General features: G+C 50.0%; 2 protein-coding genes across 2 annotated transcripts in view; one reads left to right on the top strand and one right to left on the bottom strand.

Annotated features, from left to right (window-relative positions):
* The window catches only part of dnah7 (dynein, axonemal, heavy chain 7), a gene marked incomplete at its 5' end in the record, with an annotated part of 144,708 nt that extends 118,838 nt beyond the window's left edge, over positions 1–25,870 (bottom strand). The window contains 13 exons of the mRNA XM_079563737.1: positions 4,522–4,708; positions 4,798–5,165; positions 15,237–15,377; positions 15,456–15,635; positions 15,706–15,852; positions 17,218–17,442; positions 18,947–19,025; positions 19,103–19,230; positions 19,501–19,776; positions 20,054–20,233; positions 25,298–25,481; positions 25,567–25,692; positions 25,830–25,870. Coding sequence (XP_079419863.1) covers positions 4,522–4,708; positions 4,798–5,165; positions 15,237–15,377; positions 15,456–15,635; positions 15,706–15,852; positions 17,218–17,442; positions 18,947–19,025; positions 19,103–19,230; positions 19,501–19,776; positions 20,054–20,233; positions 25,298–25,481; positions 25,567–25,692; positions 25,830–25,870 — 2,262 coding nt within the window. The remainder of the gene's footprint in view (positions 1–4,521; positions 4,709–4,797; positions 5,166–15,236; positions 15,378–15,455; positions 15,636–15,705; positions 15,853–17,217; positions 17,443–18,946; positions 19,026–19,102; positions 19,231–19,500; positions 19,777–20,053; positions 20,234–25,297; positions 25,482–25,566; positions 25,693–25,829) is intronic.
* A 7,630-nt stretch (positions 25,871–33,500) lies between these two features.
* Positions 33,501–63,615, top strand: esyt3 (extended synaptotagmin-like protein 3). Its single transcript, XM_079562781.1, has 23 exons — positions 33,501–33,922; positions 35,583–35,624; positions 36,505–36,639; positions 38,156–38,232; positions 38,913–38,982; positions 40,782–40,871; positions 41,030–41,085; positions 42,562–42,682; positions 43,131–43,307; positions 43,408–43,490; positions 43,569–43,617; positions 45,101–45,190; positions 45,767–45,829; positions 45,938–45,997; positions 48,570–48,641; positions 48,704–48,790; positions 49,420–49,569; positions 57,425–57,780; positions 60,701–60,799; positions 60,881–61,012; positions 61,568–61,673; positions 62,694–62,743; positions 63,506–63,615. The coding sequence occupies exons 1-23, from the start codon at positions 33,593–33,595 to the stop codon at positions 63,540–63,542; spliced, it is 2,532 nt and encodes an 843-aa protein (XP_079418907.1). The 5' UTR covers positions 33,501–33,592; the 3' UTR covers positions 63,543–63,615.
* Positions 63,616–71,393: the final 7,778 nt, after the last annotated feature.

Raw genomic sequence — 71,393 nt, 5'->3', positions numbered from 1 at the left:
GTTTTTCACTTGAAATGACACAAAATGATCTGAATTAAGAGAATAACTACTACTAAAGGTTTTATCTCGTCGAAGACCAGACCAAATCTACTCAAACCTTAGATTTAATCTGTTCATTCATGTAGATTTATGTAATTTCTTCCTTAAAACGAGAGAGCACTTCCTTCAAATGCCAGTGTTGTGCATAATATATGACCTCATTGGGTGTATTGACAGTATTTCCACCTTTTTTCTCCCATTTAACTCTAATAATGTTAAACGTACTCTCTGATTTGTGTGATCATGTTTCTCAAAATCATCTTGAGGGTCAGAGGTTCTGTGCTGGAGGGCCAGATTTGGCCCCCGGGCCTGACGTTGCCTACCCCTGCTGTAGATCAATTCTGCAAAAGCCTTTCATAAATTATAAAAACAATGACCGCTCCATGGCTTAAAATGCTCCTGGAAAATTCTCTTTAAAATATTTAGATGCGACATTTAGAGCTGTGGATTTAATTAGCATTTTAATCGAAGCATCATTCAAATCTTTGGTCATTCTCAAAGGGGTTTCTGCCCATTTCCAAACCTGATCTGAGTTATGCAAGAAATAATCCTTTTCACTTTCCTTTTCGAGTGATTCAGGGTTTAAACAGGCAGAAGCCCAAATACTACATCTCAATGCCACAAACATCGCTGCATGTTTCACATTTCATCACACAGAGGAAAGAGAATAAGATAAAACGGGAAACAAAAAGCCAAATCTGCAGCAGAACATGTTTGAGATCATTCTTTTCAAAATACTGATGCAGCAAAAAATGTTGAGCGATGTCATAGTTTTCCAATAAATTTAGATTTAACGCCAGTTTGAATCCAATGGACATAATGTATGAAATCACTTTAAGTGCCCCAGAAACCCTGTGATTACATTAGTAAAAGCACCTCAACCTCTGAGCCTGGTGCGATCCTCACCAGAGCCTCTTGCTTCATGGTGTTAGATGTTCATATATCTAAAGCCCCTGAGCCTGGTGTGATCCTCACCAGAGCCTCTTGCTTCATGGTGTTAGATGTTCTTATATCTAAAGCCCCTGAGCCTGGTGTGATCCTCACCAGAGCCTCTTGCTTCATGGTGTTAGATGTTCTTATATCTAAAGCCCCTGAGCCTGGTGCGAGCCTCACCAGAGCCTCTTGCTTCATGGTGTTAGATGTTCTTATATCTAAAGCCCCTGAGCCTGGTGTGAGCCTCACCAGAGCCTCTTGCTTCATGGTGTTAGATGTTCTTATATCTAAAGCCCCTGAGCCTGGTGCGATCCTCACCAGAGCCTCTTGCTTCATGATGTTAGATGTTCTTATATCTAAAGCCCCTGAGCCTGGTGTGATCCTCACCAGAGCCTCTTGCTTCATGGTGTTAGATGTTCTTATATCTAAAGCCCCTGAGCCTGGTGTGAGCCTCACCAGAGCCTCTTGCTTCATGGTGTTAGATGTTCTTATATCTAAAGCCCCTGAGCCTGGTGTGAGCCTCACCAGAGCCTCTTGCTTCATGGTGTTAGATGTTCTTATATCTAAAGCCCCTGAGCCTGGTGCGATCCTCACCAGAGCCTCTTGCTTCATGGTGTTAGATGTTCTTATATCTAAAGCCCCTGAGCCTGGTGCGAGCCTCACCAGAGCCTCTTGCTTCATGGTGTTAGATGTTCTTATATCTAAAGCCCCTGAGCCTGGTGTGATCCTCACCAGAGCCTCATGCTTCATGGTGTTAGATGTTCTTATATCTAAAGCCCCTGAGCCTGGTGCGAGCCTCACCAGAGCCTCTTGCTTCATGGTGTTAGATGTTCTTATATCTAAAGCCCCTGAGCCTGGTGTGATCCTCACCAGAGCCTCTTGCTTCATGGTGTTAGATGTTCTTATATCTAAAGCCCCTGAGCCTGGTGTGATCCTCACCAGAGCCTCTTGCTTCATGGTGTTAGATGTTCTTATATCTAAAGCCCCTGAGCCTGGTGCGATCCTCACCAGAGCCTCTTGCTTCATGGTGTTAGATGTTCTTATATCTAAAGCCCCTGAGCCTGGTGTGATCCTCACCAGAGCCACTTGCTTCATGGTGTTAGATGTTCTTATATCTAAAGCCCCTGAGCCTGGTGTGATCCTCACCAGAGCCTCATGCTTCATGGTGTTAGATGTTCTTATATCTAAAGCCCCTGAGCCTGGTGCGATCCTCACCAGAGCCTCTTGCTTCATGGTGTTAGATGTTCTTATATCTAAAGCCCCTGAGCCTGGTGTGATCCTCACCAGAGCCTCTTGCTTCATGGTGTTAGATGTTCTTATATCTAAAGCCCCTGAGCCTGGTGTGATCCTCACCAGAGCCTCTTGCTTCATGGTGTTAGATGTTCTTATATCTAAAGCCCCTGAGCCTGGTGCGAGCCTCACCAGAGCCACTTGCTTCATGGTGTTAGATGTTCTTATATCTAAAGCCTCTGAGCCTGGTGTGATCCTCACCAGAGCCTCTTGCTTCATGGTGTTAGATGTTCTTATATCTAAAGCCCCTGAGCCTGGTGCGAGCCTCACCAGAGCCTCTTGCTTCATGGTGTTAGATGTTCTTATATCTAAAGCCTCTGAGCCTGGTGCGATCCTCACCAGAGCCTCTTGCTTCATGGTGTTAGATGTTATTATATCTAAAGCCCCTGAGCCTGGTGTGAGCCTCACCAGAGCCACTTGCTTCATGGTGTTAGATGTTCTTATATCTAAAGCCCCTGAGCCTGGTGCGATCCTCACCAGAGCCTCTTGCTTCATGGTGTTAGATGTTCTTATATCTAAAGCCCCTGAGCCTGGTGTGATCCTCACCAGAGCCTCTTGCTTCATGGTGTTAGATGTTCTTATATCTAAAGCCCCTGAGCCTGGTGTGATCCTCACCAGAGCCTCTTGCTTCATGGTGTTAGATGTTCTTATATCTAAAGCCCCTGAGCCTGGTGCGATCCTCACCAGAGCCTCTTGCTTCATGGTGTTAGATGTTCTTATATCTAAAGCCTCTGAGCCTGGTGTGATCCTCACCAGAGCCTCTTGCTTCATGGTGTTAGATGTTCTTATATCTAAAGCCCCTGAGCCTGGTGTGATCCTCACCAGAGCCTCTTGCTTCATGGGGTTAGATGTTCTTATAAAGCCCCTGAGCCTGGTGTGATCCTCACCAGAGCCACTTGCTTCATGGTGTTAGATGTTCTTATATCTAAAGCCCCTGAGCCTGGTGCGATCCTCACCAGAGCCTCTTGCTTCATGGTGTTAGATGTTCTTATATCTAAAGCCCCTGAGCCTGGTGTGATCCTCACCAGAGCCTCTTGCTTCATGGTGTTAGATGTTCTTATATCTAAAGCCCCTGAGCCTGGTGCGAGCCTCACCAGAGCCTCTTGCTTCATGGTGTTAGATGTTCTTATATCTAAAGCCCCTGAGCCTGGTGCGAGCCTCACCAGAGCCACTTGCTTCATGGTGTTAGATGTTCTTATATCTAAAGCCTCTGAGCCTGGTGTGATCCTCACCAGAGCCACTTGCTTCATGGTGTTAGATGTTCTTATATCTAAAGCCCCTGAGCCTGGTGTGAGCCTCACCAGAGCCTCTTGCTTCATGGTGTTAGATGTTCTTATATCTAAAGCCCCTGAGCCTGGTGTGAGCCTCACCAGAGCCTCTTGCTTCATGGTGTTAGATGTTCTTATATCTAAAGCCTCTGAGCCTGGTGCGATCCTCACCAGAGCCTCTTGCTTCATGATGTTAGATGTTCTTATATCTAAAGCCCCTGAGCCTGGTGTGATCCTCACCAGAGCCTCTTGCTTCATGGTGTTAGATGTTCTTATATCTAAAGCCCCTGAGCCTGGTGTGATCCTCACCAGAGCCTCTTGCTTCATGGTGTTAGATGTTCTTATATCTAAAGCCCCTGAGCCTGGTGCGAGCCTCACCAGAGCCTCTTGCTTCATGGTGTTAGATGTTCTTATATCTAAAGCCCCTGAGCCTGGTGTGAGCCTCACCAGAGCCTCTTGCTTCATGGTGTTAGATGTTCTTATATCTAAAGCCCCTGAGCCTGGTGCGATCCTCACCAGAGCCTCTTGCTTCATGGTGTTAGATGTTCTTCTAAAGCCCCTGAGCCTGGTGTGAGCCTCACCAGAGCCTCTTGCTTCATGGTGTTAGATGTTCTTATATCTAAAGCCCCTGAGCCTGGTGTGATCCTCACCAGAGCCTCTTGCTTCATGGTGTTAGATGTTCTTATATCTAAAGCCCCTGAGCCTGGTGTGATCCTCACCAGAGCCTCTTGCTTCATGGTGTTAGATGTTCTTCTAAAGCCCCTGAGCCTGGTGTGATCCTCACCAGAGCCTCTTGCTTCATGGTGTTAGATGTTCTTATATCTAAAGCCCCTGAGCCTGGTGCGATCCTCACCAGAGCCTCTTGCTTCATGGTGTTAGATGTTCTTATATCTAAAGCCCCTGAGCCTGGTGCGAGCCTTACCAGAGCCTCTTGCTTCATGGTGTTAGATGTTCTTATATCTAAAGCCCCTGAGCCTGGTGCGAGCCTCACCAGAGCCACTTGCTTCATGGTCTCTCTCCACGTCTTGTCCACGGCGGTGAACCTTCGACCCTCCTCGGGCATCTGCTTCATGATGTCTGGGGAGCTGAAGATGGGCTCCAGGTAAAGCCACGTGCACTGGACCTTCAGCCACTCGTCCAGCACCTCCTGGAGCAGCAGCAGCTTCCCCTCCCACTCTCTGGGGGGGACAAAGGGGGAGGCAGTGAACACCCCGGCACATAACGGACTCTGTGTAAATGAGGCGTGACTCTGTGATCTCCTCCTCACCTGATCTCCTCCTCAAAGGGCTTGATGAACGGGGAGCCTCTCATGGTCTGCGTCTTCACGATGTGGTCGTCCAGCAGCATCTGGATCTCGTCCACGGAGGACAGGATGGAGGTGCCGGTCTCCCTGTAGGCCAGCAGGTTGAACTCGATGTCCCCCCACTCCGCCGCCATCTTCTCCATGGCCTTCTCCAGACTGTGCTCCTTGCTGGCCGCCTCGCTGATGCCCTCGAAGCTGCCCAGGAACGGCTCCAGTTTGAGGGACAGGAAGTGCGAGACGTTGGCCATGGGAGCAGACGGGTCCAGGAAGACGCCCGCCGCTTCCGACATGGCGGACCAGTGACGCTCACGCAGCCCGGGGTTACACAGCACCTGGAGGACAACGAGATCTACTGTAAACACAGCACCTGGAGGACAACGAGATCTACTGTAAACACAGCACCTGGAGGACGAGATCTACTGTAAACACAGCACCTGGAGGACAAGATCTACTGTAAACACAGCACCTGGAGGACGAGATCTACTGTAAACACAGCACCTGGAGGACAACGAGATCTACTGTAAACACAGCACCTGGAGGACGAGATCTACTGTAAACACAGCACCTGGAGGACGAGATCTACTGTAAACACAGCACCTGGAGGACAACGAGATCTACTGTAAACACAGCACCTGGAGGACAACGAGATCTACTGTAAACACAGCACCTGGAGGACGAGATCTACTGTAAACACAGCACCTGGAGGACGAGATCTACTGTAAACACAGCACCTGGAGGACGAGATCTACTGTAAACACAGCACCTGGAGGACGAGATCTACTGTAAACACAGCACCTGGAGGACGAGATCTACTGTAAACACAGCACCTGGAGGACGAGATCTACTGTAAACACAGCACCCGGAGGACGAGATCTACTGTAAACACAGCACCTGGAGGACGAGATCTACTGTAAACACAGCACCTGGAGGACGAGATCTACTGTAAACACAGCACCTGGAGGACGAGATCTACTGTAAACACAGCACCTGGAGGACAACGAGATCTACTGTAAACACAGCACCTGGAGGACGAGATCTACTGTAAACACAGCACCTGGAGGACAACGAGATCTACTGTAAACACAGCACCTGGAGGACGAGATCTACTGTAAACACAGCACCTGGAGGACGAGATCTACTGTAAACACAGCACCTGGAGGACGAGATCTACTGTAAACACAGCACCTGGAGGACGAGATCTACTGTAAACACAGCACCTGGAGGACGAGATCTACTGTAAACACAGCACCTGGAGGACGAGATCTACTGTAAACACAGCACCTGGAGGACAACGAGATCTACTGTAAACACAGCACCTGGAGGACGAGATCTACTGTAAACACAGCACCTGGAGGACGAGATCTACTATAAACACAGCACCTGGAGGACGAGATCTACTGTAAACACAGCACCTGGAGGACGAGATCTACTGTAAACACAGCACCTGGAGGACGAGATCTACTGTAAACATAGCACCTGGAGGACGAGATCTACTGTAAACACAGCTTCTGGAGGAAAAGATCTACTGTAAACACAGCACCTGGAGGACAAGATCTACTGTAAACACAGCACCTGGAGGACGAGATCTACTGTAAACACAGCACCTGGAGGACGAGATCTACTGTAAACACAGCACCTGGAGGACAAGATCTACTGTAAACACAGCACCTGGAGGACAACGAGATCTACTATAAACACAGCACCTGGAGGACGAGATCTACTGTAAACACAGCACCTGGAGGACGAGATCTACCGTAAACACAGCACCAGGAGGACGAGATCTACTGTAAACACAGCACCTGGAGGACGAGATCTACTGTAAACACAGCACCTGGAGGACAACGAGATCTACTGTAAACACAGCACCTGGAGGACAACGAGATCTACTGTAAACACAGCACCTGGAGGACGAGATCTACTGTAAACACAGCACCTGGAGGACGAGATCTACTGTAAACACAGCACCTGGAGGACAACGAGATCTACTGTAAACACAGCACCTGGAGGACGAGATCTACTGTAAACACAGCAACTGGAGGACGAGATCTACTGTAAACACAGCACCTGGAGGACGAGATCTACCGTAAACACAGCACCTGGAGGACGAGATCTACTGTAAACACAGCACCTGGAGGACGAGATCTACTGTAAACACAGCACCTGGAGGACGAGATCTACTGTAAACACAGCACCTGGAGGACGAGATCTACTGTAAACACAGCACCTGGAGGACGAGATCTACTGTAAACACAGCACCTGGAGGACGAGATCTACTGTAAACACAGCACCTGGAGGACAACGAGATCTACTGTAAACACAGCACCTGGAGGACAACGAGATCTACCGTAAACACAGCACCTGGAGGACGAGATCTACTGTAAACACAGCACCTGGAGGACAACGAGATCTACTGTAAACACAGCACCTGGAGGACGAGATCTACTGTAAACACAGCACCTGGAGGACGAGATCTACTGTAAACACAGCACCTGGAGGACAACGAGATCTACTATAAACACAGCACCTGGAGGACGAGATCTACTGTAAACACAGCACCAGGAGGACGAGATCTACTGTAAACACAGCACCTGGAGGACGAGATCTACTGTAAACACAGCACCTGGAGGACGAGATCTACTGTAAACACAGCACCTGGAGGACGAGATCTACTGTAAACACAGCACCTGGAGGACGAGATCTACTGTAAACACAGCACCTGGAGGACAAGATCTACTGTAAACACAGCACCTGGAGGACGAGATCTACCGTAAACACAGCACCAGGAGGACGAGATCTACTGTAAACACAGCACCTGGAGGACGAGATCTACTGTAAACACAGCAACTGGAGGACGAGATCTACTGTAAACACAGCACCTGGAGGACGAGATCTACTGTAAACACAGCACCTGGAGGACGAGATCTACTGTAAACACAGCACCTGGAGGACAACGAGATCTACTGTAAACACAGCAACTGGAGGACAACGAGATCTACTGTAAACACAGCACCTGGAGGACGAGATCTACTGTAAACACAGCACCTGGAGGACGAGATCTACTGTAAACACAGCACCTGGAGGACGAGATCTACTGTAAACACAGCACCTGGAGGACGAGATCTACTGTAAACACAGCACCTGGAGGACGAGATCTACTGTAAACACAGCACCTGGAGGACGAGATCTACTGTAAACACAGCACCTGGAGGACGAGATCTACTGTAAACACAGCACCTGGAGGACGAGATCTACCGTAAACACAGCACCAGGAGGACGAGATCTACCGTAAACACAGCACCTGGAGGACGAGATCTACCGTAAACACAGCACCTGGAGGACAACGAGATCTACTGTAAACACAGCACCTGGAGGACGAGATCTACCGTAAACACAGCACCTGGAGGACAACGAGATCTACCGTAAACACAGCACCTGGAGGACGAGATCTACTGTAAACACAGCACCTGGAGGACGAGATCTACTGTAAACACAGCACCAGGAGGACGAGATCTACTGTAAACACAGCACCTGGAGGACAACGAGATCTACTGTAAACACAGCACCTGGAGGACAAGCTCTACTGTAAACACAGCACCTGGAGGACAACGAGATCTACTGTAAACACAGCACCTGGAGGACGAGATCTACTGTAAACACAGCACCTGGAGGACAAGATCTACTGTAAACACAGCACCTGGAGGACGAGATCTACTGTAAACACAGCACCTGGAGGACGAGATCTACTGTAAACACAGCACCTGGAGGACGAGATCTACTGTAAACACAGCACCTGGAGGACGAGATCTACTATAAACACAGCACCTGGAGGACGAGATCTACTGTAAACACAGCACCTGGAGGACGAGATCTACTGTAAACACAGCACCTGGAGGACGAGATCTACTGTAAACACAGCACCTGGAGGACAACGAGATCTACTGTAAACACAGCACCTGGAGGACAAGATCTACTGTAAACACAGCACCTGGAGGACGAGATCTACTGTAAACACAGCACCTGGAGGACGAGATCTACTGTAAACACAGCACCTGGAGGACGAGATCTACCGTAAACACAGCACCTGGAGGACGAGATCTACCGTAAACACAGCACCTGGAGGACGAGATCTACTGTAAACACAGCACCTGGAGGACGAGATCTACTGTAAACACAGCACCTGGAGGACGAGATCTACTGTAAACACAGCACCTGGAGGACGAGATCTACTGTAAACACAGCACCTGGAGGACGAGATCTACTGTAAACACAGCACCTGGAGGACAACGAGATCTACTATAAACACAGCACCTGGAGGACGAGATCTACTGTAAACACAGCACCAGGAGGACGAGATCTACTGTAAACACAGCACCTGGAGGACGAGATCTACTGTAAACACAGCACCTGGAGGACGAGATCTACTGTAAACACAGCACCTGGAGGACGAGATCTACTGTAAACACAGCACCTGGAGGACGAGATCTACTGTAAACACAGCACCTGGAGGACAAGATCTACTGTAAACACAGCACCTGGAGGACGAGATCTACCGTAAACACAGCACCAGGAGGACGAGATCTACTGTAAACACAGCACCTGGAGGACGAGATCTACTGTAAACACAGCAACTGGAGGACGAGATCTACTGTAAACACAGCACCTGGAGGACGAGATCTACTGTAAACACAGCAACTGGAGGACGAGATCTACTGTAAACACAGCACCTGGAGGACGAGATCTACCGTAAACACAGCACCTGGAGGACGAGATCTACTGTAAACACAGCACCTGGAGGACAACGAGATCTACTGTAAACACAGCACCTGGAGGACGAGATCTACCGTAAACACAGCACCTGGAGGACAACGAGATCTACTGTAAACACAGCACCTGGAGGACGAGATCTACTGTAAACACAGCACCTGGAGGACGAGATCTACTGTAAACACAGCACCTGGAGGACAAGATCTACTGTAAACACAGCACCTGGAGGACGAGATCTACTGTAAACACAGCACCAGGAGGACGAGATCTACTGTAAACACAGCACCTGGAGGACAACGAGATCTACTGTAAACACAGCACCTGGAGGACGAGATCTACTGTAAACACAGCACCTGGAGGACGAGATCTACCGTAAACACAGCACCTGGAGGACGAGATCTACTGTAAACACAGCACCTGGAGGACGAGATCTACTGTAAACACAGCACCTGGAGGACAACGAGATCTACTGTAAACACAGCACCTGGAGGACGAGATCTACTGTAAACACAGCACCTGGAGGACGAGATCTACTGTAAACACAGCACCTGGAGGACAACGAGATCTACTGTAAACACAGCACCTGGAGGACGAGATCTACTGTAAACACAGCACCTGGAGGACGAGATCTACTGTAAACACAGCACCTGGAGGACGAGATCTACTGTAAACACAGCACCTGGAGGACGAGATCTACTGTAAACACAGCACCTGGAGGACAACGAGATCTACTGTAAACACAGCACCTGGAGGACAAGATCTACTGTAAACACAGCACCTGGAGGACAACGAGATCTACTGTAAACACAGCACCTGGAGGACGAGATCTACTGTAAACACAGCACCTGGAGGACGAGATCTACTGTAAACACAGCACCTGGAGGGCAAGATCTACTGTAAACACAGCACCTGGAGGACGAGATCTACTGTAAACAAAGCACCTGGAGGACGAGATCTACTGTAAACACAGCACCTGGAGGACGAGATCTACTGTAAACACAGCACCTGGAGGACGAGATCTACTGTAAACATAGCACCTGGAGGACGAGATCTACCGTAAACACAGCACCTGGAGGACGAGATCTACCGTAAACACAGCACCTGGAGGACGAGATCTACTGTAAACACAGCACCTGGAGGACGAGATCTACTGTAAACACAGCACCTGGAGGACAAGATCTACTGTAAACACAGCACCTGGAGGACGAGATCTACTGTAAACACAGCACCTGGAGGACGAGATCTACTGTAAACACAGCACCTGGAGGACGAGATCTACTGTAAACACAGCACCTGGAGGACAACGAGATCTACTGTAAACACAGCACCTGGAGGACGAGATCTACTGTAAACACAGCACCTGGAGGACGAGATCTACTGTAAACACAGCACCTGGAGGGCAAGATCTACTGTAAACACAGCACCTGGAGGACAAGATCTACTGTAAACACAGCACCTGGAGGACGAGATCTACTGTAAACACAGCACCTGGAGGACGAGATCTACTGTAAACACAGAACCTGGAGGGCAAGATCTACTGTAAACACAGCACCTGGAGGACAAGATCTACTGTAAACACAGCACCTGGAGGACGAGATCTACTGTAAACACAGCACCTGGAGGGCAAGATCTACTGTAAACACAGCACCTGGAGGACAAGATCTACTGTAAACACAGCACCAGGAGGACGAGATCTACTGTAAACACAGCACCTGGAGGACGAGATCTACTGTAAACACAGCACCTGGAGGACGAGATCTACTGTAAACACAGCACCTGGAGGACGAGATCTACCGTAAACACAGCACCTGGAGGACGAGATCTACTGTAAACACAGCACCTGGAGGACAACGAGATCTACTGTAAACACAGCACCTGGAGGACGAGATCTACTGTAAACACAGCACCTGGAGGACGAGATCTACTGTAAACACAGCACCAGGAGGACAAGATCTACTGTAAACACAGCACCTGGAGGACGAGATCTACTGTAAACACAGCACCTGGAGGACGAGATCTACTGTAAACACAGCACCTGGAGGACGAGATCTACTGTAAACACAGCACCAGGAGGACGAGATCTACTGTAAACACAGCACCTGGAGGACGAGATCTACTGTAAACACAGCACCTGGAGGACGAGATCTACTGTAAACACAGCACCTGGAGGACGAGATCTACTGTAAACACAGCACCTGGAGGACGAGATCTACCGTAAACACAGCACCTGGAGGACAACGAGATCTACTGTAAACACAGCACCTGGAGGACAACGAGATCTACTGTAAACACAGCACCTGGAGGACGAGATCTACTGTAAACACAGCACCTGGAGGACGAGATCTACTGTAAACACAGCACCTGGAGGACAACGAGATCTACTGTAAACACAGCACCTGGAGGACGAGATCTACTGTAAACACAGCACCTGGAGGACGAGATCTACTGTAAACACAGCACCTGGAGGACGAGATCTACTGTAAACACAGCACCTGGAGGACGAGATCTACTGTAAACACAGCTCCTGGAGGACGAGATCTACTGTAAACATAGCACCTGGAGGACGAGATCTACTGTAAACAAAGCACCTGGAGGACGAGATCTACTGTAAACACAGCACCTGGAGGACGAGATCTACTGTAAACACAGCACCTGGAGGACAAGATCTACTGTAAACACAGCACCTGGAGGACAAGATCTACTGTAAACACAGCACCTGGAGGACGAGATCTACTGTAAACACAGCACCTGGAGGACAACGAGATCTACTGTAAACACAGCACCTGGAGGACGAGATCTACTGTAAACACAGCACCTGGAGGACGAGATCTACTGTAAACACAGCACCTGGAGGACGAGATCTACTGTAAACACAGCACCTGGAGGACGAGATCTACTGTAAACACAGCACCTGGAGGACAACGAGATCTACTGTAAACACAGCACCTGGAGGACGAGATCTACTGTAAACACAGCACCTGGAGGACAACGAGATCTACTGTAAACACAGCACCTGGAGGACAACGAGATCTACTGTAAACACAGCACCTGGAGGACGAGATCTACTGTAAACACAGCACCAGGAGGACGAGATCTACCGTAAACACAGCACCTGGAGGACGAGATCTACTGTAAACACAGCACCTGGAGGACGAGATCTACTGTAAACACAGCACCTGGAGGACAACGAGATCTACTGTAAACACAGCACCTGGAGGACGAGATCTACTGTAAACACAGCACCTGGAGGGCAAGATCTACTGTAAACACAGCACCTGGAGGACGAGATCTACTGTAAACACAGCACCTGGAGGACAACGAGATCTACTGTAAACACAGCACCTGGAGGACGAGATCTACTGTAAACACAGCACCTGGAGGACGAGATCTACTGTAAACACAGCACCTGGAGGACGAGATCTACCGTAAACACAGCACCAGGAGGACGAGATCTACTGTAAACACAGCACCTGGAGGACGAGATCTACTGTAAACACAGCACCTGGAGGACAACGAGATCTACTGTAAACACAGCACCTGGAGGACGAGATCTACTGTAAACACAGCACCTGGAGGACGAGATCTACCGTAAACACAGCACCAGGAGGACGAGATCTACTGTAAACACAGCACCTGGAGGACGAGATCTACTGTAAACACAGCACCTGGAGGACGAGATCTACTGTAAACACAGCACCTGGAGGACAACGAGATCTACTGTAAACACAGCACCTGGAGGACAACGAGATCTACTGTAAACACAGCACCTGGAGGACAAGATCTACTGTAAACACAGCACCTGGAGGACGAGATCTACTGTAAACACAGCACCTGGAGGACGAGATCTACTGTAAACACAGCACCTGGAGGACGAGATCTACTGTAAACACAGCACCTGGAGGACGAGATCTACTGTAAACACAGCACCTGGAGGACGAGATCTACTGTAAACACAGCACCTGGAGGACAACGAGATCTACTGTAAACACAGCACCTGGAGGACGAGATCTACCGTAAACACAGCACCTGGAGGACGAGATCTACTGTAAACACAGCACCTGGAGGACGAGATCTACCGTAAACACAGCACCAGGAGGACGAGATCTACTGTAAACACAGCACCTGGAGGACGAGATCTACTGTAAACACAGCACCTGGAGGACGAGATCTACTGTAAACACAGCACCTGGAGGACGAGATCTACTGTAAACACAGCACCTGGAGGACAACGAGATCTACTGTAAACACAGCACTTGGAGGACGAGATCTACTGTAAACACAGCACCTGGAGGACAACGAGATCTACTGTAAACACAGCACCTGGAGGACAACGAGATCTACTGTAAACACAGCACCTGGAGGACAACGAGATCTACTGTAAACACAGCACCTGGAGGACAAGATCTACTGTAAACACAGCACCTGGAGGACGAGATCTACCGTAAACACAGCACCTGGAGGACGAGATCTACTGTAAACACAGCACCTGGAGGACGAGATCTACTGTAAACACAGCACCTGGAGGACGAGATCTACCGTAAACACAGCACCTGGAGGACGAGATCTACTGTAAACACAGCACCTGGAGGACGAGATCTACTGTAAACACAGCACCTGGAGGACGAGATCTACTGTAAACACAGCACCTGGAGGACAACGAGATCTACTGTAAACACAGCACCTGGAGGACGAGATCTACTGTAAACACAGCACCTGGAGGACGAGATCTACTGTAAACATAGCACCTGGAGGACGAGATCTACCGTAAACACAGCACCTGGAGGACAACGAGATCTACTGTAAACACAGCACCTGGAGGACGAGATCTACTGTAAACACAGCACCTGGAGGACAACGAGATCTACTGTAAACACAGCACCTGGAGGACGAGATCTACTGTAAACACAGCACCTGGAGGACGAGATCTACTGTAAACACAGCACCTGGAGGACAACGAGATCTACTGTAAACACAGCACCTGGAGGACGAGATCTACTGTAAACACAGCACCTGGAGGACGAGATCTACCGTAAACACAGCACCTGGAGGACAAGATCTACTGTAAACACAGCACCTGGAGGACGAGATCTACTGTAAACACAGCACCTGGAGGACGAGATCTACTGTAAACACAGCACCTGGAGGACGAGATCTACTATAAACACAGCACCTGGAGGACGAGATCTACTGTAAACACAGCACCAGGAGGACGAGATCTACTGTAAACACAGCACCAGGAGGACGAGATCTACTGTAAACACAGCACCTGGAGGACGAGATCTACTGTAAACACAGCACCTGGAGGACGAGATCTACTGTAAACACAGCACCTGGAGGACGAGATCTACTGTAAACACAGCACCTGGAGGACGAGATCTACTGTAAACACAGCACCTGGAGGACGAGATCTACTGTAAACACAGCACCTGGAGGACAACGAGATCTACTGTAAACACAGCACCTGGAGGACGAGATCTACTCACCTGGACCATGGACAGGTGTGTGTTTCCATGGTTACTCACCTGGACCATGGACAGGTGTGTGTTTCCATGGTTACTCACCTGGACCATGGGCAGGTGTGTGTTTCCATGGTTACTCACCTGGACCATGGGCAGGTGTGTGTTTCCATGGTTACTCACCTGGACCACGGGCAGGTGCTCCTTGAACTCCTCCACGGTGGCCTTGACGCTGCTGGCCATGTGCAGCGCGGTGGGCACGTCTCCGAAGCCTTTCTCCAGTTTGTACAGAGTCCTCCAGTAGTTCCCCACGTCGCCCTCTACCTGCGAGACACGGAACAACGCTCCTGTGTCAGATGCCCTCCCACATCATGGAGAACATGGGCTCTGAATATGTGGTACCTTGTCGGGGTTGACGGCGGACATGGGCCCGTGCAGCCACTGCTCGTGATGTTCCAGGAAGTTGGAGGCCGTTTCGTAGAGTCTGAGGAACGGGGTGAGCTTGTCCTGGATCTTCTTCCTCTGAGGATACTGGGAGATGGGCCAGCCGAACGCCTCCTCCTCATGGTTAAACTCATCGATCTGCAACAAGGGAACAAACGCTCGGACCTCTGAACACCACAGTCCAGCTGACGATGTCCTTCAGCCGTACCTTCTCCAGAGCCACCTCCAGACGGCTGTGCAGAGACTGGGCCTTCTTCAGGTAATTACCCAGTTCATCCAAATCCCCAAACGTCACAAACTCTTCCACCTGAGCACCGTAACTGTCCAGCTCCTCCACGAAGCGCTCAACGCACATCTGTGAGAGAGAGAGCACATCTGTGTGAGAGAGAGCACATCTGTGAGAGAGAGAGAGAGAGAGAGAGAGCACATCTGTGAGAGAGAGAGAGAGAGAGAGAGAGAGAGAGAGAGAGAGAGAGCACATCTGTGAGAGAGAGAGCACATCTGTGTGAGAGAGAGCACATCTGTGAGAGAGAGAGAGAGAGAGAGAGAGAGCACATCTGTGAGAGAGAGAGAGAGAGAGAGAGAGAGAGAGAGAGAGAGAGAGAGCACATCTGTGAGAGAGAGAGCACATCTGTGTGAGAGAGAGCACATCTGTGAGAGAGAGAGAGAGAGAGAGAGAGAGCACATCTGTGAGAGAGAGAGAGAGAGAGAGAGAGAGCACATCTGTGAGAGAGAGAGCACATCTGTGAGAGAGAGAGAGAGAGAGAGAGAGAGAGAGAGAGAGAGCACATCTGTGAGAGAGAGAGCACATCTGTGAGAGAGAGAGGCGGGACTTAGTGTTAGAGCGAGACAGCTGAACGGCAACAGAAAGGAGAAAAAATCATTATCTATAGGCCAAAACAAAGCGTAAAATGACCTTCAGGGCGCTCTGGTACTGAGGGCGCTCTGGTACTCACCTTCAGGGCGCTCTGGCACTCACCTTCAGGGCGCTCTGGTACTGAGGGCGCTCTGGTACTGAGGGCGCTCTGGTACTGAGGGCGCTCTGGCACTCACCTTCAGGGCGCTCTGGCACTCACCTTCAGGGCGCTCTGGTACTGAGGGCGCTCTGGTACTCACCTTCAGGGCGCTCTGGTACTGAGGGCGCTCTGGTACTGAGGGCGCTCTGGTACTGAGGGCGCTCTGGCACTCACCTTCAGGGCGCTCTGGTACTGAGGGCGCTCTGGCACTCACCTTCAGGGCGCTCTGGTACTGAGGGCGCTCTGGTACTGAGGGCGCTCTGGCACTCACCTTCAGGGCGCTCTGGTACTGAGGGCGCTCTGGTACTGAGGGCGCTCTGGTACTCACCTTCAGGGCGCTCTGGTACTGAGGGCGCTCTGGTACTGAGGGCGCTCTGGTACTGAGGGCGCTCTGGTACTGAGGGCGCTCTGGCACTCACCTTCAGGGCGCTCTGGTACTGAGGGCGCTCTGGTACTGAGGGCGCTCTGGCACTCACCTTCAGGGCGCTCTGGTACTGAGGGCGCTCTGGTACTGAGGGCGCTCTGGTACTGAGGGCGCTCTGGCACTCACCTTCAGGGCGCTCTGGTACTGAGGGCGCTCTGGTACTGAGGGCGCTCTGGCACTCACCTTCAGGGCGCTCTGGTACTGAGGGCGCTCTGGTACTGAGGGCGCTCTGGCACTCACCTTCAGGGCGCTCTGGTACTGAGGGCGCTCTGGCACTCACCTTCAGGGCGCTCTGGTACTGCTTGCTCTTGTCGTTGCAGATCTGCCGGTGCTGCCTGAACACGGAGGGCATACGCTCCAGCCACTCCATGGTCTCCGCGTTCAGCCTCATGTCCAGAGGAGAGAGGCTCACCAAGTCCACCAGGAAACACAGCTGCGAGTTCGACTCCCTCAGCCTCTCACGGAGCTGCGGCATCTCCGTGGTCTCCACCGTCTTCACGTACGTCTGAGGACAAGAGGACAGACACAGAGCTGCTTCAGGACTCAACTTGGTGAGGGATGACGACTGCAAAACGAGGTCAACCCAGGGCTGAACACAGAGAGGACCGGCCAGTTTACTCACAGCCTCAAATCTCCAATCACAGACCACGTCACAACAGGAACCAAGCTAACCACTAATCAAATATTTTCTGAAATGAACTTATTTTTGTCCCGTTCCAAACATTGATGGACAGAGCTGATGTGTATACACATTTGTGTTGAATTCTCCTCTGCTTAAAACAGTTGCTAATGACTCCTTGTTCCTTAAAGGGGGGGTATTCTGCAAAATGGACTTTTTCCAGCTTTCCATCATGTTATTCTGTCACTCCCTCATTAAAAACATGGCTGAAGTGTTGCCTTGGCACATTCACGTATTTTTGAGTAATCTGTAAAAACTCTGATGGCGGCCATTTTAGGGATAGGTTTGCCTGAGTCCTCCTAGGAACGCCCCCACCTCCTGGAGACGCCTCCGAGCTTTGGTCACCAGCCGAGTAACCAACCACTGCTCCTCAGCAGAACCCCCTCCCCACTGATGCCACAGACAGCGTGTGGAGGGGGCGTGTCTAAAGGCTCAGAGGTTCTTAAAGAGACAGAGGCCTATTTCAAGACATTCACTACAGCCATTTTGAGAGAGACATTTTATACAAGGCAGTTATTCTAATTTACTGCATTTACAGACCAACAGAAGGTTTGTCATCATTGTAGTGTGATATAGACTGGTGCTATGGGACTGAAGAAAGCAGAAAACCCCCTCTTTAAGTTTTTAGATCGTTCACATTAGTCTCCACTCTTAAACCAATGCTTCGTATCACTAACTTCCTCGTTTACACAATGCACTACATATCGTTTGGGGTACATACTGCACGTGTTATATATCCAATCAGAGACAAGATTCTCTGATTAAACAGTAAATAGTTTCAACTTGTAAAGCGACAGACGGGTAAATTCAACTAGACATTTTTATACATAGTTGCCGACGTTTCGAGAATCCCCCACTTCTCTTCTTCCAGAGCCAGGGCTGCTGAGTCCCATCAGAAGGTAGATCAGGACGTGGTGACTCCAGCACAACCAGGCAAAATTAATTCCAACAAAAAATGATCTCAATCTTCCAGGTAGATACAACACAGAAGGCTAAATTCAGCTGAGCCTGATCGTTACCGACAGCTTTTGAAGGAGAGAATTGGATGATTCTGGAAACGTCAACAACTATGTATAAAAATGCTCAGTTGAATTTAGCCTTCTGTGATGCATCTACCTGGAAGACTGAGATACAGCTTTGTTTCCAGAGGAGAACAATGACCAGGACTGGTTGGTCACAGGTTTGTTTTACTGTGGGAACCTGAAGACAGCAAAGGGAGATCTGCAGTGTCGAAGTCCCACTCCCAACTTTTACCAGTATGTATGAGAACTCTATGAACCCTGTGATGTTGAAGAGGAAAGTCAGTTGTTTTCTGCATAGCGCTGCGCACCTTGAGCTCCATGAGGGCCTGCGTGTCCGGGGGAGTGCTCAGGGCCTTCTCTGCGATCTTCTCAAACTCCACAGACAGCCTGAGGACACACAGGACAGACGAGGTCGGCCTCTGGGGAACAGTTCACCCGGCGGGAGGATAAAGGCGTGTTCTTACTGTTTGTTGATGGTCTGGTGGTCCTGGAGCATCCTGGTCACCAGCTGCTGCTGCAGGCGCTGGGCTCTCTGGGTCAGAGCCTGGAGCAGTTTATGAGACTGGACCTCGAACATCCCCAGACGCTCCACCTGATTCAAAACACAGTGTTCTGTACTTTAATAAATGAAAGGCCTGAACGATACCAGTCCGGTGTCGAAACAAAGGTTTAGTTACTACAAGTATAGAAGTATCGAAAGCAGAAACCGAAAAGAAATATCAAATCTTTATACTCAAGTTTTCATGCTGTTGGTCATCAGAATTTAAAAGAAAAAAAAATGAAAAAAAGAGGAAAAAATTGGGGTAAATTTGGGAAACATTGGGGAAACATTTTGAAAAATGAATGCGTGCCTGACTCTGACCTTGTTGCTTGTGCCCTGGATCTGCTGGACCATCTGCTGGTAGTGCTCCACCTCCACCATGATCTCCTGGAAGCTGTGCGGCTCTGACAGGAAGTGGCTGACGTCGTCCTGCGCCTGCGTGCTCACTAACGCGGCGTATCTGTCGAACTTTCTCAGGTACTCCTGGGGTTTGAGGCTCTCCTCACGGATCACTCTGATGATCTGCTCTCGATGGGCCTCCAGGATCTCAGGGAGAACGATGGGCTTCAGAGTGCTGCTGCCAGAAGGGGGCGCCGGCTGACAGACAGAACAGTACAGTAAGATACTTCAAGATGTGCGAATAATCATTGGACTGAACCTGATGTGAGAACTTTTGGTTGTCTTTATGAGGAAGTAATGAAACCATAGTTCATATGAGCTGAAGAGAGGACTTTGAACTTGGGAAAAGTTTTGGTTCCATGTGGACTAGCCTCAGGAATTAGACAGTAACCATCTAAGTTTATTCCTCATAACAGTAGAATGACAGTAAACATTTCCACAGTTCTGAACCCCGCTATGAAGGCCCCTCTCTTACGCAGTTGGTGTAGAGCTTGGTCTCCACGCGGGGCACCACGGCCGCCGCCCGCAGCATCAGTTCCAGGACGTTCAGCAGAGCCTCGGTGAAAGCGTCGAACTCGGGGTCGAACTGGATCTGCCCGTCCGCCAAAACCAGGTGTAGGACCAGACCGGGGTGCTCGAAGGCTCGCACCGACGGCTGCAGCGGAAAACACGCGATTACTATGATTACTCTCACACTACTACTGCGCTTTTTTACATCACAGCACCCGTGTTCCTTACCGGGTGCTGTGTGATCATCTGTGTGTTCCTTACCGGGTGCTGTGTGATCATCTGTGTGTTCCTTACCGGGTGCTGTGTGATCATCTGCGTGTTCCTTACCAGGTGCTGTGTGATCATCTGTGTGTTCCTTACCAGGTGCTGTGTGATCATCTGTGTGTTCCTTACCGGGTGCTGTGTGATCATCTGCGTGTTCCTTACCAGGTGCTGTGTGATCATCTGTGTGTTCCTTACCAGGTGCTGTGTGATCATCTGTGTGTTCCTTACCGGGTGCTGTGTGATCATCTGCGTGTTCCTTACCGGGTGCTGTGTGATCATCTACATGTTCCTAACAGGTGCTGTGTGATCATCTGTATGTTCCTTACCAGGTGCTGTGTGATCATCTGCGTGTTCCTAACAGGTGCTGTGTGATCATCTGCGTGTTCCTAACAGGTGCTGTGTGATCATCTGCGTGTTCCTAACAGGTGCTGTGTGATCATCTGCGTGTTCCTAACAGGTGCTGTGTGATCATCTGCATGTTCCTTACCAGGTGCTGTGTGATCATCTGTGTGTTCCTAACAGGTGCTGTGTGATCATCTGCATGTTCCTTACCAGGTGCTGTGTGATCATCTGTGTGTTCCTTACCAGGTGCTGTGTGATCATCTGTATGTTCCTTACCGGGTGCTGTGTGATCATCTGCATGTTCCTAACAGGTGCTGTGTGATCATCTGTGTGTTCCTTACCAGGTGCTGTGTGATCATCTGTGTGTTCCTTACCGGGTGCTGTGTGATCATCTGCGTGTTCCTTACCGGGTGCTGTGTGATCATCTGCATGTTCCTAACAGGTGCTGTGTGATCATCTGTGTGTTCCTTACCAGGTGCTGTGTGATCATCTGTGTGTTCCTTACCAGGTGCTGTGTGATCATCTGCATGTTCCTTACCAGGTGCTGTGTGATCATCTGCATGTTCCTAACAGGTGCTGTGTGATCATCTGCATGTTCCTAACAGGTGCTGTGTGATCATCTGCATGTTCCTTACTAGGTGCTGTGTGATCATCTGCGTGTTCCTTACCAGGTGCTGTGTGATCATCTGCATGTTCCTTACTAGGTGCTGTGTGATCATCTGCGTGTTCCTTACCGGGTGCTGTGTGATCATCTGTGTGTTCCTAACAGGTGCTGTGTGATCATCTGCATGTTCCTTACCAGGTGCTGTGTGATCATCTGCATGTTCCTAACAGGTGCTGTGTGATCATCTGTGTGTTCCTTACCAGGTGCTGTGTGATCATCTGCGTGTTCCTAACAGGTGCTGTGTGATCATCTGCGTGTTCCTTACCAGGTGCTGTGTGATCATCTGTATGTTCCTTACCAGGTGCTGTGTGATCATCTGTGTGTTCCTTACCAGGTGCTGTGTGATCATCTGTGTGTTCCTTACCAGGTGCTGTGTGATCATCTGTATGTTCCTAACAGGTGCTGTGTGATCATCTGCATGTTCCTTACCAGGTGCTGTGTGATCATCTGTATGTTCCTAACAGGTGCTGTGTGATCATCTGCGTGTTCCTTACCAGGTGCTGTGTGATCATCTGCGTGTTCCTTACCAGGTGCTGTGTGATCATCTGCATGTTCCTAACAGGTGCTGTGTGATCATCTGTGTGTTCCTTACCAGGTGCTGTGTGATCATCTGTGTGTTCCTTACCAGGTGCTGTGTGATCATCTGCGTGTTCCTTACCGGGTGCTGTGTGATCATCTGCGTGTTCCTACCAGGTGCTGTGTGATCATCTGCATGTTCCTTACCGGGTGCTGTGTGATCATCTGCGTGTTCCTTACCGGGTGCTGTGTGATCATCTGCGTGTTCCTTACCGGGTGCTGTGTGATCATCTGTATGTTCCTTACCGGGTGCTGTGTGATCATCTGCGTGTTCCTTACCAGGTGCTGTGTGATCATCTGTATGTTCCTTACCAGGTGCTGTGTGATCATCTGTGTGTTCCTTACCAGGTGCTGTGTGATCATCTGTGTGTTCCTTACCGGGTGCTGTGTGATCATCTGTATGTTCCTTACCAGGTGCTGTGTGATCATCTGTGTGTTCCTTACCAGGTGCTGTGTGATCATCTGTGTGTTCCTTACCAGGTGCTGTGTGATCATCTGTATGTTCCTTACCAGGTGCTGTGTGATCATCTGTGTGTTCCTTACCAGGTGCTGTGTGATCATCTGCGTGTTCCTTACCAGGTGCTGTGTGATCATCTGTGTGTTCCTTACCAGGTGCTGTGTGATCATCTGTGTGTTCCTTACCGGGTGCTGTGTGATCATCTGTGTGTTCCTTACCGGGTGCTGTGTGATCATCTGTGTGTTCCTTACCGGGTGCTGTGTGATCATCTGTGTGTTCCTTACCGGGTGCTGTGTGATCATCTGTGTGTTCCTTACCGGGTGCTGTGTGATCATCTGTGTGTTCCTAACAGGTGCTGTGTGATCATCTGTGTGTTCCTTACCAGGTGCTGTGTGATCATCTGCATGTTCCTTACCAGGTGCTGTGTGATCATCTGCGTGTTCCTTACCAGGTGCTGTGTGATCATCTGCATGTTCCTTACCAGGTGCTGTGTGATCATCTGCATGTTCCTAACAGGTGCTGTGTGATCATCTGCATGTTCCTAACAGGTGCTGTGTGATCATCTGCATGTTCCTTACTAGGTGCTGTGTGATCATCTGCATGTTCCTTACCAGGTGCTGTGTGATCATCTGCATGTTCCTTACTAGGTGCTGTGTGATCATCTGCGTGTTCCTTACCAGGTGCTGTGTGATCATCTGCGTGTTCCTTACCAGGTGCTGTGTGATCATCTGCATGTTCCTTACCAGGTGCTGTGTGATCATCTGCATGTTCCTTACCAGGTGCTGTGTGATCATCTGCATGTTCCTTACCAGGTGCTGTGTGATCATCTGTGTGTTCCTAACAGGTGCTGTGTGATCATCTGCATGTTCCTTACCGGGTGCTGTGTGATCATCTGCATGTTCCTAACAGGTGCTGTGTGATCACCTGTGTGTTCCTTACCAGGTGCTGTGTGATCATCTGCGTGTTCCTAACAGGTGCTGTGTGATCATCTGCGTGTTCCTTACCAGGTGCTGTGTGATCATCTGTATGTTCCTTACCAGGTGCTGTGTGATCATCTGTGTGTTCCTTACCAGGTGCTGTGTGATCATCTGCGTGTTCCTTACCAGGTGCTGTGTGATCATCTGTATGTTCCTTACCAGGTGCTGTGTGATCATCTGTGTGTTCCTTACCAGGTGCTGTGTGATCATCTGTGTGTTCCTTACCAGGTGCTGTGTGATCATCTGTATGTTCCTAACAGGTGCTGTGTGATCATCTGCATGTTCCTTACCAGGTGCTGTGTGATCATCTGTATGTTCCTAACAGGTGCTGTGTGATCATCTGCGTGTTCCTTACCAGGTGCTGTGTGATCATCTGCGTGTTCCTTACCAGGTGCTGTGTGATCATCTGCATGTTCCTAACAGGTGCTGTGTGATCATCTGTGTGTTCCTTACCAGGTGCTGTGTGATCATCTGCGTGTTCCTTACCAGGTGCTGTGTGATCATCTGCATGTTCCTAACAGGTGCTGTGTGATCATCTGTGTGTTCCTTACCAGGTGCTGTGTGATCATCTGCATGTTCCTAACAGGTGCTGTGTGATCATCTGTGTGTTCCTTACCGGGTGCTGTGTGATCATCTGCATGTTCCTAACAGGTGCTGTGTGATCATCTGTGTGTTCCTTACCGGGTGCTGTGTGATCATCTGCATGTTCCTAACAGGTGCTGTGTGATCATCTGTGTGTTCCTTACCAGGTGCTGTGTGATCATCTGTGTGTTCCTTACCAGGTGCTGTGTGATCATCTGCGTGTTCCTTACCGGGTGCTGTGTGATCATCTGCGTGTTCCTTACCAGGTGCTGTGTGATCATCTGCGTGTTCCTTACCGGGTGCTGTGTGATCATCTGCGTGTTCCTACCAGGTGCTGTGTGATCATCTGCATGTTCCTTACCGGGTGCTGTGTGATCATCTGCGTGTTCCTTACCAGGTGCTGTGTGATCATCTGCATGTTCCTTACCAGGTGCTGTGTGATCATCTACATGTTCCTTACCGGGTGCTGTATGATCATCTGTGTGTTCCTTACCAGGTGCTGTGTGATCATCTGTGTGTTCCTTACCGGGTGCTGTGTGATCATCTGTGTGTTCCTTACCGGGTGCTGTGTGATCATCTGTGTGTTCCTTACCGGGTGCTGTGTGATCATCTACATGTTCCTTACCAGGTGCTGTGTGATCATCTACATGTTCCTAACAGGTGCTGTGTGATCATCTGCGTGTTCCTTACCGGGTGCTGTGTGATCATCTGTGTGCTCCTTACCAGGTGCTGTGTGATCATCTGTGTGTTCCTTACCAGGTGCTGTGTGATCATCTGCGTGTTCCTTACCGGGTGATGTGTGATCATCTGTATGTTCCTTACCAGGTGCTGTGTGATCATCTGTATGTTCCTTACCAGGTGCTGTGTGATCATCTGTGTGTTCCTAACAGGTGCTGTGTGATCATCTGTGTGTTCCTTACCAGGTGCTGTGTGATCATCTGCATGTTCCTAACCAGGTGCTGTGTGATCATCTGTGTGTTCCTTACCGGGTGCTGTGTGATCATCTGTGTGTTCCTTACCAGGTGCTGTGTGATCATCTGCATGTTCCTTACCAGGTGCTGTGTGATCATCTGTGTGTTCCTAACAGGTGCTGTGTGATCATCTGTGTGTTCCTTACCAGGAGCTGTGTGATCATCTGCATGTTCCTAACCAGGTGCTGTGTGATCATCTGTGTGTTCCTTACCAGGTGCTGTGTGATCATCTGTGTGTTCCTTACCGGGTGCTGTGTGATCATCTGTGTGTTCCTTACCGGGTGCTGTGTGATCATCTGTGTGTTCCTAACAGGTGCTGTGTGATCATCTGTGTGTTCCTTACCAGGTGCTGTGTGATCATCTGTGTGTTCCTTACCGGGTGCTGTGTGATCATCTGCATGTAGTCGTCCATGGACAGGAGCAGCAGCTCCTGCAGCTGTCGGGTCATGAGCGCTGCAGCACAGTTAAAGAAGGATCTGAACCGGGACGAGCCGCTGTTGGTGGGGACCTGCTTCTTCTTGGCTCGTCTGAAGAAGATGGACTGAACTTCACACAGCCACCTGCGACACAGGAGCTCCGTGAATCCTCTGCTCTCACTCTCACTAAGCAGGAGGTCTTCAGCACAAAGGGAAGACTCGCACTCACGTTTTGAGCAGGTCTGTGGTGAACTGGTCCATGTGGCGATGGACCATTTGGTTAAACTCCTGCAGCTCCATGGACTCTTTCCTGCTGTGGAACTCACTCACGACGACCAGGCGGCGAGAGTTCAGCCTGAGGGAGGAGACGAGGACGGAGAGACTGCTGGTTAAAATACAAATGTAAAAACCCTCCCCTTGATGACATGATCACATGATGGACCCCACGCTCATGTCTCCGCTGAAGCCGACCCTCCGTTTGTCTGGACTCACCGGACGCCGCGGCCCAGCCACAGCCCCATCATGTCGGTCATGGTGGGGTTGAAGCAGTGGAGCGTCTGCCCGAGGCGGCTCCTGTTGTGGAGGAAGGACTTGTGCCACGGCTTTGGGAGGACGGCGATCCTGGTGACGGGAGTGAACCATGTGACCTGCAGTGAAGTAACTGTACTCTCAGTAAAGTACTAATACTCACTCCTGTCGGTGGGAGGGCGGGGCTGGGGCTGTCTCACTGTCCGCCTCCTTCGGGCCTCGCAAAACATAGTTCACTGCAAACACGCACAAAGAACTACAGCTCTCAGTCGTACAGGGGTTTCCCATCGGAGGCAAAGGTTCCTGATCCGTCAGCTGGACTTGGTGGTTTCAGAGTTGGACATTTTTGTGAGTGGTGTGGACTCAAAACAACAAACATTTGATCTTTGCATTATTTATCGTAGACTTTGTTTGAACTGCACAGATGTTTGGTGAGGACTTGTTTTCAAACTGCAAAGACACTAAGATCGTGCTCTCATCGTAACTGGTCCTTTAAGGCGAGACGCTGCCGGTGAACAGAGTGAAAAACTAAAGATTTGCTCAGAGGGATTTTGGATCTGGTTGAGTTTTGAAAAAGGAAATGACCATATTTGGACAACAGGATTACAGCGTCATCTCGGTCACAGCCTTTTGTGCTACACGTGGATACCAAGCACAGATGCAGCCAAGCTTTATATGCATGAAATGATATTTTCACATCTCACATATTGCATCACATGTCATGTTGGAGTCATTTCCTGGATAAATCTCTGGCCCAAACATCACAGAATAAACACTAGAAAGAGAGTTTGGGCTGTTTAAAACAGAGACGTTAAGGATAAAACTAGCTAGAAATATCAACGTTGACCACTGTGTATAAAGATGATGTTTCCGTTTGCAGCGTCTCGTGTGTTTTTAAATGAACAGCATGTTTTCGTCTGTAATCTAAGAGTTTGTACCGATGGCTTTGGTGACTCCGACGGTGTACTCCTCGCGGACCTCGCTCTGGAGCAGGTTCAGAGAAGACTCCAGTTTGTGTAGACGACTCGGGATCTGCCTCATGATGTTCTTCATCATGTGCTCCTCCATCTCTGCGGCTCTCTCCAGCTTTATCCCGTAGAGGAACTGCCACGGAAACACAAGGAGGATGAGTTTTAAGGATATGATGATGAGTTTTAAGGATATGATGTTGAGTTTTAAGGATATGATGTTGAGTTTTAAGGATATGATGTTGAGTTTTAAGGATATGATGATGAGTTTTAAGGATATGATGTTGAGTTTTAAGGATATGATGTTGAGTTTTAAGGATATGATGATGAGTTTTAAGGATATGATGTTGAGTTTTAAGGATATGATGTTGAGTTTTAAGGATATGATGATGAGTTTTAAGGATATGATGTTGAGTTTTAAGGATATGATGTTGAGTTTTAAGGATATGATGTTGAGTTTTAAGGATATGATGTTGAGTTTTAAGGATATGATGATGAGTTTTATGGATATGATGATGAGTTTTATGGATATGATGATGAGTTTTAAGGATATGATGATGAGTTTTAAGGATATGATGAGTTTTAAGGATATGATGTTGAGTTTTAAGGATATGATGTTGAGTTTTAAGGATATGATGATGAGTTTTAAGGATATGATGTTGAGTTTTAAGGATATGATGATGAGTTTTAAGGATATGATGTTGAGTTTTAAGGATATGATGTTGAGTTTTAAGGATATGATGTTGAGTTTTAAGGATATGATGATGAGTTTTAAGGATATGATGATGAGTTTTAAGGATATGATGTTGAGTTTTAAGGATATGATGATGAGTTTTAAGGATATGATGATGAGTTTTAAGGATATGATGATGAGTTTTAAGGATATGATGTTGAGTTTTAAGGATATGATGTTGAGTTTTAAGGATATGATGTTGAGTTTTAAGGATATGATGATGAGTTTTAAGGATATGATGATGAGTTTTAAGGATATGATGTTGAGTTTTAAGGATATGATGATGAGTTTTAAGGATATGATGTTGAGTTTTAAGGATATGATGTTGAGTTTTAAGGATATGATGTTGAGTTTTAAGGATATGATGTTGAGTTTTAAGGATATGATAATGAGTTTTAAGGATATGATGTTGAGTTTTAAGGATATGATGATGAGTTTTAAGGATATGATGATGAGTTTTAAGGATATGATGTTGAGTTTTAAGGATATGATGTTGAGTTTTAAGGATATGATGAGTTTTAAGGATATGATGATGAGTTTTAAGGATATGATGTTGAGTTTTAAGGATATGATGATGAGTTTTATGGATATGATGATGAGTTTTAAGGATATGATGATGAGTTTTAAGGATATGATGTTGAGTTTTAAGGATATGATGATGAGTTTTAAGGATATGATGTTGAGTTTTAAGGATATGATGTTGAGTTTTAAGGATATGATGATGAGTTTTAAGGATATGATGATGAGTTTTAAGGATATGATGTTGAGTTTTAAGGATATGATGATGAGTTTTAAGGATATGATGATGAGTTTTAAGGATATGATGTTGAGTTTTATGGATATGATGTTGAGTTTTAAGGATATGATGATGAGTTTTAAGGATATGATGATGAGTTTTAAGGATATGATGATGAGTTTTAAGGATATGATGTTGAGTTTTATGGATATGATAATGAGTTTTAAGGATATGATGTTGAGTTTTAAGGATATGATGATGAGTTTTAAGGATATGATGTTGAGTTTTATGGATATGATAATGAGTTTTAAGGATATGATGTTGAGTTTTAAGGATATGATGTTGAGTTTTAAGGATATGATGATGAGTTTTAAGGATATGATGAGCTTTTACCATGTCGTCTGTGTCCATGGGTTCACTCTGGTCCGGAGCAAATCTTTGGCTGAAAATATATAATGCAGAGACACACAGCAGTGGTAATTGGACAAGAAATATTATTTTTAAATAAATAGTATCTATTTTTTCCACAGCCTGTGTTTTTTTGCTTTTCAGGATGAGAGAATCAGAGCAAGTCCCTGTGACATTCTACTCATTCGTTTTAAGCACAGCCCTGGTCATGACGGCATTACTCAGTCTCAGTCTGACCTTGTGGTGAGTGTTTTGCGTTTGTTGAGAACGCTCTGCAGGAGCTTCTCTCTGGTTTCTCTCAGGTTTTTCCCCTGTTGTTTCCCTGATCTTTTGTCGAGCGACGCTTCTGCAAAAGAGAAGAAAACACGGCCTCAGTCTTCACTCAAACCCGGAGGAATCTGCGACGACACGCACTCTTAGCTGCGGGGCCGAACGGAGGCGAGAACGGCGGCTTCATGTCGTGCCACGGCGGCTTACGCTCCACCTGAGATCAATCACACATTTAGGTTCCAGCAGGTTTTAGCAGCAAAGACCAGGAGCTGCTATGAAATGTTCCATATAATGTACAAGAAGCAGCAGATGTGAAGATGAACATGTACCAATAGGGCTGGATACCGTTAAACCATACCAGTGGTAGCACCGGGATCGAAAAAATGTTTAGATCTAAGTATTGATGCTGTTGTTCAAATAAATCCTTTTTGTCTCCCAATTTTTTCCCATTTTAGCCCAATTTTTATTGATTTCTTGCCCAATGTTTGCCCCTTTTCTCTTGTTTTTTTTTTTTTTTTTACATATTTCTTATTTTTGCCCCAATTTTTTCCCTATTTTTCTCCTTAACCCCTGAACTCCCGCCTGAACCGAGAGGATCTTTTCCTCACGCCATCAGATTTTTTTTCCAGCATTTTTTTGTTGGGTATTCAACTCATTTTTGTAACTTTTTTGTCATTTTTTTGTCAAATTTTAATCACATTTTTGTAAAAAAAAAATGTCACATTTTGTCACATTTTTTGTCTTTTTTTGTCATTTTTTTAACCAAATTTTTGTCTTTTTTGTCACATTTTTGTCTTTTTTGTCTTTTTTGGTCACATTTTTGTCACATTTTTGTCTTTTTGGTCACATTTTTGTCACATTTTTGTCACATTTTTGTCTTTTTTGTCACATTTTTGTCATTTTTTGTCACATTTTTGTCTTTTTCTGTCATTTTTTGTCACATTTTTGCCTTTTTTGTCTTTTTTGTCACATTTTTGTCTTTTTTGTCTTTTTTGGTCACATTTTTGTCACATTTTTGTCACATTTTTGTCATTTTTTGTCACATTTTTGTCATTTTTTCGTCAATTTTTTTGTCAATTTCTTGTGACATTTTTGTGACATTTTTGCCACTTTTTCGTCCATTTTTCGTCACTTTTTTGTCAATGTTTTCTCACTTTTTTGTCACATTTCCATCATTTTTTTTCCAGAAGCTTTTGGATTGGGGTAAAGCCAAACTGTGCTCGGTTCAGGCGGGAGTTAAGGGGTTAATTTTGCCACAATGTCCCCACATTTTTTAACATTAGAGAGGAACCTGATATTATACATATTGCAGATCTTCCACACATTATTGTTCTGTTTTCTGGTTCTAGACGACACATATTCAGTATCGGTATCGGGGAAAGTATCGTTCCGGAATCGGTATCAAAAAACAAGTATTGTTAAAGCAGTGGTATCAGAAAAATTGTACCAGTGTCCGGCCCAATCCAGGAAAAGCCACAGAGCAAAGGACAGGGGTTACTATGGGTACGAGGGTGTAAACGGTGAGTACCTGTAAGGACTGGTATAACCGATACGTGGGACTGTCGCTCATCTTTAGCTTCTTCTCCTTTGGACTTGAGCTCTGCAACACAACATTAAAAACACAACATTAAACACACAACATTAAACACACAACAGTAAACACACTACATTAAAAACACAACATTAGCCTCTTAACTCCCGCCTGAACCGAGAGGATCTCTTTTTCCTCACGTCATCAGATTTATTTTTTTTCCCATCATTTTTTTGTTGGGTATTCAACTCATTTTTTGTCACATTATTGTCATTTTTTCGTCCATTTTTTATTACATTTTTGTCATTTTTTTGTCAGATATTTATCAGGATTTTGTACAATTTTTTGTCACATTTTGTCACATTTTTGTAATTTTTTTTAATCAATTTTTTGTGATTTTTTTTGTCCATTTTTTGACAATTTCTTGTGACATTTTTGCCACTTTTTCATCAATTTTTCGTCACTTTTTCATCAATGTTTTCTCACTTTTTTGTCACATTTCCATCCTTGTTTTTGTCTCAGTTTTGTCGCTATTTTCACAGCTTTTTTCCAGAAGCTTTTGGATTGGGGTAAAGCTGGAGAAAATGTGCTCGGTTCAGGTGGGAGTTAAGGGGTTAATCACATTAGCTTAACCACATTAGCTTAACCACATTAGCTTAGGGTTAGTGCTAGATCGTATGCTCCGGAGGGACGGTCTGCTGTGAGTTTGTATAGATCTATGAGTTGGTTTGTCTAAAAATACAAATAATCCTAATCCGAACCCTAATCCGTAAAGTTGACCCCTTAACTCCCACCTGAACCGAGCACATTTTCTCCAGTTTGGCTTTACCCCAATCCAAAAAAATTGATAAAAAATGGACCAAAAAATGTAAAAGATGTGACAACAAATGATTAAAAATTGATTAAAAATTGACAAAAAATTGACGAAAAATTGACGAAAAAATGTAAAAAATGTGACAATTTGTGACAAAAAATTACAAAAATGTGACAAAAAAAGTGACAAAAAATTGATTAAAAATGGACGAAAAATGTGATAAAAAATTACAAAAAAGTTACAAAAATGAGTTGAGCACCCAACAAGAAAATGTTGGGAAAAAAATGTGATGACGTGAGGAAAAAGATCCTCTCGGTTCAGGCGGGAGTTAAGAGGTTAACCATTTCCCTGGCCCTAACCTTAATTTGTGTCATGATATCTCACGTTTTCACAGCAGACTGTCCCTCCGGAGCAGACCATCTAGCACTAACCCATTAGCTTAGCCACATTAGCTTAACCGTTGACCAGGCGTTAGCTTCATCAACTGTCGGGACTTTTCCCGGACTTTGGCTTCACATTCTGTCCTAAAAACGAGCTCTCCGTCCGCGGAACAATAGAGAATGATAAATATCACCGTCTTACCGCCATGTCCGGTCTGGTCCAAGTGTTTTGTGTCGGTTTTGTTATTTATTTTGCCGAGTTTGTCCGATTTGAGATGCGGCGGCGGAGAGTTGAGCCGTTGCTATGGCCGTTGCTAAGGAAGTCAGCTAACTCTCTGATCTCCGCCGCCGCCGGGGTTACTTCTATTATAATAATAATAAAAATATATATGTGTGAATAAATAATACGCACTTTACAGAGAAACAGTCTAAGGATTTGCTAAAAAAAAAAAGTCGTGTTTTCAAACCTTTTACCTTCAGTTTTCGCACATTATCACACAGCCTATCGCAAGTTTTCAATATTGTGTAACCCTAAACAGTCTATGCAATCATCAATAATTAGTGATAAATTTAGTCAAAGTCATATTTTTGATGACTGAAATTGGACTTAACGTTTTGAAAGTAAAGTGAAAACTGTTGACTGGGTGTTAGCTTCATCAACTGTTGGAACTCAACTCTCTACACCAGTGGTTCCCAAAGTGGGGTCCACCGTCCAGGGCACTAAGGGCGGCCATAAGCCTGACCACTGAAAAAAAGCAGAAAAACCTCTATTTTAAATGAAATGTACATGGAGCCTATTTGTTCAAATGTAGGATTCAGTATTTAGCACACAGAGACTTAAGCTGTAAAACATGACACATTTGTATAGAGAAGAATATGTTATTATAGGCTATGTGCAATGTACACTGTAAAAGGTTTATCGTAGATGTTACAGTAACTTACTGGCAACAGGGGTCCATTATATTACTGTAAAGCCAAATACACTAGTGATGTTGTAAAGTCTGTTTACAGGAGTAATACTGCAATATGAATTTCAGTAAGTTACTGTAATGTGAGACAGTAAATTAAGACTCCTTTGTGAATTATACTGTAAATTTACAGTATATTATACTGTACATTTACAGTATAATTCTGTTGATATTACAGAAAACGGTTACAGTGTAATTATGAGCAATTTGATTTATTACTATTATTAGCAACTTATAGCTTATTAATGTGTTGATTTAAGTGGATGTACTGTATGCTCCTGGACAACTGAATTTCCTTTGTGGATTATAAAATATCTTTCTAATCCAATCCAACTTGTTTTATAAAGCACTTTAAAGACAACACATTCGACCAGAGAGCTGTGGATCCATCCATCCAAACTCATCCACCATCAGTCCATCACTGGGGGAGTCCGGGAGCGCGAGTCAAAAGGTTTAACTGTCCGGCAGAAGATGTGTGAGCGCGACACTAGGGGGCGCCATTGCTATTCAAACCAACACAGTGAACACCCTGATGGTTTATGGCAACACAAGATCAACCTGTCAGACACGGTGTCTGTGTAAGCTCTCAGTCGTCCAGTGAAGGTATTCAGACGCGTTCTGCCTGAAGAGAGCAGCGCACAGACTCATTCACTCAGTCCTTCCCTGGGCCAGGATGCTCCTCCTGCTCCAGTCTGACTCAGAAGCCATGAGTCCTTGAATGACTCCGTCCTGTCCCGCCTGGGGCCCCGGGCTCGTGTTGTGTTTGTGGAATGCGGCTCCTCCCTCTGCGCAGGTGTGTCCCTCAGACTCAAACACGGAAGTGGAGGAGCAGACGCGCCGTGTTCACGGAGTTCCCCCTCGCTTCTGTCCGGAGTTCCCTCTCGCTTCTTCTCCCCGGCCGCGGCCTCTCCTCTCCGGCATGTCGTCCCCCGGGACCCCGCTCCCCGGGACCCCGCTCCCCGGGCCCTCAGAGCCGGACGCCCCGCTGGAGTCCTCCACAGTGAACCGGCTGCTGATGGAGTTCCTGATGTACCTGGGCCGCTCCGTGCTGCTGCTGTACCCCGTGTTCCTCACGGGCTCTCTGGGGCTGAGCGTGAGCTGGGTGCTGCTCTGCATGCTGCTGCTCACCTGGTGGAGCAAGAACCGGGAGTGGAAGGAGGCGCGCATCGGAGGAGCCCTGCACCTCCAGGACGAGGAGACCCGGGTCATTCACAAGGAGCTGCAGGGGCCACTGCAGCACGCCACATGGGTGAGGATCACATATATATATTTATATTATATAAGAACTACAGGGGCCACTGCAGCACGCCACATGGGTGAGGATCACATATATATATTTATATTATAGAAGAACTACAGGGGCCTCTGCAGCACGCCACATGGGTGAGGATCACATATATATATATATATTATAGAAGAACTACAGGGGCCACTGCAGCACGCCACATGGGTGAGGATCACATATATATATTTATATATATTTATATAAGAGCTACAGGGGCCACTGCAGCACGCCACATGGGTGAGGATCACATATATATATTTATATTATATAAGGGCTACAGGGGCCACTGCAGCACGCCACATGGGTGAGGACCACATATATATATGTTTATATATATTTATATTATATAAGAGCTACAGGGGCCTCTGCAGCACGCCACATGGGTGAGGATCACATATATATATGTTTATATATATTTATATTATATAAGAGCTACAGGGGCCTCTGCAGCACGCCACATGCATGAGGATCACATACTGTATATATTTATATATATATATATATATTATAGAAGAACTACAGGGGCCACTGCAGCACGCCACATGGGTGAGGACCACACTTATATATTTATATATATTTATATAAGAGCTACAGGGGCCACTACAGCACGCCACATGGGTGAGGACCACATACTGTATATATTTATTTATATTATAGAAGAGCTACAGGGGCCACTGCAGCACGCCACATGGGTGAGGACCACATATATATATATTTATATATATTTATATAAGAGCTACAGGGGCCACTACAGCACGCCACATGGGTGAGGACCACATATATATATTTATATATATTTATATTATAGAAGAGCTACAGGGGCCACTGCAGCACGCCACATGGGTGAGGATCACATATATATATATATATTATAGAAGAACTACAGGGGCCACATGGGTGAGGATCACACTTATATATTTATATATATATTTATATTTATATTATATTATTATATTAGAGCTACAGGGGCCACATGGGTGAGGATCATACTTATATATGTTTATATTTATATAAGAGCTACAGGGGCCACATGGGTGAGGACCACATATATATATTTATATTATATTAGAACTACAGGGGCCACATGGGTGAGGATCACACTTATATATATTTGTATTATTCATATAAGTGAACCTGGGTCTGAATCAGCACGCCTCTCACCTGGGCCGCACCTGCCGTTGCCGTGGTGACGGGGCTCATTTGCATGAACTGGTTGAGCGAGTGCGAGTGTGTGAGCATGAGATCGTCGCTGTGGTTTGATACGCGAGACTCCACTCACTCCTCCTCCTCCTCCCCCTTCCTCCTCCTCCTCCCCCCTTCCTCCTCCTCCTCCCCCCTTCCTCCTCCCCTTTCCTCCTCTTTATCCTTCTCCTCCTCCTCCTCCTAACCCCCTCCTCCCCCTGCCTCCGTCTCCTCCTTCTCCTCTTCCTCCTCCTTCTCCTCCCCTTCCTCCTCCTCCCTCCTCCTTCTCCTCCTCTTTATCCTTCTCCTCCTCTTTATCCTCCTCCTCCTCCTCCTAACCCCCTCCTCCCCCTTCCTCCTCCTCCTCCTAACCCCCTCCTCCCCCTTCCTCCTTCTCCTCCTCCTCCTCCAGTTACTGACGTTATTCCTCTGAATGTTCCAGGTCCATTTCCCGGAGGTGGAGAAAGTCGACTGGGTCAATAAGGTAAACATGATGAAAGAGTGGATCAGGGAGCGGGAGCTGGATCAGCCTGAGCCCCTCTGAGAGTCTTTGGGATGTGCTGGAGAAGGCTTTGCATCATCCGTAGGTTCATGTTCTAGAATCAGAGCAGGTGCTGATACAGGAGCTCTACGGGAGAGAAAAAGTTAATCTGATAGAAATACTGTATCAGATCAGAACATGAAGTGTCTGATCGGGACTAATGATGGAAGAGCCGGCTCTTTTTAGCCAAATGGTTCTTTATTACATATACAGTGTAAATTTCAGACAAATGTAGAGATTTTATTCATGGCTTGTTCTCCCTCACAGAACAATAACTATAATGAAGAATGATGTGATAAAGGCTGATCTCTGGTGTCTTCAGGATCAAAGTGGGTTTTTCGAGGTGGTGGAACCATTGTTTATTATAAGAACACACTAGTTTCAGTTTCATGTGTGTATTATATTTAGAGTTTCTCCTGGTCCCTCTGCTGGTCCTGCTCCTCCAATGTTTACTTTTCACTCCACAAACCCGGCGTAACTTTATCTGTCCCTGAAACCGGTAATATGAGGCGGATTGTTAACAAATACAAAGTGAATGTTGTGCAGTCGGTTTCTTGGTGCACACAGACTGCAGCTGCAGAAGTGTCTCATCCTTTCTCTCCCTCCGAGATCTTTCTGTCTTTATCTCTGAGCAGAGCGCTCATCGTTCACCTAAAAGAGACGGATCTTTGTTCCGACTCATTCGTGACCCACCCATCACTGTGTGGGAGCTCAAATACGCAGATCTGATCATCCCCTGCTAACAGTATTTACAGTGACAGTATGTGCAGTAATAGTATTTACAGTATCTGTATTTGCAGTAACAGTATCTGGTGTGTCTCAGGTCCTGGAGCAGGCCTGGCCGTTCTTCGGGATGTTCATGGAGAAGTTGTTGCGTAATAACATTCAGCCTCTGGTGCGTCAGTCCAACCCGGCGCTGAAGACCTTCGAGTTCACCAAAGTGCACTTCGGACACGTTGTAAGTACAAGAACACGCACACACACACACACACACAGAACACACACACGAACACACACACACACACTGGTCCTCGCATTATCATAAGTACAAGAACACACACACTGGTCCTCACATTGTCATAAGTACAAGAACACGCACACACACTGGTCCTCACATTGTCTTAAGTACAAGAACACACACACACACTGGTCGTCACATTGTCATAAGTACAAGAACACACACACTGGTCCTCACATTGTCATAAGTACAAGAACACGCACACACACTGGTCCTCACATTGTCTTAAGTACAAGAACACACACACACACTGGTCGTCACATTGTCATATGTACAAGAACACACACACTGGTCCTCACATTGTCTTAAGTACAAGAACACACACACACACTGGTCGTCACATTGTCATAAGTACAAGAACACACACACACACTGGTCGTCACAATGTCATATGTACAAGAACACACACACTGGTCCTCGCATTGTCATAATTACAAGAACACGCACACACACTGGTCCTCGCATTGTCATATGTACAAGAACACGTACACACACTGGTCCTCGCATTGTCATATGTACAAGAACACGTACACACACTGGTCCTCACATTGTCATATGTACAAGAACACACACACACAAATTGGTCCTCACATTGTCATATGTACAAGAACACACACACTGGTCCTCACATTGTCATATGTACAAGAACACACACTGGTCCTCTAATTGTCTTAAGTACAAGAACACACACACACACACTGGTCGTCACATTTTCATATGTACAAGAACACACACACTGGTCCTCACATTGTCATAAGTACAAGAACACACACTGGTCCTCACATTGTCATAAGTACAAGAACACGCACACACACTGGTCGTCACAATGTCATATGTACAAGAACACACACACTGGTCGTCACAATGTCATATGTACAAGAACACGCACACACACTGGTCGTCACATTGTCATATGTACAAGAACACACACACTGGTCCTCACATTGTCATAAGTACAAGAACACGCACACACACTGGTCGTCACAATGTCATATGTACAAGAACACACACACTGGTCCTCACATTGTCATAAGTACAAGAACACACACTGGTCCTCACATTGTCATAAGTACAAGAACACGCACACACACTGGTCGTCACAATGTCATATGTACAAGAACACACACACTGGTCGTCACAATGTCATATGTACAAGAACACACACACTGGTCCTCACATTGTCATAATTACAAGAACACGCACACACACTGGTCCTCGCATTGTCATATGTACAAGAACACGTACACACACTGGTCCTCACATTGTCATATGTACAAGAACACACACTGGTCCTCACATTGTCTTAAGTACAAGAACACACACACACACAAATTGGTCCTCACATTGTCATATGTACAAGAACACACACTGGTCCTCTAATTGTCATAAGTACAAGAACACACACACACGTTCTCTCTCATGGTTTTATCCTGACAGGCGTGTGTTGCTTTTCCAGCCGCTGAGGATCACGGGGATGAAGGCCTATACCCACGAGGTGGACCACAGAGAGGTCATCCTGGACCTCAACATCAGGTCAGATCATCACCAGTCACTTTAGACATGTTCAACAATCACCTCCTCACAGCTGTTCCTGAGCTCTGCGACTCCCCCACAATCACACTTTCTGATCGGTCGGGCTGTTTTCGTTAACACCAGTATCGAGAGCAGGTCCTGAAAAAAACAGATCTTTGAGACCAGGTTTTGATGCTGTTGGTCCAGGGACAGCATTAGAGGAAGTGCCTGGGATCTTCTGTAATGTTCTTGACCTTTATGTGGCCTTCCTAAAACTCTGGTCTACCCTCAAACCAAACTACGGCAGGTGTTAGTTCACCTCAAGGACCAAATAAACCAACAACACAAATGTAATATATGAGGTTCCTTGTTCCGTGTTTTTGTGGAGGTCCAGCAGAGAGTCCGTGACGCTCCTGAAGAAGCAGCTTTTAAAAAGTAAAACAGCAGCTTCGTTAGAGAACTGCACGTTTCTTCTTCTGAGACACTGAAGAGGCACCAAGAGCCCCCCCTACAGCACAGAGGAGGCGTCACAAGAGGAGCTACAGGGAACAGAAGAGGGTGAAAGAAAGTTGTGGAGCGGAGGGAGCTGCTCAGGAGGAACAGGAAGGAGGAGGAGCTGACCAGTGCAGGACACCACGCTCTGAAACGGGGACAAACCAGTAACGGCGCTGATGGGTTAAATTGTTTTTGTTCTGTTGCAGTTGGGACGGAGACGTGGACATCGACGCCAGCGTGAAGTCTCCCATCGTCGCCGGGGTCAAAGGTCTCAAGGTCAGACCCTGAACTCTCCGTCCGACTGAGACAATGGCTGTTTCTCAATTGCGAGGATCCGTCCTCCGTTTGGCCACTTCGTTGACGTCCTCGGTGGTGGCTCCTCCAAAACGGAGCAGAGTGTCCTCTCTCCGCCGCCTTTGAGCTCAAATGGAACGGCCTCCGGAGCGAGCGGCCGCGTCAGGTCACGTGTCAATCTATGCTCATTAAAACAACTGTTTTATGAATAACAGAGGCCAGGAAACTGTTTATGTGGAACAAAACTATTTTAAAGTGAGTTCAAACTAATAAAGTTTTGCGAGAAAAGAAAAAAGAAACTATGCTGCAGTGCATCATGGGTAATTTCAGCTCTCCGAGGCAGCGGAGGATCCACTGCTGTATCCTTCGTAAATGAGCCAAACGGAGGAGTCGAGCTGCGAGGGGGCGAGTGGTCCAGGTGAAATGGAACAACACTTGGCGGCGCCGTGATGACGCGAATGACGTCCGAAGTGGTCGAGACGCCGAGGATCCTGGCAATTGGGAAACAGCCTATATGTGACTATATGTGACTATATAGTCACTATATAGTCACATATCGTCTCTATATAGTGACTGATTCTGTTTCTGATTCTGATTCGGACACAAGCCACAACTTTCTCCGAGCTGCGGCTGCAGATATGTGTGTTTTTATTTTTTTAATCTGAATTTATTTATTGTTACAAACGTTTATTTTATGAAACACTTTTACAGGCGTTATTATCATCACAAAAAAAGGGAAAAAAAATCTAATCTAATCTAATCCAAATGCGGGTTAGCTTGTGTGTTAGCATATTAGCATGTGTGTTAGCCATTTATGAAGCTGTGTTGCAGATGTCAACTCCGTATAACTGCATCGTGAAGTATCTTCACTTATTGCTGTTTATTTATATTACGGTAAAGTATGTGCGGAGAGAGGGGGCGGAGTTAACTGAATCGAAGCGTTGTGTCTTCCGGGTTTGAAAAATACCTCCAGAAAACGCTTATATTTATCACAAAAATGAGTGCTCCATAGTGGTAGAGGTACAATATATCATATACATGCCTATACTTAACTTTGGAATGGCTAAAATAGCATGATATATATCATTTAACAGCTCCAGCTAAAGGTTAGCAGCTAACGTTAGCATCTTTTCACCGTAACCGTTTATATTTAGGTCGTTTATTCATGAGAAACACAAACACACGATTGAAACGGCTGATTTACTTCAGTCGTGTTTAGTTCAAAGACCTGTCGCTGTCAGGCTCTTCTCGGACTCACGCAATGCATTGTGGGAAATATTGACCCGTTTAGCGACCATCGATGCTCACTACTTTTCCAGATGCATGTTTTTAATGAGGGAATGACAGAATAACATGATGGAAAGCTTGAAAAAGTCCATTTTGCAGAATAATACAGGGGTTCACTTACTTATTCCAGACTGGAATAAGTTTTTGAAAATTTAGAATTTTTTTCTTTCTTTTTTATTCTAAACAGTTTGTAAAATGTCCTCCCTGGTCTTTCCCACGATTCACAAATACTGACATGTTTGGTATCCACGTGTAGCACAAAAGACACTGTAATCCAAATATGGTCATTTCCTTTGTGGGAGACAGCAGTGGCTAAAGACGGGAGAAATAAACACAGAGGCATGAGCAGACTCGACCACATCTGGAAGGTTTTTACAGATCTGGTTCCTGACAGATTGATACCTCTACATTCCATCCCCCGTTCACCTGCAGCGTCTCGCCGCTATAGGACGGTCTGTTCTGCAGGTCACTGAACTCGACGTGTGTGTTTCCAGCTCCAGGGAATGATTCGGGTGATTCTGGAGCCTCTGATTGGCCAGGTCCCTCTGGTGGGCGGAGTCACCTTCTTCTTCATCCGACGCCCCGTGAGTTCACACCAGTGTCAACGTTTGAACCTGGTTTTGACTTGTTTTGTCTGAAGGTGCAGCAGTTATCGCCACAAACATGAACTTTTCCTCTGAGTAAAGTCACAGTGAAATCTCCTTTTCCCGCTTTAATCATCTTTGTATGAATGAATGTTTAGACTCTGACGATCAACTGGACCGGGGCGACCAACCTCCTGGACAGCCCGGGCTTCAGGTACAGTCCTGAACTCTGCTTCATGTTCTCCAGGAGCATCTTCTCTTGTGGTCATGTTCTCCCCGTGTCTGCGTAGGCTTTTCCTCCAGGTTCCCGGTCACTAAAACATGTACAATAGGCCAGAATAGGCGAGTGAGTGGTGGGTGTGGATGAGGAGGCGCTTTGCAGTTGAACAGTCTGGAGACAAAAGCACAGACGAGGGTTTCTGTAGCAGAGGATGAGGGGGGGGTTATGGTTTAGGGCAGGGGGAGGCAACGTCAGGCCCGGGGGCCAAATCTGGCCCTCCAGCACAGAACCCCTGGTCCCCGAGATGATTTTGAGAAATATTATTATGCAAATAAGAGATGAAATACTTGCTAAAGTATTGTCAGAACATCCCGCTTGGTCAGATATAATGTTAAACAATGATTCTCTACGGGGGGTCAGGAAGTGGGTCACGGAACCATTTTCAGTGGGTCGCGAGGCTTTTCTTCAATATTTTCCATCTGAAACTGCCTGGAAACACTAACTGTCTGTTAAAATCATGTTATTGGGTTGTTTTGATGTTGCACTTGGGAACCGCTGATGTAAAACATTGGTGTTTGTAGAGAGTAGTTCTTTACTTTAAGCTACAATGTTAAGGTTCGGCTCTTCAGCCCTCCACAACGAAAACGTCCCTGCCCCTGGTTTAGGGTAAAGGTGAGGGTGGGGAGAGACCACACAGAAAGGTCCTGGTGGGAATCGAACCTGGGACCTTCTAGCTGTGAAGCGGAGGCGCTAACTTCTGCGCCGCCCTTTGAAAACATTGCATTGTTTTTTTGTTTTTGGTTTGTTTGTGAGATAATGATGTGTTGAGCTCAGAGGCTCGTTCTATTATAAAGCAGCTTTGATTTTATGAATAATCCCCAATGATGAACATTTAGGCATTTTTATTTCAAAACCAACTCTCTCTGCAGCTCCTCTGTCTCTGCAGCTCCTCTGTCTCTGCAGCTCCTCTGACTCTGTCTCTGCAGCTCCTCTGTCTCTGCAGCTCCTCTGTCTCTGTCTCTGCAGCTCCTCTGTCTCTGCAGCTCCTCTGTCTCTGCAGCTCCTCTGACTCTGCAGCTCCTCTGTCTCTGCAGCTCCTCTGTCTCTGCAGCTCCTCTGTCTCTGCAGCTCCTCTGTCTCTGCAGCTCCTCTGTCTCTGCAGCTCCTCTGTCTCTGCAGCTCCTCTGACTCTGCAGCTCCTCTGTCTCTGCAGCTCCTCTGTCTCTGCAGCTCCTCTGACTCTGCAGCTCCTCTGACTCTGCAGCTCCTCTGTCTCTGCAGCTCCTCTGTCTCTGCAGCTCCTCTGTCTCTGCAGCTCCTCTGTCTCTGCAGCTCCTCTGTCTCTGCAGCTCCTCTGTCTCTGCAGCTCCTCTGTCTCTGCAGCTCCTCTGACTGTGTCTCTGTCTCTGCAGCTCCTCTGACTGTGTCTCTGTCTCTGCAGCTCCTCTGACTGTGTCTCTGTCTCTGCAGCTCTCTCTCTGAGGACACCATCATGGACATCATCGCCTCCATCATGGTGCTGCCCAACAGGATGTGCTTCCCGCTCATCGACCAGGTCAAAGTGGACCAGATGAGGTTCCCCATGCCGCGGGTAAGTCCTCATCACCTGACCTCCTCCCTCCTCTTCATCACCTGACCTCCTCCCTCCTCTGCATCACCTGACCTCCTCCCTCCTCTGCATCACCTGACCTCCTCCCTCCTCTGCATCACCTGACCTCCTCCCTCCTCTGCATCACCTGACCTCCTCCCTCCTCTGTCCTCTGCATCACCTGACCTCCTCCCTCCTCTGCACCACCTGACCTCCTCCCTCCTCTGCCTCACCTGACCTCCTCCCTCCTCTGCATCACCTGACCTCCTCCCTCCTCTGCATCACCTGACCTCCTCCCTCCTCTGCATCACCTGACCTCCTCCCTCCTCTGCATCACCTGACCTCCTCCCTCCTCTGCATCATCTGACCTCCTCCCTCCTCTGCCTCACCTGACCTCCTCCCTCCTCTGCATCACCTGACCTCCTCCTCCCTCCTCCCTCCTCTGTCCCAGGGCGTGGTCCGCGTGCACCTGCTGGAGGCCAAGGCGCTCATGGCCAAAGACACGTTCATGATGGGTTTGGTGAAGGGGAAGTCGGACCCGTACGCCACGCTGAGAGTCGGGAACCGGCACTTCAAGAGCAGAACCATCAAAGAGAACCTGGACCCCACGTGGAACGAGGTCTACGAGGTCAGTGCGGCGACTTTAGACCGGACAGGAACCAAAGCCAGACCTTCTCCATCGCTCTTCCCCCCTGAGCTTTATCTGAACCGTGTTTCCCTGTGGTCAGTTTGTGGTGCACGAGGCGCCGGGGCAGGAGCTGGAGGTGGAGCTGTTCGACGAAGACACCGACAAAGACGACTTCCTCGGACGGTGAGAGAGGGAGAGGGCGCTGAAAACATGCACAATAGGGTCTCCTCTTGTTCCTAACGCTTCCTGTGTTTGTGTCAGATACAACCTGGACCTGGGGGACGTGAAGAAGAACAAAGTCATGGACGAGGTAAAACACCAGGCCTTAGGAGTCATGGAAAGCATTACGGATTCATATTTATAGGAAAATAATGACATTGCTTTACTGCCGTTACTGCAAAATGTCATTAAATACATAAACTATGATCTAAAAAACTCATTCAGCTGCAGTTTTAGTTCCAGTTTCCCGCTGGGTCCAATTTCCCCCAGTTTCTCTGTTTGATGGAAACTGCTGATCTAAGTGTAAGTGATTTTAGTGCGTTGGATACAGAATGTTGAGGAGTGACGGCTGCTGCTGCTCGAGCGTCTGTCCATCCATCCATTTTCTTCCACTTGTCCTCTTCCGGATATTTGGAGCAGCAATAGTGCTCTATAGCGCCTCCTGCAGGTGGTGGGTCCACAGAAGGACGGCCTCATGGTTCTGACTCGTCACCCAGGACCTGTTTGTCCTGGGAGACTCTACAGGGACAACAGAGCTCCAGGGTCATTCGGGTCAAACCCTCCACAACGTTAAGGTGGCAGGTCGTTATTACCTGAACCGAGTTTGGCTTTACACAAATGTTAAAGAGGGGGTGTTCTGCTTTTTTCAGTCCCACAGCACCAGTCTATATCACACTACAATGATGACAAACCTTCTGTTGGTCTGTAAATGCAGTAAATTAGAATAACTGCCTTGTATAAAATGTCTCTCTCAAAATGGCTGTAGTGAATGTCTTGAAATAGGCCTCTGTCTCTTTAAGAACCTCTGAGCCTTTAGACACGCCCCCTCCACACGCTGTCTGTGGCATCAGTGGGGAGGGGGTTCTGCTGAGGAGCAGTGGTTGGTTACTCGGCTGGTGACCAAAGCTCGGAGGCGTCTCCAGGAGGTGGGGGCGTTCCTAGGAGGACTCAGGCAAACCTATCCCTAAAATGGCCGCCATCAGAGTTTTTACAGATTACTCAGAAATACGTGAATGTGCCAAGGCAACACTTCAGCCATGTTTTTAATGAGGGAGTGACAGAATAACAGGATGGAAAGCTTCAAAAAGTAGATTTTGCATAATACCCCCCCCTTTAAAGCTAAAAAAAAGCATCAAAAAAGCAAGGATGAAAACACAACAAAAATGTAACACAAACGCGGAGACAATGTGACTAAAATGTTACAATGACTTTTTTAAATGAGCTTTTAAATGAGGCATCACTCTGTTGTTCGCCAGTCAAGATTTGGGTAAAGCCGAACCGGAGAACAAGCCCTCGGTTCAGGAGGGGGGTGGGAGGTTAATCCCTGTAGCGAAATGTGTCTCTGCATCTGTCCCATCCTTCGATGCCGCTGACCCGTCAGGTCCAGGTGGGAATTGAACCTGGGACCTTCTAGCTGCTGAATGCCCTGCAGAGAGCGCTCTGATCGGGCCTGAATACCTTCAATAAGAGAATCATTTCCGTTGGGTTTGTTTCGGTGGGGGCTGGATTTCTCTCCTGATCGAAGCTCCTCCCGTTTCACTGTCTGCTGTTTTGATCTAACTTGTGTTTTGCAGTGGTCTGATCTAGAGGGCGCTCAGACCGGAAAGATCCACCTCAAACTGCAGTGGCTCTCTCTGCAGACGGACCCTCACCTGCTCAAAGAGGTGACTGCACTGAACCTGTCCCTCTGTCTCTGTCTCTTTCTCCCTCTGTCTCTTTCTCCCTCTGTCTCCCTCTGTCTCTTCCTCCCTCTGTCTCTTTCTCCATCTCTCTGTCTCCCTCTGTCTCTTCCTCCCTCTGTCTCTTTCTCCATCTCTCTGTCTCCCTCTGTCTCTTTCTCCCTCTGTCTCTTCCTCCCTCTGTCTCTTTCTCCATCTCTCTGTCTCCCTCTGTCTCTTTCTCCCTCTGTCTCTTCCTCCCTCTGTCTCTTTCTCCATCTCTCTTTCTCCCTCTGTCTCTTCCTCCCTCTGGCTCTTCCTCCCTCTGGCTCTTCCTCCCTCTGTCTCTGTCTCCCTCTGTCTCTGTCTCCCTCTGGCTCTTTCTCCCTCTGTCTCTCTGTCTCTTCCTCCCTCTGTCTCTTCCTCCCTCTGTCTCTTTCTCCCTCTGTCTCTTCCTCCCTCTGGCTCTTCCTCCCTCTGTCTCTTCCTCCCTCTGGCTCTGTCTCCCTCTGTCTCTCTGTCTCTTCCTCCCTCTGGCTCTGTCTCCCTCTGTGTCGTGACTCCTTGTGCCTCTTGTTTCAGACGGACGACGGTTTGGCCTGTGCCATGTTGGCCGTTTACCTGGACAGCGCCTCCTCCCTCCCGGTCAGTCCTCACTCCCGCTCCTCAGACAGTCTCTCCTCGGCCTCAGGGCCTCAGGGTCAGGTGTTCTGCTTTACCTAAACCGTAGTGAATATGTTTGTGTTTGTGCAGAAAGACCACAGCGAGTTCAGCCAGAACCAGAAACACGGGAAACACGTCAAAGAGGCGCGGGTAAGAACCTTTAGACGAGATTTAAACTAAGCACGTGTTCTACTCTGTCTAGGCCACATGAGGCGCAGTAACATAGAATCCTCCTCAACCTGCTGTCACATTAGGATGAGGCTCTAAGGACTTTCCCGATGTTCCTTCATGAAGGCGGAGGCGCAAAGGAGGAGGAGGAGGAGCAAACACATCCTCTCTCCACAAATGTCCTGTTTATCCAGGTCTTGGAAATGTTCAATCCTTTAGCAAAACAACAGTAAATCTTTCTGAGGTTTCCCTGTTTGTCAATAGAGCTCCTCAGTCCCGCCTCCCCTCCACAGTCCCGCCTCCTCTCCACAGTCCCGCCTCCTCTCCACAGTCCCGCCTCCCCTCCACAGTCCCGCCTCCTCTCCACAGTCCCGCCTCCTCTCCACAGTCCCGCCTCCCCTCCACAGTCCCGCCTCCTCTCCACAGTCCCGCCTCCTCTCCACAGTCCCGCCTCCTCTCAACAGTCCCGCCTCCTCTCAACAGTCCCGCCTCCTCTCAACAGTCCCGCCTCCTCTCCACAGTCCCGCCTCCCCTCCACAGTCCCGCCTCCTCTCCACAGTCCCGCCTCCTCTCCGCAGTCCCGCCTCCTCTCCGCAGTCCCGCCTCCTCTCCGCAGTCCCGCCTCCTCTCCGCAGTCCCGCCTCCTCTCCGCAGTCCCGCCTCCTCTCCACAGTCCCGCCTCCTCTCCACAGTCCCGCCTCCTCCCCGGTCCGGAAGTAAAAAACCCGTTGCTTTGAGACCGTGTTGATTTGTAATAAAGTCTTTAACTCTTGGGCTGAATCCAGCTCTGTGGTTCTAAAGCGAGCGCAGAGTCAGACGCAGGTGAAAAAAGCACGTCTGATCCATCTAGTTTAACTGCGAGCCTTCGTCCTAGAACTACATTACCCAGGATGCTCGGGAGTCCCATGATCTACTACGAGGCTTTTGATTGGTGGAGCTTCACGTTCCCACACGTGGTTATTTATTGTAATGTAGAAAACATATTATAAACAATGTATTCAAACATAATGCAGGCAGAGAGTGGACGTTTTATCCAGATCTAAAACTGAGAGGAAGAAAAACGTCAGAAAAATGTTCCAACGATCCAATTAAACGAACCACCATCATTTTTATTCCATTATCAGATTCAGATTGTTTAATAGTGAAATAATATAGAACTTTTGTCTGAAAGTAAAAGAAACTGGCCGTGTTTGCTGAAAACCTGGTTGCCTTGACCAGCGGGCGCGATGTGAGCTCCTGTGAGCTCCTGTGAGCTCCTGTGAGATCCTGTGAGCTCCTCTGAGATCCTGTGAGATCCTGTGAGATCCTGTGAGCTCCTCTGAGATCCTGTGAGATCCTGTGAGCTCCTGTTAGATCCTGTTAGATCCTGTGAGATCCTGTGAGCTCCTGTGAGCTCCTGTGAGCTCCTGTGAGCTCCTGTGAGCTCCTGTGAGATCCTGTGAGATCCTGTGAGCTCCTCTGAGATCCTGTGAGATCCTGTGAGCTCCTGTAGATTTGTCTGATGATTTGAATAAAGTGAGTGTAATCTCGGTCAGTAAACAAAGCTGGGGAACACGCCTCGACTCGGACGCAGAGCGAGGCCCGACCGGAAAAACCAGACGGAGTTCTGTCTCACAGCAGAGGAATGTTCAGAGGAATCCACAGACCTGTCTGCCCCGGGGCGGTGTCTGTGAAGGATCAGCTGTTTTTAGAGTTTTAAATATAGGGTTGAGTTGAGGACGTGAAGATCAGTGAAAATCAAAGCCCCCCCCCCGGCTCCTCTCCCTCTGCCGCTGCTGTTGTTGCTGGTGTTTGTTTGTTCAGAGTTTTTTGCATATTTCCTGTGTAAATCCCTGTCCCTGAGCGGAGTTGGCCGAGGGCGCCCCCTGCTGGCCGGGGCGCTGAGTTGGGCTTTTGTAACTCTATGGTTCCCAAAGTGGGGTCTGGGGCCTCAGAGCCATTGTAGGGCCGTTTATCTACAAAACAAATGGATATATATGGATATATATATACTGTATATAAACCATAGTGAATATATATGTATATATATATTTTATTTTTATTTTATTGTATTTTATTTTTTTATTTATATTATTATTATGATTTATGATTTATTATTATTTATTATTTATTATTATTATTTTTTATTTTTTATTTTTTATTTTTTATTTTTTTATTTTTTGAGAGAGAAAAAATGTCTCCATTATACGTGTTTAAACCTGTGTTTAGCCGACAGTCATTCTGGATGGTTCTTTTTATGTCATTTAAACTAAACATAAAATAGCAACAAATGAATTGGAATGGAGTAAATTAGAGTCCTGGACTGTGAGAACAGCTGCCCTGATGTTCTCTGGTTTATAAACTTTGGTCACATGACTGTTTTACACATTGTAAGTTATCATTACTTATGTATTGGATCAGCCTTAAAGTCACTTCACGATATCGGCCGATCTAACGCCGATAACAGGCCGATATCTCCCTGAGCTTTAAAATGAGTCTCTCTCAACGTGCTGCACCTCAGAGGAGCTGAGAAACATCCCAGCCCTGATTCTGTTGTACATGTTTTATGTTGCAGCTGACGAAGCGCACGGTGAACCCCAACTCTGTGGTGGAGCTGTCCGTGGACAAGGACGTGCAGAAGAGCAAAGTATGAGCAGACTGTGAGTCCGTTTGGTTTGGTTCCTCTAATGATCCTGAACGTCTCCACAGGTGGTCTACGCCTCCAAAGACCCCGTCTACGAGGAAGGCTTCACTTTCTTTGTGCACAACGTCAGAACCCAGCAGCTGCAGATCCAGGTCAGACCTTCATCCAGCCTGAACCTGTGACTTCCCTTCAGGAATCCTGATCAGATCGAGAACATCAGGGTGTAGATGTTCCACTGTCTCGTTCCTGCATGTGGGAAAAGTCTCCAGGTGGTCTGAGCAGAAGCAGCAGACGGAGCAGACCAGAGGTTCTCCCCAGGACATGACATGAGGAGCAGGAGCTTTCAGGCAGAGGAGGAGGAGGAGCTTTGAGGCAGAGGAGGAGCAGGAGCTTTCAGGCAGAGGAGGAGCTTTGAGGAGGAGGAGGAGCTTTGAGGCAGAGGAGGAGCTTTGAGGCAGAGGAGGAGGAGCTTTGAGGCAGAGGAGGAGGAGCTTTGAGGCAGAGGAGGAGGAGCTTTGAGGCAGAGCAGGAGGAGCTTTGAGGCAGAGGAGGAGGAGCTTTGAGGCAGAGCAGGAGGAGCTTTGAGGCAGAGGAGGAGGAGCTTTGAGGCAGAGGAGGAGGAGCTTTGAGGCAGAGAAGGAGGAGGAGCTTTGAGGCAGAGGAGGAGGAGGAGCTTTGAGGCAGAGGAGGAGGAGCTTTGAGGAGGAGGAGCAGGAGATACAGGAGGAGTCTTCTAGTCATGTTCTTCATTGAGGAGGTGTACCCGTGTGTCGTCCTCCAGGTGAAGGAGCCGGAGAAGAAGCATGATCTGGGCTCGCTGACTCTTCCTCTGAGCCGACTGCTCCACGTGTCGGACATGACTCTGGACCAGCGCTTCCTGCTGGAGAGATCGGGCGCTACAAGCGACATCAAGCTCAAGGCCACGCTGCGGGTCAGAAACACGCTTACCTCAACCCGGGGGGGTCAGAAACACGCCTACCTCAACCCGGGGGGGTCAGAAACACGCCTACCTCAACCCGGGGGGTCAGAAACACGCTTACCTCAACCCGGGGGGGTCAGAAACACGCTTACCTCAACCCGGGGGGGTCAGAAACACGCCTACCTCAACCCGGGGGGGTCAGAAACACGCTTACCTCAACCCGGGGGGGTCAGAAACACGCCTACCTCAACCCGGGGGGGTCAGAAACACGCCTACCTCAACCCGGGGGGTCAGAAACACGCTTACCTCAACCCGGGGGGGTCAGAAACACGCTTACCTCAACCCGGGGGGGTCAGAAACACGCCTACCTCAACCCGGGGGGGTCAGAAACACGCTTACCTCAACCCGGGGGGGTCAGAAACACGCCTACCTCAACCCGGGGGGGTCAGAAACACGCCTACCTCAACCCGGGGGGTCAGAAACACACTTACCTCAACCCAGGGGGTCAGAAACACACGCTTACCTCAACCCGGGGGGGTCAGAAACACGCTTACCTCAACCCGGGGGGGTCAGAAACACGCTTACCTCAACCCGGGGGGGTCAGAAACACGCTTACCTCAACCCGGGGGGGTCAGAAACACGCTTACCTCAACCCGGGGGGGTCAGAAACACGCTTACCTCAACCCGGGGGGGTCAGAAACACGCCTACCTCAACCCGGGGGGGTCAGAAACACGCTTACCTCAACCCGGGGGGGTCAGAAACACACGCCTACCTCAACCCGGGGGGTCAGAAACACGCTTACCTCAACCCGGGGGGGTCAGAAACACGCTTACCTCAACCCGGGGGGGGTCAGAAACACGCTTACCTCAACCCGGGGGGGTCAGAAACACACGCTTACCTCAACCCGGGGGGGTCAGAAACACACGCTTACCTCAACCCGGGGGGGTCAGAAACACGCTTACCTCAACCCGGGGGGGTCAGAAACACACGCTTACCTCAACCCGGGGGGTCAGAAACACGCTTACCTCAACCCGGGGGGTCAGAAACACGCTTACCTCAACCCGGGGGGGTCAAAACACACGCTTACCTCAACCCGGGGGGGTCAGAAACACGCTTACCTCAACCCGGGGGGGTCAGAAACACGCTTACCTCAACCCGGGGGGTCAGAAACACGCTTACATCAACCCGGGGGGGTCAGAAACACGCTTACCTCAACCCGGGGGGTCAGAAACACGCTTACATCAACCCGGGGGGGTCAGAAACACGCTTACCTCAACCCGGGGGGGTCAGAAACACGCTTACCTCAACCCGGGGGGTCAGAAACACGCTTACATCAACCCGGGGGGGTCAGAAACACGCCTACCTCAACCCGGGGGGGTCAGAAACACGCTTACCTCAACCCGGGGGGGTCAGAAACACGCTTACCTCAACCCGGGGGGTCAGAAACACGCCTACCTCAACCCGGGGGGGTCAGAAACACGCCTACCTCAACCCGGGGGGTCAGAAACACGCTTACCTCAACCCGGGGGGTCAGAAACACGCTTACCTCAACCCGGGGGGTCAGAAACACGCTTACCTCAACCCGGGGGGGTCAGAAACACACACTTACCTCAACCCGGGGGGTCAGAAACACACACTTACCTCAACCCGGGGGGGTCAGAAACACACACTTACCTCAACCCGGGGGGGTCAGAAACACGCCTACCTCAACCCGGGGGGGTCAGAAACACGCTTACCTCAACCCGGGGGGTCAGAAACACACACTTACCTCAACCCGGGGGGGTCAGAAACACGCTTACCTCAACCCGGGGGGGTCAGAAACACACACTTACCTCAACCCGGGGGGGTCAGAAACACGCTTACCTCAACCCGGGGGGGTCAGAAACACGCTTACCTCAACCCGGGGGGGTCAGAAACACGCTTACCTCAACCCGGGGGGTCAGAAACACGCTTACCTCAACCCGGGGGGTCAGAAACACGCTTACCTCAACCCGGGGGGGTCAGAAACACACACTTACCTCAACCCGGGGGGTCAGAAACACACGCTTACCTCAACCCAGGGGGTCAGAAACACGCTTACCTCAACCCGGGGGGTCAGAAACACGCTTACCTCAACCCGGGGGAGGTCAGAAACACGCTTACCTCAACCCGGGGGAGGTCAGAAACACACGCTTACCTCAACCCGGGGGAGGTCAGAAACACGCTTACCTCAACCCGGGGGGGTCAGAAACACGCTTACCTCAACCCGGGGGAGGTCAGAAACACACGCTTACCTCAACCCGGGGGGGTCAGAAACACGCTTACCTCAACCCGGGGGGGTCAGAACACACGCTTACCTCAACCCGGGGGGGTCAGAAACACGCTTACCTCAACCCGGGGGGGTCAGAAACACACGCTTACCTCAACCCGGGGGAGGTCAGAAACACACGCTTACCTCAACCCGGGGGGGTCAGAAACACACGCTTACCTCAACCCGGGGGGGTCAGAAACACGCCTACCTCAACCCGGGGGGGTCAGAAACACGCTTACCTCAACCCGGGGGAGGTCAGAAACACACGCTTACCTCAACCCGGGGGGGTCAGAAACACGCCTACCTCAACCCGGGGGGTCAGAAACACACGCTTACCTCAACCCGGGGGGTCAGAAACACGCTTACCTCAACCCGGGGGGTCAGAAACACACGCTTACCTCAACCCGGGGGGTCAGAAACACGCTTACCTCAACCCGGGGGGGTCAGAAACACACGCTTACCTCAACCCGGGGGGGTCAGAACACACGCTTACCTCAACCCGGGGGGGTCAGAAACACACGCTTACCTCAACCCGGGGGGGTCAGAAACACACGCTTACCTCAACCCGGGGGGGTCAGAAACACGCTTACCTCAACCCGGGGGGGTCAGAAACACGCTTACCTCAACCCGGGGGGGTCAGAAACACACGCTTACCTCAACCCGGGGGGTCAGAAACACGCTTACCTCAACCCGGGGGGGTCAGAACACACGCTTACCTCAACCCGGGGGGGTCAGAAACACGCTTACCTCAACCCGGGGGGTCAGAAACACGCTTACCTCAACCCGGGGAGGTCAGAAACACACGCTTACCTCAACCCGGGGGGGTCAGAAACACGCTTACCTCAACCCGGGGGGGTCAGAAACACGCTTACCTCAACCCGGGGGGTCAGAAACACGCTTACCTCAACCCGGGGGGGTCAGAAACACGCTTACCTCAACCCGGGGGGGTCAGAAACACACGCTTACCTCAACCCGGGGGGTCAGAAACACGCTTACCTCAACCCGGGGGGGTCAGAAACACACGCTTACTTCAACCCGGGGGGGTCAGAAACACGCTTACCTCAACCCGGGGGGGTCAGAAACACACGCTTACCTCAACCCGGGGGGGTCAGAAACACACGCCTACCTCAACCCGGGGGGGTCAGAAACACGCCTACCTCAACCCGGGGGGGTCAGAAACACGCTTACCTCAACCCGGGGGGGTCAGAACACACGCTTACCTCAACCCGGGGGGGTCAGAAACACACGCTTACCTCAACCCAGGGGGTCAGAAACACACTTACCTCAACCCGGGGGGGTCAGAACACACGCTTACCTCAACCCAGGGGGTCAGAAACACGCTTACCTCAACCCGGGGGGGTCAGAACACACGCTTACCTCAACCCAGGGGGTCAAAACACACGCTTACCTCAACCCAGGGGGTCAGAAACACACTTACCTCAACCCGGGGGGGTCAGAACACACGCTTTCCTCAACCCAGGGGGTCAGAAACACGCTTACCTCAACCCGGGGGGGTCAGAACACACGCTTACCTCAACCCGGGGGGGTCAGAAACACACGCTTACCTCAACCCAGGGGGTTAGAAACACACGCTTACCTCAACCCGGGGGGGTCAGAACACACGCTTACCTCAACTCAACCCGGGGGGTCAGAAACACGCCTACCTCAACCCGGGGGGTCAGAAACACGCTTACCTCAACCCGGGGGGGTCAGAAACACGCCTACCTCAACCCGGGGGGGTCAGAAACACGCTTACCTCAACCCGGGGGGGTCAGAAACACGCCTACCTCAACCCGGGGGGGTCAGAAACACGCTTACCTCAACCCGGGGGGTCAGAAACACGCCTACCTCAACCCGGGGGGGTCAGAAACACGCTTACCTCAACCAGGGGGGGTCAGAAACACGCCTACCTCAACCCGGGGGGTCAGAAACACACTTACCTCAACCCGGGGGGGTCAGAAACACGCTTACCTCAACCCGGGGGGGTCAGAAACACGCTTACCTCAACCCGGGGGGGTCAGAAACACGCTTACCTCAACCCGGGGGGGTCAGAAACACGCTTACCTCAACCCGGGGGAGGTCAGAAACACGCTTACCTCAACCCGGGGGGGTCAGAAACACACGCCTACCTCAACCCGGGGGGTCAGAAACACGCTTACCTCAACCCGGGGGGGTCAGAAACACGCTTACCTCAACCCGGGGGGGGTCAGAAACACGCTTACCTCAACCCGGGGGGGTCAGAAACACACGCTTACCTCAACCCGGGGGGGTCAGAAACACACGCTTACCTCAACCCGGGGGGGTCAGAAACACACGCTTACCTCAACCCGGGGGGTCAGAAACACACGCTTACCTCAACCCGGGGGGTCAGAAACACGCTTACCTCAACCCGGGGGGTCAGAAACACGCTTACCTCAACCCGGGGGGGTCAAAACACACGCTTACCTCAACCCGGGGGGTCAGAAATACGCTTACCTCAACCCGGGGGGGTCAGAAACACGCTTACCTCAACCCGGGGGGTCAGAAACACGCTTACATCAACCCGGGGGGGTCAGAAACACGCCTACCTCAACCCGGGGGGGTCAGAAACACGCTTACCTCAACCCGGGGGGGTCAGAAACACGCTTACCTCAACCCGGGGGGTCAGAAACACGCCTACCTCAACCCGGGGGGGTCAGAAACACGCTTACCTCAACCCGGGGGGGTCAGAAACACGCTTACCTCAACCCGGGGGGTCAGAAACACGCTTACCTCAACCCGGGGGGTCAGAAACACGCTTACCTCAACCCGGGGGGTCAGAAACACACACTTACCTCAACCCGGGGGGTCAGAAACACACACTTACCTCAACCCGGGGGGGTCAGAAACACGCTTACCTCAACCCGGGGGGGTCAGAAACACACACTTACCTCAACCCGGGGGGTCAGAAACACGCTTACCTCAACCCGGGGGGGTCAGAAACACGCTTACCTCAACCCGGGGGGGTCAGAAACACGCCTACCTCAACCCGGGGGGGTCAGAAACACGCTTACCTCAACCCGGGGGGTCAGAAACACGCTTACCTCAACCCGGGGGGTCAGAAACACGCTTACCTCAACCCGGGGGAGGTCAGAAACACGCTTACCTCAACCCGGGGGAGGTCAGAAACACACGCTTACCTCAACCCGGGGGAGGTCAGAAACACGCTTACCTCAACCCGGGGGGGTCAGAAACACGCGCTTACCTCAACCCAGGGGGTCAGAAACACGCTTACCTCAACCCGGGGGGGTCAGAAACACGCTTACCTCAACCCGGGGGGGTCAGAAACACACGCTTACCTCAACCCGGGGGGGTCAGAAACACGCTTACCTCAACCCGGGGGGGTCAGAAACACACGCTTACCTCAACCCAGGGGGTCAGAAACACGCTTACCTCAACCCGGGGGGTCAGAAACACGCTTACCTCAACCCGGGGGGGTCAGAAACACACGCTTACCTCAACCCGGGGGAGGTCAGAAACACGCTTACCTCAACCTGGGGGGGTCAGAAACACACGCTTACTTCAACCCGGGGGGGTCAGAAACACGCTTACCTCAACCCGGGGGAGGTCAGAAACACGCTTACCTCAACCCGGGGGGGTCAGAAACACACGCTTACCTCAACCCGGGGGGGTCAGAAACACGCTTACCTCAACCCGGGGGAGGTCAGAAACACACGCTTACCTCAACCCGGGGGAGGTCAGAAACACGCTTACCTCAACCTGGGGGGGTCAGAAACACGCTTACCTCAACCCGGGGGAGGTCAGAAACACACGCTTACCTCAACCCGGGGGGGTCAGAAACACGCTTACCTCAACCCGGGGGGGTCAGAACACACGCTTACCTCAACCCGGGGGGGTCAGAAACACGCTTACCTCAACCCGGGGGGGTCAGAAACACACGCTTACCTCAACCCGGGGGAGGTCAGAAACACACGCTTACCTCAACCCGGGGGGGTCAGAAACACACGCTTACCTCAACCCGGGGGGGTCAGAAACACGCCTACCTCAACCCGGGGGGGTCAGAAACACGCCTACCTCAACCCGGGGGGTCAGAAACACACGCTTACCTCAACCCGGGGGAGGTCAGAAACACACGCTTACCTCAACCCGGGGGGGTCAGAAACACGCCTACCTCAACCCGGGGGGGTCAGAAACACGCTTACCTCAACCCGGGGGGGTCAGAAACACGCCTACCTCAACCCGGGGGGGTCAGAAACACGCTTACCTCAACCCGGGGGGTCAGAAACACGCTTACCTCAACCGGGGGGGGTTAGAAACTCGCTTACCTCAACCGGGGGGGGTCAGAAACACGCCTACCTCAACCCGGGGGGGTCAGTAACACGCTTACCTCAACCCGGGGGGTCAGAAACACGCCTACCTCAACCCGGGGGGGTCAGTAACACGCTTACCTCAACCCGGGGGGGTCAGAAACACGCTTACCTCAACCCGGGGGGTCAGAAACACGCTTACCTCAACCCGGGGGGTCAGAAACACACGCTTACCTCAACCCGGGGGGTCAGAAACACGCTTACCTCAACCGGGGGGGGTCAGAAACACGCTTACCTCAACCGGGGGGGTCAGAAACACGCTTACCTCAACCCGGGGGGGTCAGAAACACACGCTTACCTCAACCCGGGGGGGTCAGAAACACGCTTACCTCAACCCGGGGGGTCAGAAACACACGCTTACCTCAACCCGGGGGGTCAGAAACACGCTTACCTCAACCCGGGGGGTCAGAAACACGCTTACCTCAACCCGGGGGGGTCAGAAACACGCTTACCTCAACCCGGGGGGTCAGAAACACACTTACCTCAACCGGGGGGGGTCAGAAACACGCTTACCTCAACCGGGGGGGTCAGAAACACGCTTACCTCAACCCGGGGGGGTCAGAAACACGCTTACCTCAACCCGGGGGGTCAGAAACACACGCTTACCTCAACCCGGGGGGGTCAGAAACACACGCTTACCTCAACCCGGGGGGGTCAGAAACACGCTTACCTCAACCCGGGGGGGTCAGAAACACGCTTACCTCAACCCGGGGGGGTCAGAAACACGCTTACCTCAACCCGGGGGGGTCAGAAACACACGCTTACCTCAACCCGGGGGGGTCAGAAACACACGCTTACCTCAACCCGGGGGGGTCAGAAACACGCTTACCTCAACCCGGAGGAGTCAGAAACACGCTTACCTCAACCCGGGGGGTCAGAAACACGCCTACCTCAACCCGGGGGGGTCAGAAACACGCTTACCTCAACCCGGGGGGGTCAGAAACACACGCTTACCTCAACCCGGGGGGTCAGAAACACGCTTACCTCAACCCGGGGGGGTCAGAACACACACTTACCTCAACCCGGGGGGTCAGAAACACGCTTACCTCAACCCGGGGGGGTCAGAAACACACGCTTACCTCAACCGGGGGGGGTCAGAAACACGCTTACCTCAACCCGGGGGGGTCAGAACACACGCCTACCTCAACCCGGGGGGGTCACACGCCCTGCAGTTAAGTTAACCCGGGGGGGGGGGGTCATCCATCGCTCTAAACTTCTGTCGTTTTTCAGATTTTGACGGAAGAAAAACCTCCTCCGAAGATCGACCTGTCTCTGCTCAAACCCTCCGTGCTTCCTGTCAATCACAGCCCCGCCCCAGGCTCCGCCCCTGCATCCGCTAACCCCGCCCCTCTTCCTGTTGGCTCCGCCCCTCAGGGCAGGACCTCGGCCCCCTGGACCCAGAGCCCGGTTCAGGCCCCGGAGTCCGGCGCTCGGAAGCCGCTGGCCCACACTCGGAGCGCGGGGGCGAGCTCGCTGCAGTCGCACTCCCCCACCACCGTGAGGCGCTTCGACTCCCAGAGCCTGCTGTCCGACAACTCCATCTCCTCGTCACGCTTCGACCTGGCCGAGGGCGCCGCCTTCCCCGAGTGAGTCCACGCTCACACAGGCCTCTCAGCCCCCGCCCAGAGCATTTCCTCCAGTACGGCTTTACGCAAATCTAAAGGCGCCTTGGAAAACGTGTCAAAATAGCGACGAGGATGAAAACGTGAGGAAAAAAGTGACAAAAATGTGTCACGAAAACAACAAAGCAATGGAAAAAAGTGTCAACAAGGCGACGAAAGAGATGAGTTTTGATGACTCTGGTCGGTCTTAGCTTTCAAATGAGGCGTTACACTACAGTCTGTGAGCTCCAGTTGAGAAGCTTTTCGGTAAGGGATAATGTATAGAACGCTGGTCATTATCGGGAAAATAAGCACCGACAGGGCGAACCGGACCCCGACGCGAAGCGGAGGGGTCTTGTTTCGCCCTGAAGGTACTTATTTTCCCGATAATGACCAGCGTTCTATACATTATCCCGCTTATTATACGGCCATTTGCCAACTGAACACACAACATAAACTTCGTACACTTTTATGAAGGTCGAAAGGTTTATTTAATGACTTCCGCGACAAATAGTTCCCAAAAGTTTGCGCGTTGCTCGGCAACGTTTTGCTAGGCTAGAAGCAGCAAGGCTAGTAGCTAGCGTAGCTACTTAGTTGAAGGCGCAGTTTGAGAGGAGTAATGGTGGTGAATCTCTTGGTAAGTTGAAAGTCAGACTCACGCTAACTTCACGAGCAATTCCCCCAACTTCTCTCTCAGTGACGGGGACAGAGATAGTGTCGCTACTACGTACGCGCGGAGTGATATGAAAGCACGAACTCCGTTGCCATTGGCAGCGGTCATTATTTTTCTCAGAGGTCCTTTATCAGAAAATAATGACCGGTAGAACGTTGGGAAATCCCATTCAAATCAACGGAGCTTCTACTTACGTTGTGAAGAGCTGTATAATAAATGTAGATAAAACTGGAGACAATGCTCAGTTAAGGGGGGGGCAGGAGGTTAACCCCCACCTTAACGAGTCAGGTCAGTTATATCTATGGATCTACCCAAATCTAAAAGCTTCTTGACTGGAGCTCACAGACTATAGTGTAACGCCTCATTTGAAAGCTAAGACTTAAAGCAGTGCTAAGTAACGTGTTTACCTTAATAAATCCTTTTTGTAGTCAGTAATACAAGTGTTAATGGGATGATGGGGGGGTCTTTCATCTCCCCCTGGTGTCTCTGGCCGGGTCGGAGTCACTAATACACACTAATGGAATCATGAAGGAGAAGCTAACAGGCTAACGGGCAAAGCTAACTGTGGGCTAGCACCACTTAAACAGTATTTACAGCCAAGTCTGAGTGAAACAATGATCTCCATTGGCCCTCTTTCGTCTTTTTACTGTTTTTTGTAACTGTTTTGTTGCTTTTGTCCAGGAAGTCAAACATTTTGGAAACCATGGAACAATATGAAAACAGTTAGAAATAACTTTTGAACATTTTGAAAAATGTGGGGAAAAAATGTTTTTTTTTATCACATCATTTTTGAAAAAATATGAAAAAGTTTTGAAAACAGTTTGATATTTCTATTTTTTGTCTACATTTTGCATTTTTGTTCTGTTTGGAACAGTTTTGAAAATGAAAAAAAGAGGGGGTATTCTGCTTTTTTCAGTCCCACAGCACCAGTCTATATCACACTACAGTGATGACAAACCTTCTGTTGGTCTGTAAATGCAGTAAATTAGAATAACTGCCTTTTATAAAATGTCTCTCTCAAATTGGCTGTAGCGAATGTCTTGAAATAGGCCTCTGTCTCTTTAAAGCAGTACTAAGTAACTCTTCCCCCTAGAGGCCATAAGCGCAACTGCAGGTGTCGTAGCAAGTCACGATTTTTTTAACTTATTAATTGTCTTGGAGAGTAAATACTACGCTGACAGGAAAGGCGAAGGGACAGGGGGTTACTGTGCATCCAATTATACAACGGAAATATTTTTTTTCACTCAAACTTTGCTGTAAATACTGTTTAAAGTGACGTTAGCCCGCAGTTAGCTTTGACCGTTAGCATGTTAGCTTCTTCTTCGTGATTCCATTAGTGTGTATTGCTTTCTCCGGACCGGTGGCAGTCAAGTTGCAAACATGGTTTTCTGGTCAGAGACACCAGGGGGAGATGAAAGACCCTCCAATCATCCCATAAACACTTTTATCACCCCCACAGGGACTACGGAAAGGATTTATTAAGGTAAACACGGTACTTAGTACTGCTTTAAGAACCTCTGAGCCTTTAGACACGCCCCCTCCACACGCTGTCTGTGGCATCAGTGGGGAGGGGGTTCTGCTGAGGAGCAGTGGTTGGTTACTCGGCTGGTGACGAAAGCTCGGAGGCGTCTCCAGGAGGTGGGGGCGTTCCTAGGAGGACTCAGGCAAACCTATCCCTAAAATGGCCGCCATCAGAGTTTTTACAGATTACTCAGAAATACGTGAATGTGCCAAGGCAACACTTCAGGCATGTTTTTAATGAGGGAGTGACAGAATAACAGGATGGAAAGCTTGAAAAAGTCAATTTTGCATAATACCCCCCCTTCAACATTTTGGACCTTTTTGGAAATTTTGTTCATGTTTTGAAATTTTTTTGAAAACTTGAATTTTTTGTGAAATAATGGAAAAGTTTTGAAACGTTTGAAATGTCCTCCAACATGTCTGTGTCGCCCCCTGGTCTTTCCCACGCTTCTTCATTCACAAATACTGACATGTTTGGTATCCATGTGTAGCACGAAAGACGCTGTAATCCAAATATGGTCATTTCCTGTGTGGGAGACAGCGGCGGCTAAAGAGAAATATACAGACTAAACTTTAACATCATCTGACCTTTAGTCGCTCCATCAGACTCCACACCTTACAGACAGAGATTTAGAATGACAGAGAAGTGTCTCTCCATGGTTGTCTCGTGTCTGCAGCAGAAGTCTGACCGCCATGTCTCTGTCCCGGCAGGGCCGTGAGGAACCACACCGGCTCCTTCGGGGAGATCCACCTCACAGTGAAATACGCCACTCTGAGGAACAAGCTGATTGTGCTGGTGGACGCCTGCAGGTCAGAGCGAGTCTGGGTTAAACGGGGGGGGGGGGGGGGGTGATGTATCTCACTGAGTCTGACCCTGTCCCCCCCCCTCAGAGACCTGTTCCCCTGCAGTGACAACGGCACCGACTCGTACGTTCGTCTGTATCTGCTCCCGGACCAGACCTGGATGCACCGGAAACGCACCAACGTCAAGAGGAGGACGCTCTGCCCCGTGTTCAACGACAAGTACGGCCTCAGCCCTGGTTCAGTCCTGGTTCAGTCCTGGTTTAGCCCTGGTTTAGTCCTGGTTTAGCCCTGGTTTAGTCCTGGTTTAGTCCTGGTTTAGCCCTGGTTTAGTCCTGGTTTAGTCCTGGTTTAGCCCTGGTTTAGTCCTGGTTTAGTCCTGGTTTAGTCCTGGTTTAGTCCTGGTTTAGCCCTGGTTTAGTCCTGGTTTAGCCCTAGTTTAGTCCTGGTTTAGTCCTGGTTTAGTCCTGGTTTAGTCCTGGTTTAGTCCTGGTTTAGCCCTGGTTTAGCCCTGGTTTAGTCCTGGTTTAGACCTGGTTTAGTCCTGGTTTAGACCTGGTTTAGTCCTGGTTTAGTCCTGGTTTAGTCCTGGTTTAGTCCTGGTTTAGACCTGGTTTAGTCCTGGTTTAGCCCTGGTTTAGCCCTGGTTTAGTCCTGGTTTAGCCCTGGTTTAGTCCTGGTTTAGCCCTGGTTTAGCCCTGGTTTAGCCCTGGTTTAGTCCTGGTTTAGACCTGGTTTAGACCTGGTTTAGTCTCCAGCCCGTCCTCTCGTCTGCAGGTTCGAGTTCGACGTTCCGTACGACGGGGCCAAACTCCGTAAGTTGGACGTCGCTGTGAAAAACCACCGGATGTTTCACACTCGAGAGCGGAAGGACATCGGGATGGTCAGGATCAGCTGTTACTCATTCATGTTTAACCTCTTCAGCCCGACGGTCCCATCTGTGGACACCAGGGGGCGCCTCCACCCTCCTCAGTGTAAATGTGAACTGACTTTCTTCAGAGTTAGACTTTAGGTCAGACATGAGTGACAGAAACATGAGGCTAAACACAGTGAGCTCTTTGTTTCCAGTAAAAAGGCTGAGGCCTCATTGCTCTTCAGGCACAGACTGAGAAGTGAAGAAGGAAGTCATGGAGCTTCTTCTGCTGCATGTAAGAGTCAGATCATATTCTGAAAATCAAATATGGTAAAAACAACAAATATAGGAGAAATTATTACAATAACAAACCCATGATTGATGCTTCTGAAGGTTGAATAAATCTCCATATATCTGATCTGCTGTAGGTCATGTGTGAGTCGTGGTGGTCCTGGTGGACCATGACAGATGTGGACAGGACTGTGGTAGATCTACTTTCACTTTGGAGAAAATAGTTACTATAGTAACTGTTGAAGAAATGAACCTCATGAGCTTCTTCTGTAACATCTGTCCACATCAGTCCTGCTGCACCACGACTCAGAGGAACTGGGACAAACATGACTCTACAGCAGATACACATGACAAGGGTTTGTTTTTGTAGAATGAGAGTTATTAATAATTAACTCATATTTTAATTATATGCAGGATTATTCACACTTATTATGAAGGAAAACTTAAATTTCAGTCTTTTATTGTTACATCCAGCAGAAGTGTAATGTTCTAAAGCAGAAGCTCCATGACTTCCTCCTTCACTTCTCAGTCTGTTCACTGGAAACAAAGAGCTCAGTGTATTTAGCGTCATGTTACTGTGACTCACGGTGTCTGACCTACAGTGTATCTCTGAAGCCAATCAGATCACAGAGACTCAGAGTGGGCGGGGCTCAAATGTGACCAAACGCCCAGATCTAAGATCTGAGACTAAAATAATAAAACCCAGGGCTGAAGAGTTAATGTGATAATGTTTCTCCTAAAACCTGCTGAACTCTCCAGGTGCTGCTCGATCTGGCTCAGCTGGACATCCTCAAAGGCGTCACAGACTGGTGAGTCCACCCCCAATACCTAAACCACGGAGAACTAAACCACGGATAACTAGACTAATAAGGGCCAGACGCCGCAGGTGAACAGGGAAAATACATTCAGACATAAACATTACAATATTTAGTGTAGGCGTCAGTGGAAAAGCATTTATCACATTGTTCCGGCTCTGTCACAGTCATGGTTCTGTGATCAATAAACTGGAGGAAATCAGGAATTAGATACTGAAATATCCTTGTGAAAAAACCTTCATGTTGGGAAAGTTTGGTGCTTAGAAATCACAAACGCCTTTAAATACACAGCTGCAAACATCTGGATCGTTCTTCATCTGCAGTGTTCGAGTTTGATGCTAACGGCTAAGCAGGCTAACGCTAACGGACTCTAACGCCACCTCGATATAACATCTGTTTATAAATCTGTGAACAAAATCTGTGAACAAAGTTCTCCTCCTCCTCCTTCTTCTCCTCCTCCTCCTTCTTCTTCTTCTTCTTCTCCTCCTCCTCCTTCTTCTTCTTCTTCTTCTCCTTCTTCTTCTTCACCTCCTCCTCCTCAGAGTTGGTCACTGTATTTACATGTTGGGATCACAATGGTACTGTAGTAGCAGTAGTACTGTAGTAGCAGTAGTGCTGTAGTAGCAGTAGTACTGTAGTAGCAGTAGTAGCAGTAGTGCTGTAGTAGCAGTTGTACTGTAGCAGCAGTAGTACTGTAGTAGCAGTAGTACTGTAGTAGCAGTGATACTTCATATAGTATTTGTGATCTGTGTCCAGGTTTGAGCTGACTCTGCCGGGGCTGAAGAGACCTTAGCAGGACCCACCAGCAGGGGGAGCCTTTTCTTTCACCTCTGTCCCACTTTGAAATGTTCCACTGTTTATTTGGTCGATGTCAGAGTAAAAGTACAGTTTTCACTTTCCGGGTGGTTTATCGTTGGTTTATAACATTCCCACATCCTTTAGACTCTAAATATTCATATGTTCTTGTTGATAATATAACATGTTACTTCTGGAACGAGGTGGAGCTTCCATGGTTTCCTCTGGTCCTGGTTCTTTAAGGTCTGGTGTTTATTCCTCTGTTAAACACTTAAATGTACATATTATTGTTATTATTATTATTTATATTCCATGTACTGCAGTAGTGTTGTTTTCAGGGAAAGACGAGCGAATGTTACTGACATGACCTTAAACAATATTTCGTTTATCAGAGGTTTCAGGCGGGGACACACTAGAGCGGGGGGGGGGGGGGGGGGGGTCCAAACGTTCTCACTGAGGGCCCTCAGACCTCACAGAGAACTTCACCTCCACTGTATTCAAGTTCAAGCAAATTCAATACAATGTTAACTAAGCTTTTTAATCAAATGTACTTAAAGCTTCTATTAACAGATGTTGATTTATTATTTATATATATTGCATGTGTGTCCCTGACTTTATTCTCGTTAAGTGACTTGTTTCAGACTTAACGCTGCACTAACTGTACGTTTGTTTCTCATAAAGACACTGATGTTGTGAAGCCCGAGTGCTGCAGGTTTGAGGGTTTGTCTCTTTTATATCATGTTCTTGTGCCTTTGTACTTTAAATGTGAGCCGTTGTAATAAAGCAGTAAAAACACTGAGTTTTGTTCATATCTTTGTATCGTCTACAGGACGTCCCACTTTAGTAAAAGTAAGTGACGAATCTGTTTGAACAAATGTGGCTGAATCATGTTTACGGGACACGACGGGGACGAATCTCTTTGTTTTGGTGAGTCAGTGGAGCTGACAGGACATCTGCACAGCGCCACCTGCTGTTCATAGAGTGCATTATTAGGCTTTTGGACAAATGGACTTTGGAGTCTGCACATGAGAGAACTTGCTGTTGGCCCATGTACAGAGGTTACTTTGCGTCTGGTAGATTGGCGCCACCTGCTGGTCACAGTCAGCTGCACTCATCAGCAAAATGTGGACAGAGCCAGGTTTAGCCTCTGCTGCCCCTCCTGGTGAGACTCTCCTCCTGCATTAGCCTCTGCTGCCCCTCCTGGTGAGACTCTCCTCCTGCATTAGCCTCTGCTGCCTCCTCCTGGTGAGACTCTCCTCCTGCATTAGCCTCTGCTGCCCCCTCCTGGTGAGACTCTCCTCCTGCATTAGCCTCTGCTGCCTCCTCCTGATAAGACTCTCCTCCTGCATTAGCCTCTGCTGCCCCCTCCTGGTGAGACTCTCCTCCTCCTGCATTAGCCTCTGCTGCCCCCTCCTGGTGAGACTCTCCTCCTGCATTAGCCTCTGCTGCCTCCTCCTGGTGAGACTCCTCCTGCATTAGCCTCTGCTGCCCCCTCCTGGTGAGACTCTCCTCCTGCATTAGCCTCTGCTGCCCCTCCTGGTGAGACTCTCCTCCTGCATTAGCCTCTGCTGCCCCCTCCTGGTGAGACTCTCCTCCTGCATTAGCCTCTGCTGCCTCCTCCTGGTGAGACTCCTCCTCCTGCATTAGCCTCTGCTGCCCCCTCCTGGTGAGACTCTCCTCCTGCATTAGCCTCTGCTGCCCCCTCCTGGTGAGACTCTCCTCCTGCATTAGCCTCTGCTGCCTCTCCTGGTGAGACTCTCCTCCTGCATTAGCCTCTGCTGCCCCCTCCTGGTGAGACTCTCCTCCTGCATTAGCCTCTGCTGCCCCCTCCTGGTGAGACTCTCCTCCTGCATTAGCCTCTGCTGCCTCCTCCTGGTGAGACTCCTCCTCCTGCATTAGCCTCTGCTGCCTCCTCCTGGTGAGACTCTCCTCCTGCATTAGCCTCTGCTGCCCCCTCCTGGTGAGACTCTCCTCCTGCATTAGCCTCTGCTGCCCCCTCCTGGTGAGACTCTCCTCCTGCATTAGCCTCTGCTGCCTCCTCCTGGTGAGACTCTCCTCCTGCATTAGCCTCTGCTGCCTCCTCCTGGTGAGACTCTCCTCCTCCTGCATTAGCCTCTGCTGCCTCCTCCTGGTGAGACTCTCCTCCTGCATTAGCCTCTGCTGCCCCCTCCTGGTGAGACTCTCCTCCTGCATTAGCCTCTGCTGCCCCCTCCTGGTGAGACTCCTCCTCCTGCATTAGCCTCTGCTGCCTCCTCCTGGTGAGACTCTCCTCCTGCATTAGCCTCTGCTGCCCCCTCCTGGTGAGACTCTCCTCCTGCATTAGCCTCTGCTGCCCCTCCTGGTGAGACTCTCCTCCTGCATTAGCCTCTGCTGCCTCCTCCTGGTGAGACTCCTCCTCCTGCATTAGCCTCTGCTGCCTCCTCCTGGTGAGACTCTCCTCCTCCTGCATTAGCCTCTGCTGCCCCTCCTGGTGAGACTCTCCTCCTGCATTAGCCTCTGCTGCCCCCTCCTGGTGAGACTCTCCTCCTGCATTAGCCTCTGCTGCCCCTCCTGGTGAGACTCTCCTCCTGCATTAGCCTCTGCTGCCCCTCCTGGTGAGACTCTCCTCCTGCATTAGCCTCTGCTGCCTCCTCCTGGTGAGACTCCTCCTGCATTAGCCTCTGCTGCCTCCTCCTGGTGAGACTCTCCTCCTGCATTAGCCTCTGCTGCCCCCTCCTGGTGAGACTCTCGTCCTGCATTAGCCTCTGCTGCCCCTCCTGGTGAGACTCTCCTCCTGCATTAGCCTCTGCTGCCCCTCCTGGTGAGACTCTCCTCCTGCATTAGCCTCTGCTGCCCCTCCTGGTGAGACTCCTCCTGCATTAGCCTCTGCTGCCCCTCCTGGTGAGACTCTCCTCCTGCATTAGCCTCTGCTGCCCCTCCTGGTGAGACTCTCCTCCTGCATTAGCCTCTGCTGCCTCCTCCTGGTGAGACTCTCCTCCTGCATTAGCCTCTGCTGCCCCTCCTGGTGAGACTCCTCCTCCTGCATTAGCCTCTGCTGCCTCCTCCTGGTGAGACTCTCCTCCTGCATTAGCCTCTGCTGCCCCTCCTGGTGAGACTCTCCTCCTGCATTAGCCTCTGCTGCCTCCTCCTGGTGAGACTCTCCTCCTGCATTAGCCTCTGCTGCCCCCTCCTGGTGAGACTCTCCTCCTGCATTAGCCTCTGCTGCCTCCTCCTGGTGAGACTCTCCTCCTGCATTAGCCTCTGCTGCCCCTCCTGGTGAGACTCTTCTCCTGCATTAGCCTCTGCTGCCCCCTCCTGGTGAGACTCTCCTCCTGCATTAGCCTCTGCTGCCCCTCCTGGTGAGACTCTCCTCCTGCATTAGCCTCTGCTGCCTCCTCCTGGTGAGACTCTCCTCCTGCATTAGCCTCTGCTGCCCCTCCTGGTGAGACTCTCCTCCTGCATTAGCCTCTGCTGCCCCTCCTGGTGAGACTCTCCTCCTGCATTAGCCTCTGCTGCCCCTCCTGCTGAGACTCTCCTCCTGCATTAGCCTCTGCTGCCTCCTCCTGGTGAGACTCTCCTCCTGCATTAGCCTCAGCTGCCTCCTCCTGGTGAGACTCTCCTCCTCCTGCATTAGCCTCTGCTGCCCCTCCTGGTGAGACTCCTCCTCCTGCATTAGCCTCTGCTGCCCCTCCTGGTGAGACTCCTCCTCCTGCATTAGCCTCTGCTGCCCCCTCCTGGTGAGACTCTCCTCCTGCATTAGCCTCTGCTGCCCCCTCCTGGTGAGACTCTCCTCCTGCATTAGCCTCTGCTGCCCCTCCTGGTGAGACTCTCCTCCTGCATTAGCCTCTGCTGCCTCCTCCTGGTGAGACTCCTCCTCCTGCATTAGCCTCTGCTGCCCCTCCTGGTGAGACTCTCCTCCTGCATTAGCCTCTGCTGCCCCTCCTGGTGAGACTCTCCTCCTGCATTAGCCTCTGCTGCCCCCTCCTGGTGAGACTCCTCCTGCATTAGCCTCTGCTGCCTCCTCCTGGTGAGACTCTCCTCCTGCATTAGCCTCTGCTGCCTCCTCCTGGTGACACTCTCCTCCTGCATTAGCCTCTGCTGCCTCCTCCTGGTGAGACTCCTCCTGCATTAGCCTCTGCTGCCCCTCCTGGTGAGACTCTCCTCCTGCATTAGCCTCTGCTGCCTCCTCCTGGTGAGACTCCTCCTGCATTAGCCTCTGCTGCCCCTCCTGGTGAGACTCTCCTCCTCCTGCATTAGCCTCTGCTGCCTCCTCCTGGTGAGACTCTCCTCCTGCATTAGCCTCTGCTGCCCCTCCTGGTGAGACTCCTCCTGCATTAGCCTCTGCTGCCCCCTCCTGGTGAGACTCTCCTCCTGCATTAGCCTCTGCTGCCTCCTCCTGGTGAGACTCTCCTCCTGCATTAGCCTCTGCTGCCTCCTCCTGGTGAGACTCTCCTTCTGCATTAGCCTCTGCTGCCCCCTCCTGGTGAGACTCTCCTCCTGCATTAGCCTCTGCTGCCTCCTCCTGGTGAGACTCTCCTCCTGCATTAGCCTCTGCTGCCTCCTCCTGGTGAGACTCTCCTTCTGCATTAGCCTCTGCTGCCTCCTCCTGGTGAGACTCTCCTCCTGCATTAGCCTCTGCTGCCTCCTCCTGGTGAGACTCTCCTCCTGCATTAGCCTCTGCTGCCTCCTCCTGGTGAGACTCTCCTTCTGCATTAGCCTCTGCTGCCTCCTCCTGGTGAGACTCTCCTCCTGCATTAGCCTCTGCTGCCTCCTCCTGGTGAGACTCTCCTCCTGCATTAGCCTCTGCTGCCTCCTCCTGGTGAGACTCTCCTTCTGCATTAGCCTCTGCTGCCTCCTCCTGGTGAGACTCTCCTCCTGCATTAGCCTCTGCTGCCTCCTCCTGGTGAGACTCTCCTTCTGCATTAGCCTCTGCTGCCTCCTCCTGGTGAGACTCTCCTCCTGCATTAGCCTCTGCTGCCCCTCCTGGTGAGACTCTCCTCCTGCATTAGCCTCTGCTGCCCCCTCCTGGTGAGACTCCTCCTGCATTAGCCTCTGCTGCCTCCTCCTGGTGAGACTCTCCTCCTGCATTAGCCTCTGCTGCCTCCTCCTGGTGAGACTCTCCTCCTGCATTAGCCTCTGCTGCCTCCTCCTGGTGAGACTCCTCCTGCATTAGCCTCTGCTGCCCCTCCTGGTGAGACTCTCCTCCTGCATTAGCCTCTGCTGCCTCCTCCTGGTGAGACTCCTCCTGCATTAGCCTCTGCTGCCCCTCCTGGTGAGACTCTCCTCCTCCTGCATTAGCCTCTGCTGCCTCCTCCTGGTGAGACTCTCCTCCTGCATTAGCCTCTGCTGCCCCTCCTGGTGAGACTCCTCCTGCATTAGCCTCTGCTGCCCCCTCCTGGTGAGACTCTCCTCCTGCATTAGCCTCTGCTGCCTCCTCCTGGTGAGACTCTCCTCCTGCATTAGCCTCTGCTGCCTCCTCCTGGTGAGACTCTCCTTCTGCATTAGCCTCTGCTGCCCCCTCCTGGTGAGACTCTCCTCCTGCATTAGCCTCTGCTGCCTCCTCCTGGTGAGACTCTCCTCCTGCATTAGCCTCTGCTGCCTCCTCCTGGTGAGACTCTCCTTCTGCATTAGCCTCTGCTGCCTCCTCCTGGTGAGACTCTCCTCCTGCATTAGCCTCTGCTGCCTCCTCCTGGTGAGACTCTCCTCCTGCATTAGCCTCTGCTGCCTCCTCCTGGTGAGACTCTCCTTCTGCATTAGCCTCTGCTGCCTCCTCCTGGTGAGACTCTCCTTCTGCATTAGCCTCTGCTGCCTCCTCCTGGTGAGACTCTCCTCCTGCATTAGCCTCTGCTGCCTCCTCCTGGTGAGACTCTCCTCCTGCATTAGCCTCTGCTGCCCCCTCCTGGTGAGACTCTCCTCCTGCATTAGCCTCTGCTGCCTCCTCCTGGTGAGACTCTCCTCCTCCTGCATTAGCCTCTGCTGCCTCCTCCTGGTGAGACTCTCCTCCTACATTAGCCTCTGCTGCCCCCTCCTGGTGAGACTCTCCTCCTGCATTAGCCTCTGCTGCCCCTCCTGGTGAGACTCTCCTCCTGCATTAGCCTCTGCTGCCCCTCCTGGTGAGACTCCTCCTCCTGCATTAGCCTCTGCTGCCTCCTCCTGGTGAGACTCTCCTCCTGCATTAGCCTCTGCTGCCTCCTCCTGGTGAGACTCTCCTCCTGCATTAGCCTCTGCTGCCCCCTCCTGGTGAGACTCTCCTCCTGCATTAGCCTCTGCTGCCCCCTCCTGCTGAGACTCTCCTCCTGCATTAGCCTCTGCTGCCCCCTCCTGCTGAGACTCTCCTCCTGCATTAGCCTCTGCTGCCCCCTCCTGGTGAGACTCCTCCTGCATTAGCCTCTGCTGCCCCTCCTGGTGAGTCTCCTCCTGCATTAGCCTCTGCTGCCTCCTCCTGCTGAGACTCTCCTCCTGCATTAGCCTCTGCTGCCCCTCCTGGTGAGACTCTCCTCCTGCATTAGCCTCTGCTGCCCCTCCTGGTGAGACTCTCCTCCTGCATTAGCCTCTGCTGCCTCCTCCTGGTGAGACTCTCCTCCTGCATTAGCCTCTGCTGCCCCTCCTGGTGAGACTCTCCTCCTGCATTAGCCTCTGCTGCCCCCTCCTGGTGAGACTCTCCTCCTGCATTAGCCTCTGCTGCTTCCTCCTGGTGAGACTCTCCTCCTGCTTTAGCCTCTGCTGCCTCCTCCTGGTGAGACTCCTCCTGCATTAGCCTCTGCTGCCCCTCCTGGTGAGACTCTCCTCCTGCATTAGTCTCTGCTGCCTCCTCCTGGTGAGACTCTCCTCCTGCATTAGCCTCTGCTGCCCCCTCCTGGTGAGACTCTCCTCCTGCATTAGCCTCTGCTGCCTCCTCCTGGTGAGACTCTCATCCTGCATTAGCCTCTGCTGCCCCTCCTGGTGAGACTCTCCTCCTGCATTAGCCTCTGCTGCCCCCTCCTGGTGAGACTCTCCTCCTGCATTAGCCTCTGCTGCCTCCTCCTGGTGAGACTCTCCTCCTGCATTAGCCTCTGCTGCCTCCTCCTGGTGAGACTCTCCTCCTGCATTAGCCTCTGCTGCCTCCTCCTGGTGAGACTCTCCTCCTGCATTAGCCTCTGCTGCCTCCTCCTGGTGAGACTCCTCCTGCATTAGTCTCTGCTGCCTCCTCCTGGTGAGACTCTCCCCCTGCATTAGCCTCTGCTGCCCCCTCCTGGTGAGACTCTCCTCCTGCATTAGCCTCTGCTGCCCCCTCCTGGTGAGACTCTCCTCCTGCATTAGCCTCTGCTGCCCCCTCCTGGTGAGACTCTCCTCCTGCATTAGCCTCTGCTGCCCCTCCTGGTGAGACTCTCCTCCTGCATTAGCCTCTGCTGCCCCTCCTGGTGAGACTCTCCTCCTGCATTAGCCTCTGCTGCCTCCTCCTGGTGAGACTCTCCTCCTGCATTAGCCTCTGCTGCCCCTCCTGGTGAGACTCCTCCTGCATTAGCCTCTGCTGCCTCCTCCTGGTGAGACTCTCCTCCTACATTAGCCTCTGCTGCCCCCTCCTGGTGAGACTCCTCCTGCATTAGCCTCTGCTGCCTCCTCCTGGTGAGACTCTCCTCCTGCATTAGCCTCTGCTGCCTCCTCCTGGTGAGACTCTCCTCCTACATTAGCCTCTGCTGCCCCTCCTGGTGAGACTCTCCTTCTGCATTAGCCTCTGCTGCCTCCTCCTGGTGAGACTCCTCCTGCATTAGCCTCTGCTGCCCCTCCTGGTGAGACTCCTCCTGCATTAGCCTCTGCTGCCTCCTCCTGGTGAGACTCCTCCTGCATTAGCCTCTGCTGCCCCTCCTGGTGAGACTCTCCTCCTGCATTA

Source organism: Gobius niger (genome assembly GCF_951799975.1).
Source record: "Gobius niger genome assembly, chromosome: 9".
In the NCBI taxonomy this organism is placed as follows: Eukaryota; Metazoa; Chordata; class Actinopteri; order Gobiiformes; family Gobiidae; genus Gobius; species Gobius niger.
Note: the sequence above shows the minus strand (reverse complement) of the source record. Positions and strands in the feature narration are given on the sequence as shown.

What these genes read in the sequence shown, in the direction of transcription:
- esyt3 (XM_079562781.1), top strand. Translation starts at nt 33,593, where the DNA reads ATGTCGTCCCCCGGGACCCCGCTCCCCGGGACCCCGCTCCCCGGGCCC. An exon ending in CACTGCAGCACGCCACATGG is followed by an intron (nt 33,923 to 35,582) that starts GTGAGGATCACA and finishes TGAATGTTCCAG; the next exon opens with GTCCATTTCCCGGAGGTGGA. An exon ending in GAGGGCGCCGCCTTCCCCGA is followed by an intron (nt 57,781 to 60,700) that starts GTGAGTCCACGC and finishes CTGTCCCGGCAG; the next exon opens with GGCCGTGAGGAACCACACCG.